Source organism: Mauremys mutica, unplaced genomic scaffold (assembly GCF_020497125.1).
Source record: "Mauremys mutica isolate MM-2020 ecotype Southern unplaced genomic scaffold, ASM2049712v1 Super-Scaffold_100316, whole genome shotgun sequence".
In the NCBI taxonomy this organism is placed as follows: Eukaryota; Metazoa; Chordata; order Testudines; family Geoemydidae; genus Mauremys; species Mauremys mutica.
Window position 1 is genome coordinate 12,762 of NW_025423312.1, and position 70,259 is coordinate 83,020.

The 70,259-nt window shown below is 53.6% G+C and overlaps 1 protein-coding gene across 4 annotated transcripts; it reads left to right on the forward strand.

The window, feature by feature from the left end:
- Window positions 1-13,450: 13,450 nt before the first annotated feature.
- LOC123360840 (class I histocompatibility antigen, F10 alpha chain-like) lies at window positions 13,451-45,971 on the forward strand. Of its 4 annotated transcripts, XR_006576075.1 has the most exons (7): window positions 13,451-13,726; window positions 21,688-21,963; window positions 26,018-26,119; window positions 26,536-26,568; window positions 26,687-26,811; window positions 44,712-44,753; window positions 45,596-45,971. XR_006576075.1 is itself a non-coding variant. In XM_045001274.1 (5 exons), the coding sequence occupies exons 1-5, from the start codon at window positions 13,471-13,473 to the stop codon at window positions 45,598-45,600; spliced, it is 672 nt and encodes a 223-aa protein (XP_044857209.1). In that variant the 5' UTR covers window positions 13,451-13,470; the 3' UTR covers window positions 45,601-45,971. The 4 variants fall into 4 exon arrangements, 2 of the variants coding, with proteins under 2 accessions (XP_044857209.1, XP_044857208.1); XR_006576074.1 differs by lacking the exon at window positions 44,712-44,753; XM_045001274.1 differs by lacking the exons at window positions 26,687-26,811; window positions 44,712-44,753.
- Window positions 45,972-70,259: the final 24,288 nt, after the last annotated feature.

Consider the following 70,259-nt stretch of genomic DNA (forward strand, 5'->3'; position numbering starts at 1 on the left):
CCTTGCACTATGCGATCGTCTTCCAGACCAGGGATGATGCTGGGTTCAGCAAGGCTGTGCTCCATCCCGAGAATTTGTGAACTCCTACCCCCCTCCAACAGATATAGCTTAAAATCACCTACTGTGGAATCCACATGAGCAATCACTTGAAGAAGAAAAGACAGTTACCTTTTCTGTAACTGGCGTTCTGTGAGATGTGTTGCTCCTGTCTATTCCACATCCCACCCTCCTTCCCCTCTGTTGGAGTTGTCTGACAAGAAGGAACTGAAGGTGGGGGGAGTGCATGACGCCCCTTATAGTGCGCCAGGTGCCACCCAGAGGTGTGTTTGTGTGGGGGGGCACTCCCCCTACAGGTACTGCTAGGGAAAAAACTTTGGCAGTGGTGCACATGGCGAGCATGCACACCTACTGTGGAATAGACATGAGCAACACATCTCGAATACCAGTTATGGAAAAGGTAACTGTCTTTTCTGGTCCTGGAACTGGGCATGCCTCGATCTCCGGGCTTCAAACCCGGTGCCTCCTGCAGCAAGCCCATGCCTTTGGGTGACCTGCACTCTAGCTGTCTAGAGTGCTTGGGATCGCTGTCAGCTCTGCCACTGGTTCAGTCCACATCTGAAAAAGGACAGGGAGGCCAGGCTGAAGTCCCTCCTGATGGAAGTGGCGCTCCGAACAAGTCAAACTTGGCACTGTGTACCTCAATGTTGGTATGAAGAGCTGCTGCAGAGAGAGTCCTATTAGGACTCTTGCCACCCGTTCCCCATGCCCGGGGCCAAGAAAGAAACATAAGAAGCAGCTATCTGAGAGGTTCCCATCTCTAAGAATGGACAATCATGGGGAGTGCGACCTGTGTCCGGCCACACCTCTGCCCCTGCTCTGCAGGCAATACCGTCGACTCCGCCCTGTTCACAGGCTCTGTTGAGTCCAGTACCTGACCAGCCGCTGGCACCAGAGGGGCAGTGAGGCGCCAGCAGGATCACGGTGCCATCCATCCCGGAGGCGTTTGTTGTGGCCAGGGACTTGCTGGTGTGAAAGTAGAATGAATTATATTACAAAAATAGATAGGATTAAAGAAATGCTGTCTGTACCTTTAAGGAAAATCGCTGGAATGCCGGAGTCCAGGTGGCAGGAATACAGACATTAACATAGAACAATTGCACCGTTTAAGGGCAATTGGTGAAGCATTAGCCTTAGATCGATAAGAGTTAGTAAGGAAGTAGGATATGCATGCTATGCCCCAGGTGAATTTTGCTGTTTTTCTCTCTTTGTCCCTTTGTTTAATTCCCGCTCTTTTATCTGTATAAATAAGACTGTTTGGGCCTTGCATGGCACTCACATTATCTGTGTGTTATTGGCAGAGCGCTGTGCTAATAAAAACAGAGTGGTCTGACAAATTGTGAGTCTTGATTCTAACTTTGACACTGGCATGTTTGCTACCACCATTGCCAGCAGTACAACAGCAGTGAGGGAAATCAGAAGGGAGCATGTTTCCCTGAGCTCCCATTTGGTACCAGGCCCCTAAGCACTGTCTAGAGGGAAACCGTCTCTGCTTACGTCGAAGCAGGCTTCCCTGTCTCGGCACCGATCTCTGGATCCTCGGCACCGTCCCTTGGAGCCGACGGGTACCACACCCCCCTCGCTCCCACAAGATGACTCATCATCCAAGTTGGAGGTTGAATCTTGCACCCAGACGAGGCACTGGTACCAATACCCCAGCAATCAGCCCTGTGTAATGGTGGATTCCAGGGTGGGGGTTCCTCCCAGCGCCTGGCCCAGAGAGCAATGGCCATGCGATGCAATGGCCTTTTTGGACCCCCTGGGGTTTTCCTCTGCTGCCTGGCCCCCCATGTATGCACTCCTACTCAGTGGTGTCAGAGAAGGATTCCTCTGTCACATCAAACAGCACCCAACCTAGACTATGATACTGAGCCAGCTACCGACTCTCAGAACCTGGAGCTATGGGATCCGGTTGGTGCAGAAAGAGAGGAGGAAGGTCCCATGCTGGTGCAGGCTGCCGCCTCCTCCTCCCCAGAAGAGGCAGCAATGGGTGTTTCGCTGCCCCATGACACTTCAAGGCTCACCAGGAGTTATGGAAGGTGACCTTGAACTTAGGGCTGGAAGTGGAGGTAGTTTAAAAAGTCCTCCAACAGCCTGGTCAATATCTGGGCTGCAGTGGTCCCGTCGAAGGTAGCTCTGCCTCTCAATGAGGCCATCATGGGTCCAGTTAAAACCCTGTGGCAGACCCCTTCCTCACTGCCCCTCATGTCAAAGAAGGCAGATAGGAAATACTATGTCTCCGCCAAAGGATAGGAATATGTATGTTCCCATCCCCCTCCCGGATCCTTGGTGGCCTCGGCAGCCAATGAGAGGGAAAGGCCAGGGTTGTAAGGGGCAACGCCCAAGTCAAAAGACTCAAAAAAAGCAAGACCATTTTTGTAGGAAAATGTATTCTACCCATGGTGTATAGCTCCACATCTGCAACCAACAGGTACTGCTGGGCAGATATGACTTTCACTCCATGTTGAAATTTAAAGATTCGCTTCCCCCAAGAGTCCAGGCAGGAAATAGTTGCTCTGGTGGAAGGGAAGGCGGTGGCCAGGGCTTTCCTAGAAGCCACGTTTGACACAACGGATGTGATGGCTGGGGCTGTGGTGTCAGCAGTCGCCATGCAAAGGGGCTCCTGGCTTCAGTCCTCTGGCCCCCAGACAAAGGTCCAGCAGTCTCTTCAAGACCTTCTGTTTGAAGGGACTTCGCTCTTCTCAGAGCTAACAGATGCCAAACTGTGCAGCCTAAAGGCCTCCAGAGCCACCCTCAAGTCCTTGAATCTCCGTGCCCTGGTGCCTTCGAGGAAACATTTCAAGCCCCAACAGCCGGCCTGCTTCCCAGGCCCGCCACCTTGTCAGGACCTGTTCAAAAAACAGAACAGAAGTTATAGGTGCAGACAGCTGCCCCCATCTGCCTCAGCCTCACTGCCTGGCCCCCCAGATACTCAGGGGGCTCCAAGCAGAACTATTGATGGGCTGCCCAAGGGTATTATACCAGTTCCCATACCAGATCCTGCTTCTCTACTGTTTTTGGACCATCTCTCCCGCTTCAGCTTGGCAGGTCCCTTATCACCGCAGACCATTGGGTGCTGAATACGGTGGAGGAGGGTTATACACTCCAGTTCATTTCCATGCCCCTCTGCTACACCCCATCCCTCTTCAGGGACCCTTCTCATGACCAACTTTTAACCCAGGAGGTGTAAGGTCTTCTCTGGGTAGGAGCTCTGGAGGAAGTGCCTCGGAATTTAAGAGGGAAAGGGTTTCACTCCCATTATTTCCTAATCCCGATGCCAAAGGGCATCTCCGATCCATTCTAGACCTGCAATGCCTCAAAAGGGTAAAGTTCCACATGGTCTCCCAGTCCCCCATCATTCCTTCCCTGCATGCAGGGGACTGGTACGCTGCCCTTGATTTGAAAGATGCCTATTTCCACATCTCTATTTTCCAAGACCACAGAAGTTTTCTCAGGATCACTGTGAACCACACTCATTCCCAGTTTATCATCCTCCCATTCAGCCTGTCAGCAGCCAAATGGGTCTTTGTGAAATGCATGGTAGTAGCGGCAGCCTTCCTGAGACGGTGAGGAGTGCAAGTGTATCCGTATCTCAGTGACTGGCTTGTGAAGGGCCGGTCCAATCCCAGGTGAAAGCCAGCAACCACCTCGTGCAACCAACCTTTCGAGCACTGGGCCTGCTGATAAACGACCAGAAGTCGACACTCATCCTGGCTCAGAGGATAGAGTTTATCAGAGCGGTGCTTGGTTCTACCCACACCAGGGCCTTCCTCCAGAAACCCACTTCCAGTAAGTGGTGTCACTGATATCACAGGTCAAGGCCCACTCCATCATGACAGCCTGTTTTGGCCTCAGGCTGTTGGGTCACATGGCCGGATACACATACGTGGTGCGGTATGCGAGGCTGCACCTCAAACCCTTTCAGGCTTCAGTGGCCTCGGTGTACTGGCTAAACTGCCATCATTTGGACTTGGGGCAGGCACTGTGAGCGCCAATCCTTGCCTCTCTCAACTAGTGGACAGACCCTAGTTTGTTGGTAGGCTTGGGCGTTCCCTTCGTCAGGCCCCAACCCTCAGTATCCATAAGCTCAGATGCATCCAAGCTCGGTTGGGGGGCCCAGCTCAAAACATAAGTTCGGTGATCCGAGCAGGAGCTCTCATTACCTATAAACGTCAGAGAGCTCAGGGCGATCCTCCTAGCACGCCATGTGTTGTTACCCCCCTCGCCCCCATCACAAGCAAGGTGGTGCGAGTTCTCCTGCTGGTCACGCTTGGAATTAGCTCCGTCCATGGAGGGTGCCACCTTCTGGTCGGTGTCTCACCCATTGTCCACTCTCCTGTCTCCACCCTCTGGCTCTGGGCCCATGATGCTCCCGTGGTCCATGGCATCCGCTTCAGGACACTGCCCTCCGGCCATGCCCACCACTCCATTCTCCCCCCTCCCGGGGGTATTGGTAGTCCTGAGTCCAGGCACCTGCCGCAGTGGCCGTCTACACCCCCAAAGTCTAGCCCCTTGCCTCAGGGGCAAGCCGCAGTCTGTATAGGGCCACACTCCTCCACGGCCAGGTGCAGGGAAACAGGGGACCCAGGCCCGCCCACCACTCTGGATCCCGACCCAGGCACCCTCTGGCGGTAGCCATGTCCTGCCCTCCTCCTCCCCTCTACTGCTCGTGCTCCCTGGGCCACTTCCCCATGATCCCTGCACCCACTCGGCCCTTATCTCAATGCCTGCAGTCTGGCAGTGGTTAGCCAGAGTTCTCCCTGCCCTGCTACCCTGCCCAGCACTGCTTTGTCCTGGGTGCAGCCCTCCTTCTCTGAGAGCCTGTCCTCCTCCCTTCCTGGCAGAGTGAGCGTGAGCTCCCCTCAGCCCTGCAGCCTCTTACAGGGCCCAGCCTAGCCCTGATGGGCTGACTTCTCCTTTCCTCTGATTGGCCAGGTTTGCACAGGTCCCTCCAGCCTGCTTTTAACCCTTTCCCTGCTGGAGTAGGGCCCCACTACCTGTTCCCTCTCTTTCTGTACCCAATCTCACAAAATCTTGGCCAAATGCGCCGTCTGCCTGACAGCGTGGAAGCTCCATGGTTAAATCCTGTGGAACTGGCCTGTTCGGAGCAGGTCTGCTAGGTCTTGCTAGGCAGTAGGAAACCATCTACCAGAGCTACTTACCTCACCAAGTGGAAGTGATTCTCCGTTTGGTCATCACAGCTAGGGGCACTGGAACCTCCCTACAAGGGGGGAGAGACGCCGGCGCTTAAACTGTGGCTCTGCTTCTTCCCCCTGAGGCACCATGTCCACTCCACCTCTTCATCTGAGGCTCCTCCCTCCCCCCCCCCAGCCTGCTGCTAAAGTGGCAGGGCCATGGACCCTTGGCCCCCCTGTTCCAGTGCCCCACTTCTCACCTGCTGAGCCATCTCTCCAGACTGTTCTGGAGTATCTGCTTCAAACAGCCAGGTCTAGCGATTCCATCTGTTAAGGTTCACCTAGCAGTGATCTCAGCACTCCACCCCCTGCTGGGCGGTCGATCACATGAAATGTCCATTCATGTCCTCAAGGGTTTTCAAGGCTATACTTGCAAATCCAGGAACCCATCCCCCTGGAGGACTTAAACCTGGTCCTGTCAGAACTCACGGGGCCTCCCTTTGAGCCACTGGCATTGTGCCCTCTGTTGTATCTTTCCTGGAAAGTCGCCTTTCTGGTAGCAATTACCTCAGTCAGGAGGGTCTCGGAGATTAGAGCTCGTATGTCAAAACCTCCATACACAGTGTTCTTTAACTACAAGGTACAACATCGCCCCCACCCCATGTTCCTGCCGAAGGTGGTGTTGGAGTTTCATAGTAATCAGGCTATTTTCCTGCCCATTTTCTTCCCGAAGCGTCACAAGAATAGAGAGGAATGATATCTCCATACTCTGGATGTTAGGTGCACCCTAGTGTTCTATCTAGAAAGGATCAAGCCAACCCGTAAATCCACACAGCTCTTTGTAGGACAAAAGGCCTAGCCTCTTTGGCTCAGAGAATTTCATCCTGGATCACACTGTGCATTCGCATGTGCTACAAGCAGGAAGGTGTCCCACCACCTGCCTTTGTGTCGGCCCATTCTGCAAGAGCACAAGCTTCCTCAGTGGTGTTCAAGGCACAGGCCCAATCCAGGACATTTGAAGAGAGGCAACCTAGGCATTGGGACACAAGGCCGCCCAGAGGGGGGGCAAGTGGGGCAATTTGCCCCGGGCTCCGCAGGGGCCCCCAAGAGAACAGCTGAGGCTCCCGCCTCCGCCCCTCTCCTGGAGCCTCAGCGCATCAAGCGGAGTGTCTCCGGTGGGGCCCCTGAGCCCCACCCGCTCAGAGCCGCATGGGGAGGGGGCGGGGCTGCGAGCTCCGGGCTGAGCTCAGCTCCCTCCGCTCGCCCTGGAGCTCACAGCCCCGCCCCCTCACCACGCGGCTCTGAGCGGGGCGGGGCTCAGGCCCCGCCGGAGACACGCTGCGGCTGTTCAGTGACGCGCTGAGGCTCTGGGTGAGGAGGGAGCCGGGGGTAAGAGGCTGGGGCCAGGGGGGTTGGCTAAGGGGCAGGGAGTCCTGGGGACAGTCATGGCACAGGGAGGGGGCAGAGGTTGAGGGGGCGGTCAGGAGACCGGGAATGGGGGGGTTGGATTGTGGGCGTTCCGGGGGGCGGGGGTGAATAAGGGTTGGGGCAGACAGGGAGCAGGGGTGGGGGTCCCAGAGTGGTGGTGAGGGGGGTCTCTGGGGGACGGTGAGGGGACAAGGAGCAGGATGGATCAGGGATTCTAAGGGGGGGCAGTCGGGGGGGCAGGATGTGGGTGGGGGTCAGATAGGGGGCAGGGCCAGGCTGGTTGGGAGGCACAGCCTTCCCTACCCTAAAGCTCATTCAGCAGTTTGAGGCTTGCAGAAGAACCAAGCTGTTAGCTTTTCCATTAGGGCTCCCATCCCTTTCACTTCTCAAATGCCAAATTATAGTCTATATTTAATTTCAGTGCCATAGGGAGATTCATGTCAGGGGAGGGTAGCTTCATTTAAAATTAGCCACTGGGGGAGGGATCACATGAGAAGAGCAATATCCTTCCCAACCCTACCAAGGGAGACCCCCCCTCCCCTGCATTCCCTGAGGCTCCAGAGGGGTTAATTCAGTGGTTCTCAGACTTTTGTCCTGGTGACCCTTTCACATAGCAAACCTCTGAGTGCGACCCCGCCCCCTTATAAATTGAAAACACTTTTTTATATATTTAACACTATTATAAATGCTGGAGGCAAAGCGGGGTTTGAGGTGGAGACTGACAGCTCACGACCCCCAGTAATAACCTCGTGACCCCCTGAGGGTCATGCTGAATATGAGTCAACAGTGTGCCCTTGTTGCCAAGAAGGCTAATGGCATTTTGGGTTGTATAAGTAGGGGCATTTCCAGCAGATCAAGGGATGTGATCATCCCTCTCTACTCAGCACTGGTGAGGCCTCATTTGGAGTACTGTGTCCAGTTTTGGGCCCCACACTACAAGAAGGATGTGGATAAATTGGAGAGAGTCCAGCGGAGGGCAACAAAAATGATTAGGGGGCTGGAGCACATGACTTATGAGGAGAGGCTGAGGGAACTGGGATTGTTTAGTCTGCAGAAGAGAAGAATGAGGGGGGATTTGATAGCTGCTTTCAACTACCTGAAAGGGGGTTCCAAAGAGGATGGATCTAGACTGTTCTCAGTGGTAGAAGATGACAGAACAAGGAGTAATGGTCTCAAGTTGCAGAGGGGGAGGTTTAGGTTGGATATTAGGAAAAACTTTTTCACTAGTAGGGTGGTGAAGCACTGGAATGGGTTACCTAGGGAGGTAGTGGAATCTCCTTCCTTAGAGGTTTTTAAGGTCAGGCTTGACAAAGCCCTGGCTGGGATGATTTAGTTGGGTTTGGTCCTGCTTTGAGCAGGGGGTTGGACTAGATGACCTCCTGAGGTCCCTTCCAACCCTGAGATTCTATGATTCTATGACCTCCAGTTTGAGAACCGCTGGATTAATTTAATTTTAGCACCCTGTGTCCATTCACAGGCATGTGCTATTTTGAGCATTTCAGTTTTGACAACATAGGCTCATCCCAGATTCTGGAACAAGCTCAAATGCTCAGTTCGTGGAGTATGTACATAGTCTATACTAAAGACAAACCCACAGTAACCGTCTCCAGTTTGTGAGGGACCACATGGAGCCAGTCTCTAGGAAACAGATAAATGCATGGAGATTAAGTCCATAAATGGCTATTAGCCAGGATGGGTAAGGAATGGTGTCCCTAGCCTCTGTTTGTCAGAGGGTGGAGATGGATGGCAGGAGCGAGATCACTTGATCATTACCTGATAGGTTCACTCCCTTTGGGGCACTTGGCATTGGCCATTGTCAGTAGACAGGATACTGGGCAGGATGGCCTTTGGTTTGACCAATATGGCTGTTCTTATGTTCTAACCTAAATGAACCCAAAGTTATGGAGACAGATATGAGTCAAGGAAGCCAGCAGAGTATCAGAAACCTGGAAAAATCTCTGCTTGGATGGGCTCAGGTGTTTGGTTACAAGCTGAGGTGATTCAAAAGGTTTGGATTTTTTTTAAGCAGAATATTTTTATTGTTTCTTTAAACAATCAAACACAGCAAGCAGCAAATATTTGGCCACACACTTCTGAAACCTCAAACCATGTTCAGGTTTTGGCAGACTAATTTCAGCTTTTCAATTAAAAAAAACACAACAAATTTTGAAGGAAAGCAGACATTGTCCGTGATTTTTTTCTGCTTTTTACAACCCCCTAGTTTTCGATCCAGAAAAATTTTTGATGGAAAATATTTGTCCAACTCTCTTAATGAGCTTTAGTGCCTTTTAGCACTAGCTGATGCTGAGAACCAGTGATACCTTGTAAAGAAGTTTTCTCAAAACTGGGTTTGTGCCGAAATGCGGAAGGTTTATTTTTCCCAGGGGCGCCCGTGGGGGGGAGCGAGTGGGGCAATTTGCCATGGGCCCCGCAAGGGCCCCCAGGAGAATATAGCATTGCAATTTTTTTATAGAAGGGGCCCCCAAAATTTCTTTGCCCCAGGCCCCCTGAATTCTCTGGGCTGCCTTGTTGGGACATACTTTTTCTTCCCACCACGCCAGCACTCAGGAAGCTTGAGATGACTCTGCGTTTGGTTGGGCAGTGTTGCAATCTCCGTGTCCATGAACTCCGAGCCCACCTCTTACGGTACTTCTTGGGAGTCACCTAACATGGAATTGATGTGTGCAAGCACTCAAAGAAGGAAAAATGGTTGCTAACCTTTTTGTAACTATTGTTCTTTGAGATGTGTTGCTCACATCCATTCTACAACCCACCCTCCTACCCCTCTGTTGGAGTTGCCGTCAAGAAGGAACATTGAGGGTGCGAGGATGGCCAGTCCCCATATACCGTGACATGAGAGCGCTGCACTAGAGGGCGCTAGAGGTGACCTGAGGGGTATCACTGAAAGAAAAGTTTCCGGCGACTGTGTGCAGGGCACACACACCTAGTGTGGAATGGACGTGTGTAACACATCTCTAAGAACAACCATTACAGAAAGGTTAGTAACCAGTTTTTGTCCAAACCTGGGGCATTGTTCAGGGACACAGCTCAGTAGGCTTGGCTCTCACCTGTGGCTGACACCAAATTGTATTTTAATCCCTTGGGCTACATTTTTTCCCGAAAGTGATTAGTAAGTTTTGAGTGTCTGACTTGAGACACTGTAAAAGCGTCTAATTTTCAGAGGCCGTGTGCTCCCACTTTCTGATCAGGACCCTGTAAAAGGTCTCAGTTCAAAAGCACTAGTCATTGCTGAAAATCTAGGCATTTACCTTGATGTATCTAGTGCAGGGTGGGGGAAGGGTGAACATATTTGGGACCCTGTGTGGGTTATTTTTGTGCCCCCACATTCTGCTCCATTTGCCAAGCTAGGGGTCTGATCCATTCCCCACACTTTGCAGTTGTCTTTGTGATACCCACAGTATTCTTTTCTGTTCACCACAGCCTCCCTTCCTCTCCCTTAAATTCTCCTTCTGTCACCATTCCCACATTCCCCTCCCACCCAGTCTCCCTCCCAGCCTCCTGGGTGGCTGAATTAACTAAGGGTTTGTCTACACTACCAAGTTTTGTCACCAAAAATTGCAACATGACTTTTGTCAAGAAAAACACCCAGTTTCAGTGACACACAACTTCCATCTAAATGAGAGACTTTTTTCTTCCCCCCTCCCTTTACTGTTGACAGACATGCAGTGTGGACACAATGAGCCTTTTTTCACCTTCATTGGGGTTTCCCACAATGCCAACCAGCCGCTTTGATCAGTGCTTTGAACTGCACTGCCCTTCAGCCAGTAAACAACAATCCACCCCTCCCCCTTGCAAGCCCCGGGAATTTTAAATTCCATTTCCTGCTGGCTGCCCCAGCATGCAGCGACTTCATGGCTTCCCAGGTGAGCATAGCTGGCTATCGTTCCAAACGCTCTCCAGCTTGGACCACTGTGGAGCTTTTTGACTTGATCAGTGTATGGGGAGAGGAATCTAAGCAGTCCCAGCTGCGAGTGACCTGTAGGAATTGGGACACGTATGGGCACATTTTACAGACCTTGTGTGAAAAGAGCTATGGGGGGGACACATTTTCACTCCCTGGGAATCCTCAGTTTCCCCTGCACTCCACCCCCTCTCACAGGTTTGACCATGATACCTGGACCTACACAGAGCTGTGATTTTTACCAGCAAACAATGGGTGCTTTAGTGTGTTTAACTGTAATTTGTGTTGATCAATAAAAGCAAACATTTTTAATGTTACAACTATTTTATTTTCTGTTCCACAAACTACAATTATCACTTCAGCCCTTGGTCCAGGCCGTTCAAGCATTTTCTCCAGAAATACTTGTTACATGGGATGTTAAATGAGAAGCATCAGGGAAGCAACTGCAAACAGTACACTTCAGTGCCCCTCACTGCCAGAGTGCTTCCTCAAAGCCTCCCTCGTGTTACCAGCAGCCCTCTGTGCTCCTCTGACAGCCCAAGTGTCTGGCTGCTGAAACTCTGCTGTGCATCAGTGCTCCACCCCTGAACATTTCACCCTTAGAGTCACAGAGATTATGCAAAGGGCAGCACCCAGCTATGACCATGGGGATATTCTTCTTTATAAGGTCTAGCCTGCCAAAGAGACACCTCCATCTCCCCTTCAATCTGCCAACAGCACATTCCACCACCATGTGGTGCTGTCTCAGCCTGTTAAAATATTCCTTACTGCTGTCCAGCTGCCCAGTGTAAGGTTTCATGAGCCAGGGCTGTAAGGGATAAGCCAGGTCTCCTAGCATCACTATGGACATTTCCACATCCCTCACTGTGATCTTGTGGTCTGGAAAAGAAGGTCCCTGCCTGCAGCTTTCTGTACAGGGCACTGTTCCTGAAGATGTGTGTGTCATGCACCTTTCTAGACCAGCCTGCATTGATGTCTGTGAAATGCCCCCAGTGATCCACAAGTGCCTGCAGCACTATCGAGAAGTATCCCTTCCTGTTGATGTACTCTGTGGCAAGGTGGTCTGGTGCAATAATAGAAATATATGCGCCATCTATTGCGCCCTCCCCCACAGTTAGGAAAGCCCATTCTTTGCAGAGCCATCCAGTATGTCATGCACATTTCCCAGAGTCACGGTCCTCCACAGCATGATGTGATTTATTGCCCTGCACCCTTGGAGTAATACAGCCCCAACAGTGGACTTTCCTACCCCAAATTGATTTGCAACTGACTGGTAGCAATCAGGAGTCACGAGCTTCCACACAGCGATTGCAATACGCTTCTCTACTGAGAGGGGAGCTCCCATTCTGGTGTCCTTGCACCACAGTTTGGGGGCCAGCTCAGCACAGAGCTCCAGGAAAGTTATTTTACACTTCCTGAAGTTCTGTAGCCACTGCTCTTCATCCCACACCTGCATGACAATGCGATCCCACCAATCAGTGCTGGTTCTCCTAGCCCAAAAGCGATGGTCTACCCTGCACAGCTGGTCTGAGACTGCCAAATGCAATGCCAGGTCGCTGCTGTCCATCTCTCCCAGAAAGTTGTCCGCCTGCGACTCTTCTTCCTCTGTCAGGAACTTGTGGAGTAACTCTGCTGCTATGTGTGATGTCCTTATGTCAGTGAATACAGCATAGGAGAAGTGCAGGATCCATGCTTTCTCACTGCTCTGCAGATGCTGAAGTGCACAGCAAAGAATGGCAGCTGGCAAATTGGTGTGAAAGGAAGCCGGAAACCCCTGGAGGGCTGGGAAACAAAGTGACAGGACATTATGCATGGTCCCAATATGCTCCATGATCCATTCCGCATTCCCACAACACATAGTGATGGATGCTGCTGCCGGGCTCTGTGGGATACATACCCACAGTGTGTTGTTCCCGGTGTCGATGAGTGAGCTAAAAATGTGGACACGATGTGTCGACAGACGGAGCAAGTGGAGACATGCTTTGGCGACTTCTTTTAGTGACTTCTGCCTGTCAACAGTACCTTCGGCGACAAAACTTCGTAGTGTAGACATACGCTAAGCCTGGTCTTATTTGTGTGGCAAATAATGGGAGATGGTGGCCATTGTTGTGAAGATTAGCCTGGCTGTGGGAAAATGGTGGCCAGCTGAACTAAGGATTGTCAGTGACCTCATCCTTACAGGGAATCACCTTGAGACAGTGCTAATGTTAAAAAGAGGCCAAGCATCTGAAGTTGGTTCTTTGCGGTTCCTAGATTTTGTTGGGGGCATGGGGAAGATATGGCAGGGAAACAGAGTGAGCCTGGGGATCCTGTGAGGTCATTAAACCAGAGCAGAGGTTAGTGTGAGGGACAGATCTGTACCCCCTCCCAGTGGGGCTAAGGGGGGTTTCTGTGATTGGAGCGGTGGGGGACAAAGTGACCCTGGGGAGCTTGCAAAATTAATACAAACAGAGCAGGAGAGACCCCCTGCGCTCCCTCTCTTCTCCAAAATGACCCTCACTACTAGAATTGGGGGGATCCTCAGAGAGCTGGAGGGAATAGATCCCTGCAATATTCCCTTTGGGATTGTTGAGGATAGAAGAACAAGCAGCAGTGAGGCACTCCTTGAAGGGTGTGAGCTCTCTGCAGTGAGGGTCTTTAGTGTACAAGACCCAACAATATGGAGGGAGGACCCCCTGCAGGTTTGGGTTCCCTCCTAAAAGGAGCTGGTCGGGTATAGAGCCCAACACCAGAAGTGGGGACCCTGTTTCTCAGGGGAGGGAGGGCTTGAGGGAGGGCCCAGTAACAAAGGGGTGGCCCACTGGGCTATCTGCAGTGGGGTCTTGGTGAGATTTTTAGAGAGGCTGCTGCTGACCCTCATGTGCTGTGATCTTGACCCAGCCCCTGGGGTCCTGCCTGTGTGTTTCAGGGTTTCACATTATCCAGACGATGTTCGGCTGTGGTTTCCGGGAAGACAACACCATTTGGGGGTTTTACCAGGATTCATATGATGGACGAGACTTTCTTACCTTCGATAAGGAGACCATGACATGGGTAGCAGCAGATATTGGGGCTCAGATCACCAAGAGGCGATGGGATGCTGAAATAAATGACAACCAGGGATGGAAACACTACCTGGAGGAGATATGTATTTCCTGGCTAAGGAATTCTCTAGAGTATGGGAAGGAGACTCTGCAGAGGAAAGGTAAGATGGGGGACATGCCCCCCTCCCCCCAGGGGACACTACAAGTTACATCTCCATTCCCCAGCCCCAGTTCCAAAATGGAGCAGGCGGATAGGGGGCCGTTCAGCTAACCTTGCGCCCTGGATGGGTGGGGAAACAACCCCTTCTCCCCCCGCCCCCCCAGCTCTGCTGGAAAAAAAGGAACAGAAATTGAAAATATTAAAAGCAGCTCACTGTAGAGAAGCTGCATCTCCAGAGCCACTTGACCAAATGAGCCCAAATTTGCAGCACAAATTCTACCTCTTCCCTTGGTGTGACGCAGCGTTATCAAGACAATCTGCTTGTGCGTGTGCATGTTGGAGCACTCTGAGAAATAGATTCTGTAGAGAAAGTGCCACTCAAGCTTAATTATGGAAGTGCCACCAGGTCTATGGACACCAGCTTCATTCACCATGTAATTCTTCCGCATTCACTGTCTGCACCATCATATTTGTTGTTATCCCCAGCCCCTGTGTCCCACCAATGACGGTAGCTTTGTCCTTGTTGCCTCTTTGTCCAAACACAGTCATCTATGTGCTTTCTTCTATGCCATCCCTTATATGTGGAATTGCCTTCCCCATACTAATCTGAAAGAAGGCTCCTCTTGTCCTTAAAGTTTCCCCTCCAAGACCTACCTTTGCTGCAACACCTGCTTACTTATTCCTTGATTTTTTAATCAATAAGATATCAGATAATCACATTCTTCTTCGAGTGCTTGCTCATATCCATTCCAGTTAGGTGTGTGCGCGCTGCGTGCACGCTCGTCGGAAGATTTTTACCCTAGCAACACTCGGTGGTTCGGCTGGGCGCCCCCTGGAGTGGCACTGCTATAGCGCCGGATATATACCCCTGCCGACCCATCTGCCCCTCAGTTCCTTCTTACCGCCCGTGTCGGTCGTTGGAACAGTGGAGCGCGGCTTAGCTGACCTCCACATCCCTAGCTTCTCGTAGTTATTTACTCTTTATCGTGTATATAGTTCAAGTTCTTGTAGTTATAGTTAATTTTAGTACGTATTTTCATAGTTAGTGTATATAGTTAAGCGGGGGATTGGGGGAGTAGCCCCCTTTCCTCCGACCCGGTGCGAGCTCATGCCCAAGGCACCGGGATTTAAACCCTGCTCGGCGTGCCAGAAGCCGATGCCGGTAGGGGATCCTCATGACTCCTGCCTAAAGTGCTTAGGAGAATCCCGCCTAAAGTGCTTAGGAGAATCCCACCTGACAGACAAGTGCCGAATTTGCAAGTCGTTCAAGCCAAGAACGAAGGAGCGGAACTTCCGACTAAAGCAGTTCCTTATGAAATTGGCCCTTAGTCCTGCGGTGCCAACACTGACCACCCAACAGACTGCATTGGTGAGGAGCGCTCTGGTACCGAAAAGGACTCCCGGCACCGACATCTGCCGGCACCGACTCCCCGGCACCGGTCCGTTTCCCCGACTGGAAAACGATGTAGTGCTCCGACCCCATCCTTGCAGAAGGAGCACGCATCAAAGTCCATCCGTCGGACCCCGGTAACTGCTGCGGCACCGCCAACACCGGCACCACAGTTGGCAGCTCCTCCTAGTGCGGCACCGTCGATTCCGGTCCCGCAAGGGCCGTTGAGTCTGGTGCCACATAGCTCCCCGGCTCACGCTGTGGTTGAGGCGCTCTCCCTTCTACGCCGGAGACCTTCTCAATGGCAAGAGAGCTCATCGCGATGATGGAGTCGATGCAGCCTCAACCCCCGGCACTGCCGGTGCAGGTTATCCAACCCGTCGGCAAGCTGGCCCTGATAAGGCCTCCTTCCGTCGGTCCACCGGAGAGACGTCTTTCCAGGTCGCGGTCTCAGAGACGTTCCCACTCCTGCTGTTCCCGATCCCGGCACCGCTCGCAGTCCTGGCACCGCTCTCCATTGCGGTACCGGTCGTACTCGCGGAGACGTTCAAGATCTCGGTCACCGGACAGATACTCTTGGTACCGATCTCTGTACCGTGCGTCCCGCAATCACTCCCGGCACAGGGACTCGAGATCCCGGTCAGCCTCCCGGCACCGGCACGGTAGAAGGTCCCGGTCTCATTCGCGGCACTGACAAGACCGGTACCGCTCACCGGTACCGCCCTGGGACCGAACATCAGGAACAGCGGCACCCTACCAGGGTCTCTCGGCACCGCCGTGGCCTCGGAGACACACGTCGATGTCGTCCCAGGCTGATAGTGCTTCTTACCACCAGGACCAGGCATCTGATATTCCGGGCCACCATCCAGAGGCACAAAGCCAGGAGCAAGATCCTCATCAATGGGCCTTTTGGACTCCGTGGGCATATCACGAGGCCCAAGGTGCCCCATTTGTGGCTCAACGCTCTGGTCCCTCAGAGCACAGGGTTCCCGAAGCGACAGTAAGCCGTCCTCCTCCCGCGGGCATGGACAAGGATCCACTTCAATCTGCAGACCCTGAGATTCCACCTGATGCAGATGGTGCTCCACCAGTCCATGACCCACCTCAGGACCCATTGGTACTGGGCCTCTCCTCCTCCTCCTCCTCTCCTGATGAGGCCGTGGCAGGAACATCCTCCTCTGATCCTCCGCCTATTGACCTCCGGGCCCATCAAGACCTCTTGCGGAGAGTAGCCCAGAACATGAATTTGCCAGTGGAGGAGGTTGCTGAAATAGAGGACCCTGTCGTAGACATATTATCGGCGGATGCACCCCTTCGAGTGGCTCTCCCGTTCATCCGCACTATTCAAGCCAATGCGGACACAATTTGGCAATCCCCAGCTTCTATTACACCTACAGCTAGGGGAGTAGAGAGAAAATATATGGTCCCCTCCAAGGGGTACGAATATCTCTACACCCACCCACCTCCCTGCTCGTCCAATCCGTGAACAAACGGGAGCGTCATGGCCAGCAAGCACCAGCTCCTAAGGCGAAGGAGGCTAGGCACATGGACCTCCTAGGCCGTAAGATCTACTCGGCTGGAGGCCTCCAACTGAGGGTGGCAAATCAGCAGGCCCTCCTAAGTCGCTATAATTTTAATACGTGGGTGTCTGTGGGGAAGTTTGCAGAACTCATTCCCCAGGAGTCCCGCGCAGAGTTTACGGCCCTACTAGAGGAGGGTAAAAAAGTGGTGAGAACTTCCCTCCAGGCCTCTCTGGATGCAGCGGACTCGGCAGCCAGAACGCTTGCATCTGGGGTAACGATGAGACGCATCTCCTGGCTACAAGCTTCAGGCCTTCCCCCAGAATTGCAGCAGACAATTCAGGATTTGCCTTTTGAGGGCCAGGGCCTTTTCTCGGACAAAACCGACCCCAGGTTGCAGAGCCTGAAGGACAATCGAGTCATAATGCGCTCGCTGGGTATGCACACGCCGGTGACCCAACGTAGGTCCTTCAGGCCCCAGCCATACCGCCCTTATAACCAGCCTAGGCCGCGTTAGGATACGACCAGACGGCGCGGCAGGGGGAATCGGCGGAGACAGTCTGGCCCTCAGGGAAACCAAAGTCAAGCGCCCCCTAAACCACCTACGGGGCCAAAACAAAACTTTTGATGGGACGTCCGAGGACGGCCCACCAGTTTCCCTGCCGGATCCTTCTCCCTCCTTCTTCAACCACCTCTCCCATTTCCTCCCTGCTTGGTTCCAGCTGACCTCCGACCGTTGGGTCCTCCGCACGGTGGAAATGGGATACCACCTCCAATTTGTTTCTCTACCCCCATCCCTCCCTCCCTACCCGTCCCTCTTCAGGGACCCCTCTCACGAGCAATTCCTCTTACAACAGGTCCGTACGCTCCTAAATCTGGGAGCCATAGAGGAGGTGCCAGAGGACATGAGGGGCAAGGGATTCTATTCCCGCTACTTTTTAATCCCCAAGGCAAAGGGCGGTCTACGACCGATCCTGGACCTGCAAGAACTCAACAAATTCATGATAAAGCTCAAGTTCTGCATGGTATCCCTGGGGACCATCATCCCATCCCTGGATCCGGGAGACTGGTATGCTGCCCTCGATATGAAGGACGCGTATTTCCACATCGCCATTTACCCGCCACACAGACGGTAGCTCCGGTTTGTGGTCAACCAACACTACTTCCAGTTCACGGTGCTTCCCTTCGGTCTTTCTACGGCCCCGAGAGTCTTCACCAAATGTATGGCCGTAGTAGCTGCCTCCCTCCGCCGTCGTCAAATACACGTCTACCCGTACCTCGATGATTGGCTCATTCGAGGGACTTCCCAGTTGCAAGTATCACAGCACCTGTGTGTCGTCAAAGACCTCGTCGGGAGGCTAGGCCTCATGATCAATGTAGAAAAGTCTACTCTGACTCCAACGCAGAGAATAGACTTAATTGGAGCAGTTCTGGACTCCAATCTAGCCAGGGCCTGCCTTCCTCTGCCACATTTTCAGACAATGTCTTCGAACATTCGAAGTTTTCAATCCTTCCCGACAACGTCAGTGCACACCTGCCTCGGCCACTTAGGTCACATGGCGTCCTGCACCTTTGTGACCAAGTACGCGAGGCTGCGACTTCGGGGCTTCCAAACCTGGCTTGCTTCACTATACCGTCCACACAGAGACAATATAGATTTGGTGATCACTATCTCCAGGATGGTTCTCGATTCCCTCACTTGGTGGTTAGACCCCACTGTAGTTTGCGCAGGGATGCCGTTCCACCCGCCTCAAACCTCGGTGGTACTAACCACGGACGCATCATCTCTGGGTTGGGGTGCCCATCTCGGGAACCTTCACACTCAAGGCCTCTGGTTGCCCCAGGAGCTGGCCTTGCATATCAACGTGAGGGAGCTGAGGGCAGTCCGTCTAGCATGCCAGGTGTTTCGGGTCCATCTCCAAGGCTGCTGTGTATCCGTGTTCACGGACAACACAATGAACATGTTTTACATAAACAAGCAGGGCGGGGCGCGCTCCTCCCTACTTTGCCAAGAAGCCACTCACCTGTGGGACTTTTGCATAGCCCACTCTATCGATTTGGTAGCGTCTTTTCTCCCGGGAGTCCAGAACACTCTGGCAGATCACCTCAGTGGTCGATCCGTCCCGACGTCATCCATTCCATTTTCTGGAGGTGGGGCTTTCCCCGCATAGACCTCTTTGCCTCCCGAGAGAACAGGAAATGCCAGGTGTTCTGCTCCTACCAAGGACGCTCCCCGGGCTCCCTCTCAGATGCATTCCTCCTCCCGTGGACAAGGCACCTATTTTATGCCTTCCCGCCATTTCCCCTCGTTCACAGAGTCCTACTCAAGCTCCGCAGGGACAGAGCCAACCTGATCCTCATTGCTCCAGCATGGCCGAGGCAGCATTGGTACACCCTGTTGTTTGACCTCTCAGTGGCGGATCCGATTCCTCTGCCACTGTGGCCGGACCTCATAACGCAGGACTTTGGCAGGCTTCACCACCCAGACCTGCAGTCCCTTCATCTCACTGCATGGTTCCTTCGTGGTTGAACCAATCTGAGTTGTGCTGCTCTGCTTCGGTACAACAGGTCCTCTTGGGAAGTAGGAAGCCTTCCACTAGGATGACTTATCTCGCCAAGTGGAAGCGTTTCTCGCACTGGTGCGATCAGAGTAACTTAGTCCCCGGACAGGTTTCTATCCCTACTATCCTGGATTACCTCTGGTCCCTCAAAGAGCAGGGCCTGGCGGTCTCTTCTATAAAGGTTCATCTTGCAGCTATTTCCGCCTTCCACCCAGGCGAAAGTGGCCGTTCAATTTTTTCTCACCCCATGGTTTCCAGGTTCCTTAAGGGACTGGAACGGTTGTACCCCCAAGTCCGTCGCCCAGCCCCCACCTGGGATCTAAACCTGGTGTTGACCAAGCTTATGGGGGCCCCCTTTGAGCCTTTGGCCACCTGTTCCCTGCTGTACCTTTCCTGGAAGACGGCCTTCCTCGTTGCTTTCACCTCGGCGAGGCGAGTCTCGGAGCTTCGTGCCTTGACAGCTGATCCCCCTTATACAGTCTTCCATAAGGACAAGGTACACCTGTGGCCACACCCCTCTTTCCTCCCTAAGATGGTGTCTGCTTTTCACGTCAATCAAGACATCTTCCTCCTAGTTTTTTTCCCGAAGCCGCACTCATCGCGCCGGGAACAACAACTACATACTTTGGATGTCCATAGGGCTCTTGCTTTTTATATAGAGAGAACAAAACCCTTCCAGCGTACACCTCAGCTCTTTGTAGCGGTGGCAGACCGCATGAAGGGCATGCCGGTCTCTTCCCAGGCGATCTCTTCTTGGGTAACATCCTGCATCCGAACGTGCTACGAACTGGCTCACATTCCCGCTAGCCATCTCACCGTCCATTCTACGCGGGCGCAGGCCTCTTCTGCCGCCTTCCTGGCTCATGTCCCCATCCAGGAAATATGTAGGGCGGCTACCTGGTCATCGATTCGCACCTTTGCCTCACACTACGCATTGGTCCAACAATCCAGAGACGATGCAGCCTTTGGCTCAGCAGTTTTGCATTCTGTGATGTCTCACTCCGACCCCACCGCCTAGGTAAGGCTTGGGAATCACCTAACTGGAATGGATATGAGCAAGCACTCAAAGAAGAAAAGACGGTTAATCACCATTGTAACTGTTGTTCTTCGAGTTGTGTTGCTCCTATCCATTCCAGACCCGTCCTCCTTCCCCACTGTCGGAGTAGCCGGCAAGAAGGAACTGAGGGGCGGATGGGTCAGCACTGGTATATATCCGGCGCTATAGCGGCGCCACTCCAGGGGGCACCCAGACAACCCACCGAGTGTTGCTAGGGTAAAAATATTCCGACAAACGTGCTCGCGGCGCGTGCACACCTAACTGGAATGAATATGAGCAACACATCTCGAAGAACAACAGTTACAATGGTGAGTAACCGTCTTTTCAGTCACATTTATTAATCAAAGCTTATTAAAGATTAATCAGCAGAAATATGGAAGGGAAGAGGTTAAATACTTTACCTCTCTGACTCAAAAGGACAGTTGCAGCATAGTCTGCTTCAAAATGTTAAATCACTATTATTCACAAATGTACCTTATATATTACCATGGACACAAATTCCCCAAATTAGTTAGCACCATTACAAACCATAATTTTTCCCTTCCCAAACAGTTCACTCTCGCTGTTCAAGGTTACTTTAAATTTGTACATTTTTTTTTGCAACAATTATACTAGTTGCTTATTTCTCTCACAAACCTCAGCAGAACATTGTCGTGTCCTTGGCCTTCTTTACAAATGCCAAGAAGAAAAAGCCATACACAGCAATGTAATGTGTAGTTCAGTACCAAGGGGCTGGGAAACGGATTTTTCAACATGTGTAAATCCTTTTGAAATCCATAATATTGGGGTAAATAGATTTGGTAACAACCAACGAGAAATTAGCCAATTAATATTAGCTAGTTTGAGAAGCAGTTTAGCACTGTGTGTCACTTTTTGTTAAATGGTCCTTTCCATCTCTAATTGGTCAGTTTGTGTAGTTCATTTTTTGCTCCCTGGCCAGGGCGAGATTTTCCCCTCTTCCCAATCCAAGAACTGATAGGAGATGGGAACAAACATAGTGTGTGATTAAGGATTGACACCTGTATCTGGAGCTTAGAGAAGCCTTTCAAAGTACTTGTGTTACTGTGGCAGGCAGCAGAGGCTTCTGGTTACTGCACTGATAAAATCTGGTCAGGGACCTGGATTCAGGGTTCACCGTTGCTGATGCTGTGAATTCGGCACAGAAATCCTCTAACATGGTGGTTATAGACTCATAGACTTTAAGGTCAGACGGGACCATTATGATCATCTAGTCTGACCTCCTGCACAATGCAGGCCACAGAATCTCATCCATCCACTCCATCCATGGTTCTCTCTCATCAGAGGGATTCTGTCTCATGGACTCTCATCCTCTCCCACTGCTGGGGTCTCAGAATTTCATGCTGCAAAGCTCCAGCAAAGACTGCCTGGATTAGAGCTTGAAAACAACTGACTTCAATTTCGTCTTTTTCCCAGTGCGCCCAACAGCTAGAGTGAGTGACAGGTCATCTCATGACGGCCTCACCACCCTCTCCTGTAAGGTCAGTGGGTTCTACCCACGGGACATCACCGTGGCGTGGCTGAAAAATGGGGAGAGCAGACAGCAGGAGACCTACTCGGAAGGCATCTTACCCAGTGGGGACGGGACCTACCAGACCTGGGTGACAATGGAGATTGATCCCAAGATCAAGGCCCATTATTCATGTCACGTGGAGCATGAAAGCCTGTTAGAGCCACTCTCTGTCCCCTGGGGTAAGGAGTTTGTGTGTGTGTCTGTTTTCCTAGTGGGAGAGGGGGAATCCAATAAACTCAACCCCTGAAAAATTCTCATTCGGATTTATAGGCTGAAGCTGGAATTTCCTCAGGGCCTGTGAGGCCCTGTCCCCTTTGGCCCTGTCCCTCTGCAGTCAAGTTCTTGTGCTAGACTTGGGACCCACAGTGCCTGGGGCTCATGCCTTGCTCTCCAGTTTGCTGCCTCTGGGGCTGTTGGATACATCTCAGCAATACAGTGTCTCTGAAGGGAGAAGATTAACAATGAGACATTAAGGCCTGAAGGGACCTTTCTTATCATCGGATCTGAGCTCCTGAATAGCCCAGGGCAGGGGGGAATCTCACCAGGGACCCCAGCATCTATTCTGGTCATCTGTGGGCAAACTAGATCTGATCCTTCAGAAAGAGATGCCCATTCCAGATGTAAAGTCTCCAAGGGATGGAGAATTTACCACATCCCAGGGGAAGCTCAAATCTGTCCCTTATTTCCAGACAGAATTGTTCTTGCTTCAGCTTGCAGACCAGTCTCAACTTCATGCACTCGTGGTCCTGCCATGAGTGCAGGGGACCAGTAGCGTAGCTAGCAGGGTTCCGGGGAAGCAGCCGCTTCCCCTCAGCATGTTTTCAAAAAGCGGCACCTGCTGGGCCGGCGCTGGCAGCAGCACGGCCGGAAGAGCCATGGGGGTGAGGCAGATGTGGCCGGAGGAGCAGGAGGGTCGGCTCCTCGGCCATCGCGCCCCACGCTCAGCGCGGCCCCAACTTCGCCGCAGCCACTTTCTGTGGAGGCGGCTCAGGGCTCGGCAGCCAAGCATTCCCAGCCATTTGCTAATGCGACAGGCGGGGGGAAGCGAAAGGGCCCCTGTGCCTTTAAGGCCGCCTGGCTGGCGAGCCCCGTGTGGAGCGCGCTGGGAGCAGGCTGGGGACAGGCGGTGGCGCAGGACGGTAGGTGAGCGGCGGGGGTCCAGGCAAGGGGCTCCCCGGGGCCGGGCCCGCAGGGCAGAGGCGCAGGCTGTGCTGTCTGGATGGGGGGCCCTGGCGTGGTGCAGGAGCCTGGGACTGAGGGGACGGGACCCCGTGGGTGGGGCTGGGCGGCACAGCCTGGGGGGGGGGACACCTGCAGAGCGCGCTGGGCAGGAGAGACTCTCCCGGGGACGGGGGGTATCCTCTCCCCCAGGAAGCCCACAGGAGTTGTGAGCTGGCCCTGGGGTTAATCTGGGGGGGAAACGGGAGGGGTCAGGGGTGTGGCCAGAGGAGGAGCCAAGGGGGCATGGCCAGAGGAGGAGCTAATGGAGGGCGCTTTTTTATGTTTGCTCCCCCTACACTTAAAACCTGGCTACGCCACTGCAGGGGGCTGGACGATATGACCTCTCAAGGTCCCTTCCAGTCCTATGATTTTATGATTCAGCAGGTGCTCAGAAACATGGCTCTGCAGGCCGTGCCCATTCTTGCCTATGTGGCCAGAGAGAGATGTTTAATTTTGGGAGCAGCTTGTTTCTGTGCGCAGTGATGCTGGAAGAGAGGGTGTGGCCTTGGAATGGAGCGAGGAGGCAGGTTAGAGTCCTGCATCAGCAACGAGAGTCTCCTATGCCCCAGCAGAAGAAAGTTGAGGAAGAATGTATTACACATGGAGCTGTCTTCCAGCCATCTTTTTGCGTGGTTAATCGGGATGTGGAAAAATGCAGCAGTTGGAAGTGCAAACAATTTCTAAAAGGGGAGCCTGCACTGGAAATCTAGTCAGCAGATGGTTTCACATCATAATCCTGCTACCACGTCCCCTGCCAATTTTTGTGTCATAAACCACATTTCCTTATTCTCTTAGAAATATTTTTCTTTTTGCTGCATTATTATGTAGATCTTTCAGACAACAGGAGAAGCTGATGAGGGAAACTGAAAGTGTATACAGAACTCTGGGTTTAACAGGTTCATATAAACCAAGAACAGTATTCAAATATCTCTGTCGTTCCCTCTTCACTTCCTGCCCCCTCAAAAAACACGCATTGTGTCTAACTCCAGTCATGCCAGGGAAATCCAGAGCTTTGAGGGCAGTTTCCAGTTTGTCACCAGATTCCCTCAATGGGACTGTGTTCCATTAGTCATTGTTATTGCCCAAAAGGGTCCGAGGTACTCTGCAAGAACGAGACCGACTCCACACTGAGAGTAATTGGCTTTAATGAAGGTAAAGTGACACATCTGCAACGGGGACCCCAAGTGTTGCTGTCACTGAGACGGGGACCCAGCGCCCTGTAGCTCGGCCTGGGGTGAAGTCCCCGTCTCAGTGACAGCAACGCTTGGGGTCCCCGTTGCAGATGTGTCACTTTACCTTCATTAAAGCCAATTACTCTCAGTGTGGAGTCGGTCTCGTTCTTGCAGAGTACCTCGGACCCTTTTGGGCAATAACAAGTGGCGCAGCGAGCAGGGTACTCTGGAAGACGATGCCGCTGTGGCAGAAGGTAGGGGAGGTAGTGAAGCCGTTGCTGTCCCTACAGCGCATACCGGGGTGACCCCAGACGGAACGCTGGGGGTCGGTAGCGCGGACCGTGGCAGGCTGGGCGGCTCCAGCTAACTGGCCGGGATTCCAGCAGGCAGCTGGGGTTACGTCCGAGCAGCTGCTTGAGAGCTTACAGCGGTTGCGGGCGAACCGGCAGTCTGGGACGGAGCGGCGGGCGATGGGGGAGCTAGGGTGGCTCCTCCTAACCACCCTTTGGGCCCAGGACGAGGAGGTGCTCCGCTGGCAGCGGGCCCTGGACGGGAAGGCGTTGGAGTGCACGGCGTAGGCAGAGGCCCGTGCCGGTGCCCCGGAGGTCGTTCGGACCTACAAGCGAGTGAGTTGTTTCGGCAGGGGCCAAGAGAAGGCATCCTACGCTGACTGGTCCGAGTCTGGGACAGTGCCGGGAACACCGGTATGCTTCTCCGGTATGAGCTGCATCAGCTGGGTGTCCTGACACAGGATGCGCAGGTTAAGGCAGCCGAGGGGAGGAAAAGGAACACAATGAGTTAAAGCTAAAAAGCTAAAGATAAGAGACTAGCCCCAGTCAAGGACATCGCTTGCAGCTGAGACTTGGCGGACAACCAAAGAAAGGAGGGGGGCTTAACTGTGCCCAAGCCGCTGGGATGGCTGTAAAACCCGGCCAGACACTACCGGAATGTGTTAGATTCCTTTTCTCATGGGTAGAGAAACCCACGCCCCCGAAGAGACTGGAGCCTCAATCCAGGACTTCCTGACCAGGAAGGATATTGAGAACTGACCCTGGTGAAGAAACGAAGAATTGTACACAGGCAGGAAGAAATTTGGGACTCCTGCTGAAAAATGTGGTATTGATTGGATTTTGGGACTTCACCCCAGGCCGAGCTACAGGGCGCTGGGTCCCCGTCTCAGTGACAGCAACGCTTGGGGTCCCCGTTGCAGATGTGTCACTTTACCTTCATTAAAGCCAATTACTCTCAGTGTGGAGTCGGTCTCGTTCTTGCAGAGTACCTCGGACCCTTTTGGGCAGTAACAGTCATGAATGTCAGCATGGTCAAGGGGGGTTTAGGGGCTCATAGCCAGGACTCCTGAGTTCTGTCCTTGGCTCTGGGAGGGGGGGCTAGTGGGTTAGAGCAGGGGGGCTGGGAAGCAGGACTCCTGGATTCTGTTTCTGGAATGGGAGTGGGGGCTAGTGGGCAGAGTGGGGGAGGGCTGGGTGTCAGGACTCCTGGGTTCTGGCTCTAGCAATGGAAGGGGAGTGGGGGCTAGTGGGTTAGAGCAGGAGCGGCTGGAAGTCAGGATTCCTGGGGTCGATTCCCGGCTCTTGCACTGACTTACTCTGTGACCTTCAGGAAGTCTTTTCCCCCTCCAATTTAGGGATGATACTGACATCCATCCTCCCCTAGTGTCCAGGACTTCCTACGGGGTGGTGTGGTGCTCCACTGGAAGGGGTGGAGGGTTGCAGGACTCAGCCCTTATCTGGGGAACTGACTGACTGATCCCTGCAGTGAGATGAAAGAGGGTTTTAGTGGGGATTTTTCCCCATTGATCAGTCTCTCCATTCCATTTCAGAACCAAATAACAGTCTGATTCCCGTTGTGGCTGGAGTTATCACTGCAGTTGTCCTGATTGGTGGTATAATCGGAGTAGTCATCTGGAAAAAGAAACGCTCAGGTAAAGAGCCTGGGATGGGGGGATTCCCTGGATTTCCTGGGCCCTGCACACCCGCCTAAGGACAACAGCAGTACAGGAGCCAGTGTCAGTATGGTGTAACTGCCCCACCGCGGGACTGAGCTAATGATCCCCATGGGAGCTGCTGGAGGGCCAGACCCAGAAAACGGGTGTGGGTTACAGTTAATATGGGGCTAGATTTTCCAAAGAGTTCAGCACCCAGTGCACCAAGGTCTTTGGAAACTGTCTCATTGTGTCTTTCTCTCCTGCTGATCAAGAGCACCTGGGACCTTGAGTCCATTACTGAGCGCCAGGGGTCTGTGCTGGGCCAGGGGCCCTGTTTCTGAGCTGTGGACACAGATCGGAGTTGGTTCCTGCCTTGGGAGCTGCATTCACTGACATTTGCCTTCTCTCTGCAGGGAGGAAGGGAGACGGCTACGCTGTAGCTCAGGGTAAGTGACAAGAGACCCATCGCCTCTTTTCAAGTGGCCACCTCCGAACAGCCATCAGTATTTCCTTGTGGATATTAACCTAGAGGCACTGACAGGAGATCCTTGCTCCCATCCACAGGCCTTGTCTACACTGAGGATTTTAGAGAAATCTCCAACTATTGCTCCAGTACCATAGAATCGTAGGACTGGAAGGGACCTCGAGAGGACACCAAGTCCAGTTCCCTGCACTCATGGCAGGACTAGGTATTATCTAGACCATCCCTGACTAACCTGCTCTTAAAAACCTCCAATGAGGGAGATTCCACAACCTCTCTAGGCAATTTATTACAGTGCTTAACCACCCTGACATTTTTTTTCCTAATATCCAACCTAAGCCTGCCTTGCTGCAATTTAAGCCCATTGCTTCTTGTCCTATCATCAGAGGTTGATTAAATATTTTTTTACCCCTCTCCTTGTAACAACCTTTTATGTACTTGAAAACTGTTATCGCATCTCCCCCTTGCTTTGAAACGTTTTGGTGAAAACTGAAACAAAAAATGTTATTTAGCCCTTTTCCCATGTTCTATTACTGTCTTTCCTTCCTCCTTGACTAATGGGCCTGCCCTGTCCTTGGTCTTCCTCTTGCTTCTAATGTATTTGGAGAATGTTTTCTTGTTTCCCTTTATGTCTCTAGCTAGTTTGATCTCATTTTGCACCTTGGCCTTTCTTATTTTGCCCCTACATACTTGTGTTATTTGTTTACAGTTATCCTTTGTAATTTAACCTAGTTTCCACTTTGTGTAGGACTCTTAAAAAAAAAATCATTGAAGAGATCCTGGTGAAGCCAATGTGGTCTCTTGCCATCCTTCATTTCTTTCCTGTGCAGTGGGATAGTTTGCACTTGTGCTCTTGATAATATCCCTTTGAGAACTTTCCAACTCTCCTGAACTGTTTTTCCCCTTAGACTTGCTTCCCATGGGATCTTACCTACTGTCGCAACCCTATACATAGTTATGGCTTCTGTATGGCCAATTGTCGGTCCACGGCCATCTTGTTCTGCTAAAAGGACAAGGCAGCCTCCATCTTGGACCAGGTTCTTGTTCCACAGGAGAGGGCAGAGACCTAATTCTGCCCAGCAACACCGTGGTGTCGTGTGCAACCCTGAGGTGCGGTGTGCAACATTCTAGTGCTGTGTGCATTTTCCCGCTCTTTCTGCCTGGTCATCTAGGGGTCAGGCTAGTGCCTTGTGCAGAGCCGCCAGTGTGCCGTGTGCAGATCCTGTTGGCGTGGGGGGCAACAGTTCAGAGCCTGGAGGGTGTAGGAGCCAGGGACCAATCAGATGCTGACACGAGTGAGTGAGACCCTTCGAATAAAACTAGGTTTCCCCCCAAAATCTTTGTGGAGTGTCCGTGTGTCAGCTGAAGGGCCTGATCAACCTTTTGGCCAGGGTCTCCTCCCGGTATCGCTAGCTCGTGTCGTGTCGTCTTGGATCCATTCTATCAGTTCGTCATGCTTCTGGTGTCTGTTCTGCTGGTCAGCTGCGCCTGGAGTGCGGTATTTGCTTTCTAATTTCTGACAGTTTGCTTGCCTAGCTCCCTCTATTCTCTCCTTGTAAACTGCATTGCCTAGCTTACCGCCGCTAGGGGCAATGGTGAGCTACTCTTTCCCTGGCCGGCTTGAGCCCCACCCCGGTCTCGGGAGAATCAGTGGCAGGGGGAACACCGGCGAACGTCTGCGGCGTGCCCCTCAGGCAGGGGAGCGCCGGCAAGAGTCTGCAGCGCGCCCCTCAGGCAGGGGAGCGCCGGCAAGAGCCTGTAGCGCGCCCCTCAGGCAGGGGAGCGCCGGCAAGAGTCTGCAGCACGCCCCTCAGGCAGGGGAGCGCCGGCAAACGTCTGCAGCACGCCCCTCAGGCAGGGGAGCGCCGGCAAACGTCTGTAGCGCGCCCCTCAGGCAGGGGAGCGCCGGCACGAGTCTGCAGCGCGCCCCTCAGGCAGGGGAGCGCCGGCACGAGTCTGCAGCGCGCCCCTCAGGCAGGGGAGCGCCGGCACGAGTCTGCAGCGCGCCCCTCAGGCAGGGGAGCGCCGGCACGAGTCTGCAGCGCGCCCCTCAGGCAGGGGAGCGCCGGCACGAGTCTGCAGCGCGCCCCTCAGGCAGGGGAGCGCCGGCAAGAGTCTGCAGCGCGCCCCTCAGGCAGGGGAGCGCCGGCACGAGTCTGCAGCGCGCCCCTCAGGCAGGGGAGCGCCGGCAAACGTCTGCAGCGCGCCCCTCAGGCAGGGGAGCGCCGGCAGGAGTCTACAGCGCGCCCCTCAGGCAGGGGAGCGTCGGCAAGAGTCTGTAGCGCGCCCCTCAGGCAGGGGAGCACCGGCAAGAGTCTGTAGCGCGCCCCTCAGGCAGGGGAGCACCGGCAAGAGTCTGCAGCGCGCCCCTCAGGCAGGGGAGCGCCGGCACGAGTCTGCAGCACGCCCCTCAGGCAGGGGAGCGCCGGCAAGAGTCTGTAGCGCTGTCGGGACCCGGTTCCTGCGGCTGACTGGCCGGGTAGGGAAACGCAGGCCCACCCTACACCACTGCGTTCCAGCCCAGGGCCCTGGCGGGGGTGAGACGAGGGTCCCGCCACTGGGTTAGCGGGGTTCTTTCCGCAACATAGACTCACCGCCGTGTTGTTCAGTCCCTGGGCTACTTCCTACCCAATTACGCGTCCCCCTGGTCCCTCCAGTTCGTCCGGGTAGACCGCGTCTGGCAGCTCAAGCTCTCCCCCCGGCGCAGGCTCTTCCAGTTCCTCGGGGTACTCGGCGGCAGGCAGTCCTGGTAGGCCCAGTCCTTCCTCCAGCTCAGGTTTCCCCTGGTCCAGGGCCTCCCCTGGGGTGACAGCAGGGTCCGAAGGGAGCAGCGTGCAGTCTGCATCTGCCTCCCTCCCTGGTGCTGCTCTGACTGAGCTAAGGGCCCCGCCCTTTGTACTTCCTGTTCCACCCCTCCCCTTCCGGGGGGTGGAGCAAGCTTGGCCTGGCCCCGCCCACTCAGGTTGAGAGAGTGGCTTTTTACCCTCAGGCTCGGAGGGAAGCCACCCTGGCTCCCTACACTCCCCCTCCCTAACTCGGTACCAAGTGTGTATACAGTGTATAAGGATTGAATTATTGAGCTCATAATTGCACAGTTGTCTAGTTTGTATAGTTGTTCTGGGTTTTAATAGATAGTTAATTGTAGACTGTTTTAGGTTGTGTGAGTTACTGCTCTGTCTTTGTCTGGAGTGCTTGGTGCTAGGTGCTGTCTCCACCTGAGGATTAGCTGACCAAGGGGTTTCTGTCCCCGCGGTCTGTGTGAGTGGAACCTGCGCAATCGCAGCCGCACCACACTCTGGGTAAATCCCTTAGTGTAAAAGCAAGGGCGGTTGAGGCAGTGGCCTGTGGGTCTCTTTTCAGTGTTGCACCGGGCACCGCTCTGACGAATCCGATTTCCATCTTGTGTAATTGGTGTGTCTGCCTACTCAGTGTGAAGCAGTGAGCAGTATAGAGTTGTACTGTTAATGATTTTTGGGTGTGTTTATATTGTTTAATAACATCCCAGCTAAGAATTGCCTCCTCCCCTCAGCCCAAGTTGTAACTATCCCCCAAATAAACGCAGCCACTTGGCTTTAAACCTTATTCTGGTCCAGCCTGTTTTTCCTCTCCCAATACAAAGCTTATCGAACCGCAATCGGTTTCGGACACCTACCAGCTCCCTGAGTTTGCTAATGTCTGCCTTCTTGAAATCCATTCTTTTATTGTGTTTTCCCTGCTACCATTCCTTAGAATAACGAACTCTATCATTTCATGGTCACTTTCACCCAAGCTGCCTTCAAATTTCAAATGCTCAACCAGTTCCTCCCTTTATGTCCAAGTCAAATCTAGAACAGCCTCTCCCCTAGTAGCTTTCTCCAGCTTCTGAAAGAAAAATTGTCTCCAATACATTCCAGGAACTTGTTGGATAATCTGTGCCCAGGTCTGTTATTTTCCCAGCAGAGATCTTCTTCAGTAGTGTAGAGTGGCTGTAGACATGTTCTATAACTTTTCTCAGAGGAAGTCTAGATGATAATGGTTAAAAACACCTGAACCCCATCTCCTCAATTGCTCCACCTTTGCTATCACTGGTGGAATTACATTGCTTGTGGATATGGGTCCCAATTTTGCTCATGTAGACAAGTCGATAGTCGGGAATGTATAGAGTGGTGTTGAGCTGAATTATTGTCCCCCTAGAACTGTGCTGTGTGTGGCTGAGTGTGACCCTGAAGGTATTTGACCTGCTTTTAACGTTACACTTCTTTTGACTTACCTGAAAGTTGGTTTCGGTGTGTAAGGAGCCAGGGGGGCCCCCTACCGAGCCGGACCAGGACGCGCCGCGTTCCCCGCCGGCGGAGGCGGGGCCACGGTGAGTTCGCTCCGCTCCCAGCGGCAGGAGGGGCGGAGCGGGCCGGAACGCGCCGCGGGTTCCGCTGGACGGGGCGGGGCCACGGCAAGTTCTCTCCGTCCCCAGCTGTGGGAGGGGCGGAGCAGGCCGGGACGCGCCGCGCTTTCCGCCGGAGGGGGCGGGGCCAGGGAAAGCTCGCTCCGTCCCCAGCTGTGGGAGGGGCGGAGCGGGGAGTACAAAGGGCAGAGCCCTTTGCTCCGTGGGCGCGGCGCCACGGACGGAGGCAAAGGCTGACGCTGGACTGCTTCCGCCCAACCCAGCTGCTGACCCCGGGGAAACGGAGGACCCCGAACCCCTTGCGGAGCCGGAGCTACCCGCTGCGGTCTATCCGACCGAGCAGGACGTCCGTGTATCCGGACATTTGCCAGCGGTCCCCTGCTAGAGGGGCCCGCTAGAGACTTTTGCCGGCGCTCCCCTGCCTGAGGGGCGCGCTGTGGACCTGTGCCAGCGGTCCCCTGCTAAAGGGGCCCGCTAGAGACTTTTGCCGGCGCTCCCCTGCCTGAGGGGCGCGCCGTGGACCAGTGCCAGCGGTCCCCTGCCTGAGGGGCGCGCTGCAGACTCGTGCCGGCGCTCCCCTGCCTGAGGGACGCGCTGCAGACTCGTGCCGGCGCTCCCCTGCCTGAGGGGCGCGCTGCAGACTCGTGCCGGCGCTCCCCTGCCTGAGGGGCGCGCCGTGGACCAGTGCCAGTGGTCCCCTGCTAAAGGGGCCCGCTAGAGACTTTTGCCGGCACCCCCCTGCCTAAGGGGCGCGCTGTGGACCTGTGCCAGCGGCCCCCTGCTAAAGGGGCCCGCTAGAGACTTTTGCCGGCGTCCCCCTGCCTGAGGGGCGCACTGTGGACCAGGGCCAGCGCCCCCCCCCCTTGCTAGAGGGGCGCGCTAGGGACTCATACCAGCGCCCCTGCCGGAGGGGCGCTCTGTGGACAATTGCCAGCCTGCTCGTGCCAGAAGGGCGTGCCCCGGCTCCCTCCCCCACCGCCGACGGAGGTAGCGATGGCAGCCCCGGCTTACAGTGGCACCTGACCAGGGACCCTGACCCATCCCTGCCGGAAGGGATCCGAACCAGGACGCGGTGGCCGCCCTGGGCCGGACATGGAGGTAGAGGCCCTTATTAAGCTCCTGGCCGAGAGCCAGCAGCAGCAGCAGCAGCAGCTCGTGCAGCAGCTGGGAGCCCACCAGCAGCAGCTACTCCAGACCTTGGGGGTCCAGCATCGGGAGCAGCAGGCCCAATGCCTCCAGCAGCTCGCCACCCTGTGGTCGAGCCCCGGTGGCGCCGCACCCGGGGGGGCTGCGTCCCCCGCCCCCCCCGCCCCACTGATACGTCTGGCCAAGATGGGGCCCGACGATGACCCCGAGGCGTATCTCGTCACCTTCGAACGGGTGGCGACAGTGGCTGGGTGGGCCCCGGATCAGTGGGCGACTCTCCTGGCCCCCTATTTGACGGGGCCTGCGCAGAAGGCATACCGGGGACTCCCCGACGATGAGGCTCGGGTTTATGCGCGAGTGAAGGCCGCCATCTTGGACGCTTTCGACATTACCCCCGAGACCTTTCGACGGCGGTTTCGGGGAAAGCGATATCCTCCCGGCGCCCGGCCCCGAGCAATCGCCCAGGAACTACAGGACGCGGCCAGCAGGTGGCTCCAGCCGGAGCGTAGAACCGCCGCGGAAGTGATAGAACAGGTCGTTATTGAACAGTTCACCCACATCCTCCTGACACCCGGGCGGGCATGGGTGCTGCGGCACCGACCTCAAACCCTGCGGGCGGCCGTAACCCTCATGGAGGACTTTCTAGAAGCTGAGGCCCCTCTAGAGCCGGCAGCCCGCGGCCACCCGGCAGGACCAGGCGCCCAGAGGCCAGAGCGGGGCCCCAGCTCCAAGCCGGGAACCCCGCCCCGGGCCCGGCGCCCAGAAGGCGGAGGGACCTCTTTCTCCCGACCCCCTGAGCCGCCACCGCGTACCGGCTCCGGACGCTGGATCCAATCCCCAGGGCCTGGCCAACCCCACGGGGCCCCCAGCGCCCCCACCCGGTCCGCGCGCTCAAAGCTAGGCCCCTGCTTCCGGTGTGGCGAGAGCGGTCACCTGCAATGCGACTGTACCGCGATGGAGTGTGACTTTGGTCACGTGTATGCAGGGGAACGACGAGCTCGCCCGCCCTCAGCGGCCAAGTTAACGGCTCCCATGGAGGTCGCCGGGACCCACGTGGTGGGTCTGATCGATTCCGGTTGCGGACAGACTCTTGTTCGACAGGCACTCCTTCCGGAGGGCCAGAAGACCACGGGGGAGGTTCGGATCCAATGCATCCATGGGGACGTGAGACCGTACCCTACGGCTCAGCTCCCGCTCACGCTAAACGGAGCAACCCAGCTGCTGAGCGTGGCCGTGGCCCCGTCCCTGGCCTATCCGGTCATTCTAGGTCGGGACTGGCCCGGGTTTGTCGACGTGCTCCGATCCGTGGGCCCGGCCGAGGCGTTCGAGGGCGCGTCCTCTGAGCCCAATACCAGCCCCCGTATACACGCCGACCTGGACGATGCCCCCCTCCCCCCCCCCCGGCCTGGACGGACGGAGGACCGGGGACCCCGCGGAGGGCACCACGGACTTTAGTCGGGATCAGCGGGAGGACCCTACCCTCAGGTTCGCATACAAACAACTAGCCCGAGTCGAGGGGGATGTCGTGGACGCCCGCCAAACTACCTACTGGCCTAGGTTCGAGCTCCGCCACGACCGCCTCTACCGCGTGGAGCGAGACCCCCGAACCGAGGAGGTTCAGACCCAACTCGTGGTTCCCCGCATGCACCGGCGGGCCGTCTTGAAGCTGGCCCACGACATCCCCGCCGCAGGCCATCTGGGGCCGGAGAAGACCGCAGCCAGGGTCCTCGCCAGGTTCTTCTGGCCCGGTATTCACCGCGAGGTGAAGGACTATTGTGTTTCCTGCCCGGACTGCCAACACGCTGCCCCCGCGGGTATCCGGAAGGCCCCGCTGGTCCCCTTGCCAGTCGTAGGGGTGCCGTTTGAGCGGGTGGCAATGGACCTCGTTGGGCCTTTCCCCAAAAGCCAGGCGGGGTATCAATACATTCTGGTTGTAATGGACTATGCCACCCGCTTCCCCGAGGCCGTTCCCTTACGCAGTATCACCGCGCGCACTATTGCCGCCGAGCTTCTGAAAATCTTTGCCTGGGTAGGCCTCCCGCGCGAGATTCTCACCGACCAGGGGACCAGCTTCACATCTAAGCTGTTCCGGCAAGTATGTGCCCTGCTGGGGATCCAGAAATTGCAAACCTCCGTATACCACCCCCAGACAGACGGACTCGTCGAGCGGTTCAACCGCACCCTGAAGGGGATGCTATGACGCTTCCCCACACAGGACCTCCACCAGTGGGACCAACTACTTCCTCCTTTGTTACTGGCGATCCGGGAAGTCCCGCAGGCGTCTACGAAATTCTCGCCCTTCGAGCTCCTCTATGGACGACGACCCCGCGGCGTGTTGGACCTCCTGAGGGAAACGTGGGAACACACCCCGTCCGCGGCGCAAGGTCTCCTGCAGTATGTCCTACGGCTACAGGGGCGTCTCGCACAGGTGGGTGAGCTGGCCAGAGAAAACCTGAGCACCGCCCAGAGAGCTCAGGAGGGGCAATATAATCGGGGCGCTCAAGCCCGGACGTTTGCACCAGGGGACCGGGTCCTCCTCTTACTCCCCTCGGAGGAGTCGAAGCTCTTCGCCCGCTGGCAGGGCCCCTATGAGGTGCTTCGACGAGTGGGCCCGGTTACCTATGAAATCCGACAGCCCGGCCGCCGGAAAGAAAAACAGGTCTACCATATAAACCTGTTAAAACCTTGGAGGGAACCAGAAGGGCTACTGATTGCCCCGTACCCCCCCGAGCCAGACCTGGGCCCGGAGCCCCCTGAGGTCGCTGAAACCAGCCGGCCCCAGCTCGCTGAGACGCTCACCCCCAAGCAGCAGAACCAAGCCACCCGCTTGATAGACGCCTTCCCCACGACCTTCACCTCAAGGCCCGGAAGGACTACCCTGGCCCAACATGTGATCCAGACCAACCCCGGGGTGGTAGTCCGGGGGTCGACGCGGCCATTGCCTCGGCGAATGCAGGGGGCCGTGGAAGACGAAGTCCAAGCAATGTTGGAGCTCGGGGTTATTGAGCGCTCCCAGAGTGAGTGGCGGAGCCCTGTCGTCCTTGTCCCCAAGCCCGATGGGAGCCGCCGATTCTGCATCGACTTTTGGAAGGTCAACGCCATTTCGAAGTTTGATGCTTATCCCATGCCTCGCGTCGACGAGCTCCTGGAGCGGCTCGGGGACGCCCGATACATTACCACCCTAGACCTTACGAAAGGGTATTGGCAGATCCCCTTGGAGCCGCAATCTAAGGAGAAGACTGCCTTTGCCACTCTCTCTGGGCTATATCATTTCACTCGAATGCCGTTCGGCCTCCATGGGGCCCCCGCAACCTTCCAAAGGTTGATGGATCGGGTTTTGCGACCCCATACTACATACGCTGCGGCTTACCTCGATGATGTAGTCATCTACGGCAGCGATTGGGAGGGCCATCTCAACCAGGTAGCCGCTGTCCTCCGCGACCTTCGCGCCGCCGGACTTACAGCCAACCCCAAAAAGTGCCAAATCGGTCGAGAAGAAACTACGTACCTGGGCTACACCTTGGGCCGGGGGCTGGTGCGGCCCCTCATCGGGAAGGTTCAAGCACTCCAAGCGTGTCAGCCGCCGACTACCAAAAGACAGGTACGGCAGTTCCTGGGCCTAGCCGGCTATTACCGACAGTTCATACCCCACTTCGCAACCCTTACGGCCCCTTTGACCGACCTCTTGACGAAGGATAGCCCCCGCCGAGTGCGCTGGTCGGCCGACTGTGAGGAAGCCTTTCTAGCGGTCAAGGCCCGGCTGTGTAGCGAGCTGGTACTTTTCAGCCCGGACTTCCATCGCGACTTCGTCGTGCAGACCGACGCCTCCGACGTCGGGCTTGGGGCGGTCCTCTCGCAGGAGGTCGACGGAGCGGAGCACCCGGTTGTTTACCTAAGCCGGAAGCTGTTCCCCCGGGAACGGAACTACTCCGTTCTGGAGAAAGAGGCCCTGGCGGTTAAGTGGGCAGTGGACGCCCTCCGCTATTACCTCCTTGGTGCCCCCTTTACGCTTGTTACAGACCACGCCCCCCTGAAGTGGCTCAACGACATGAAGGACACAAACCCCCGGCTGCAACGGTGGTACCTCACGTTGCAGCCCTACGCCTTTTCGATCCAGCACCGGGCGGGGCGCGAGCACACTAATGCGGATTTCCTGTCCCGCCTCGGCGAGGCTGAGGATGCCAGCTCCGACGATCGGGAGCTGGATTAGAGGGGTGGGGTATGTAAGGAGCCAGGGGGGCCCCCTACCGAGCCGGACCAGGATGCGCCGCGTTCCCCGCCGGCGGAGGCGGGGCCACGGCAAGTTCGCTCCGTCCCCAGCTGCGGGAGGGGCGGAGCAGGCCGGGACGCGCCGCGCTTTCCACCGGAGGGGGCGGGGCCAGGGAAAGCTCGCTCCGTCCCCAGCTGTGGGAGGGGCGGAGCGGGGAGTACAAAGGGCAGGGCCCTTTGCTCCGTGGGCGCGGCGCCACGGACGGAGGCAAAGGCTGACGCCGGACTGCTTCTGCCCGACCCAGCTGCTGACCCCCGGGAAACGGAGGACCCCGAACCCCTTGCGGAGCCGGAGCTACCCGCTGCGGTCTATCCGACCGAGCAGGACGTCCGTGTATCCGGACATTTGCCAGCGGTCCCCTGCTAGGGGGGCCCGCTAGAGAATTTTGCCGGCGCTCCCCTGCCTGAGGGGCGCGCCGTGGACCAGTGCCAGCGGTCCCCTGCTAAAGGGGCCCGTTAGAGACTTTTGCCGGCACCCCCCTGCCTAAGGGGCGCGCTGTGGACCTGTGCCAGCGGCCCCCTGCTAAAGGGGCCCGCTAGAGACTTTTGCCGGCGTCCCCCTGCCTGAGGGGCGCGCTGTGGACCAGGGCCAGCGCCCCCCCCCCTTGCTAGAGGGGCGCGCTAGGGACTCATACCAGCGCCCCTGCCGGAGGGGCGCTCTGTGGACAATTGCCAGCCTGCTCGTGCCAGAAGGGCGTGCCGCGGCTCCCTCCCCCACCGCCGACGGAGGTAGCGACGGCAGCCCCGGCTTACACGGTGCTTGTGAAATCTGGGCCTGATCCAAAGCCTGTTGAAGCCAATGGGTGTCTTTCCATTGATTACAGATCAGCACCACTCTGTCCCCTCGATGACCACGAGTTCAAATCCCCTCCTCAGTTGTCTCTCGCAATTAGCTTTAGGAACAGACTAAAACTATGGGAAATATTTACATAAATTAAGGACGGTCTTGGAGGCCGTCTAATGCCTGGCAGCAAGAGCCGGTATAAAGTGCACAGATCTGCGAGGCCGTGCTAGGGTGTAGGAGTCCAGCTCCCTCTTTACCCTCTCAGGGGTGCCTCCAGCGGGTAACGGAGGGGGTTTGAGAAATGCCAACAAACCCTCCTCAGAGCACCACCCTTCCTCCTACAGTTGGCCCTCAGTCATGCCTCCCTCCCTCCTCCTCGTTACTCCAGAACAACGGGAATTCACGTGCAAGAACTTTGTTAACATGGAGTTAAGGTCGCAGGTGCTCAGCCCTGCCCTGGGCTCCCTGTGCCCTTTCAGAATGGGAGTGTTGAATTCCCAGAAGTCAAAGGTTGGCAAACCAGGATATGCAGAGGCATTATGATTAGGGCCCTACCAAACTCACAGCCTTGAAAAACGCGTCACGTACCGCAAGATCTGGTCTCTCGGGTGATTTTACCCTATACTATACAGATTTCACAGGGGAGACCAGCGTTTCTCAGACTGAGGGTCCCAACCCAAAAGGTGGTTTTCGGGGGGGTTGCAAGGTTATTATAGGGGATTACAGTATTGCCACCCTTACTTCTGCACTGAATTTGGAGCTGGGTAGTCAGAGAGCAGCCACTGCTGGCAAGGTGCCCAGCTCTGAAGGCAGCATCTTGCCAGACGCAGCGCAGAAGTAAGGGTAGCAATACTGCAACCCCTCTACAATAACCTTGCCACCCCCCTAGCCCCTTTTTGGGTCAGGACCCTGTCGACGGGTCGGACTCACCCCTGTGGCGCCTCCTGCTGGTGACTCAGGGAATTAGCTCTCTGCAGCGCTGGAGCGCCCTCTGCAGGCCGGTGATCTGCCTGTCTTCAGGCACCCTGTGTCCCTCCCTGGATCCGGTGCCCTCTTACATGGGGTGCTGCCCCCTAGCAGTAACCCCGTTCTCTCTGGGTTTCCCCTCCCCAGGGAACCCCCACTTTCTATCCCTACCTTGCCTCAGTATTGGCTACTGCCAGTCATTGTCTAGCTCCACACTCTGGGGCAGACTGCAGTATCAGCCTACTCATCACAGGCAAAGGGGGTTTGGACCTGCTGCCTTGGCCTACCCCTGGGCTGCCCTCTGCAACCCTCAGTACCAGTTGCCCTATGCTAGGCCGCAGCCTGGAGCTTTCTAGGCTGGAGCTTCCCCAGCTCCTCAGCCTTTCCCCAGCCCTGCTTCACCCTAGGTACCTTATCTCAGTTCCCTGCAGCCAGGCCCTTCTCCCTCTGAATGCAGAGAGAGACTGTCTGGGCCTCTGGCTTCCCTGGCCTTTTATAGGAGCCAGCTGTAGCCCAGTTGCTCGGTTTGGGCCGTGGCCCCAGCTGCAGCCACTTCCCCAATCAGCCCAGCCTTGAGAGCAGCCGCTCTCAAGCCCTGCCAGGCCACTTTTAAACCCCTCAGGGCAGGAGCAGGGGCCACCCTGCTACACACCCCCCACCTCAAGAACTCCTCCACCGGGGGGCGGGCGGGGTGCTCTACCGGCCCAGCTTTCTCCTCAGTTGGGCCCGCAGGGAATCCCTCTCTTGCCGCAGGCTCTCCAGTGTTTGGAGCAGTCTGCTGGCTTCTTCAATTGTCTGGGTCCCCACCATAGACCTCCCTGGTCCTATGTGGGTTCCCACATCAGTTTGGGTTCCCACCTCGGCCCTCTTGGCCCTTGTGTGGGTTCCCTGTTTAAGGTGGGGCCTCTCTGCCCCAGCCCCCTTCTCTCTGGAGGCCTCAGTCTGGACTACCCCTTCCTGGCAGCTAGTCCCAGACCGAACCTTAGTTTCCAACACTCCCCCTCTCTGCTTCAGGGGGCAGTGCCTCTTTATGTGGCCCTTGGTGTGGCAGTGGAAGCACCCTCGGCGCCTTCCCCCTGCCACAGCCCCAGTCCTGGTTGTTTGGGCCCTAGACCTTTCTTCTGGGCTGGCCCGGGCCTTGGGAGCTCTGAGGGCACACTCTCTTCAGGTGTCCCTGCTCCCCACAAGCCCAACAAGTTTGGAGCCCCCCTGTTAACTTCACAGGGGGCACTCGAGTCTTGACTGGGAGAGGCCTCTCTGCCCCAACCCAGTAGGGGCACACCCTTCTCAGGTGTCCCCGTCGCCCACAGGCGAAACAGTCTTTAGGCCCTGGCACTGGCCTCTAGCCCAAAGTGCCTGGCCCCCATTGAGGTCCGTGTGCCCGCCCCCGCAGCAGCTGAAGCAGCCGCGCTTGCTGCTCGGCGAGCCAGGCCACACAGGCTCTCCAGTAATAGTCTCTGTTCTTCATTTTCTCCACCATCTTAAAGTCCAGGCAGTAGTCCCATAGTCCTTGCCCTGGCCCCTTGTATCAGGGGCGGACCGCTATGCCTACATTCTCCACCACGTGTAGACGGGTCGGACTCACCCCTGCGGCGCCTCCTGCTGGTGACTCCGGGAATTAGCTATCTGCAGCGCTGGAGCGCCCTCTGCAGGCCGGTGATCCGCCTGTCTTCAGGCCCCCTGTGTCCCTCCCTGGACCCGGTGCCCTCTTACATGGGGTGCTGCCCCCTAGCAGTAACCCCGTTCTCTCTGGGTTTCCCCTCCCCAGGGAACCCTCACCTTCTATCCCTACCTTGCCTCAGTATTGGCTACTGCCAGTCATTGTCTAGCCCCATACTCTGGGGCAGGCTGCAGTATCAGCCTACTCATCACAGGCAAAGGGGGTTTGGACCTGCTGCCTTGGCCTACCCCTGGGCTGCCCTCTGCAACCCTCAGTACCAGTTGCCCTATGCTAGGCCGCAGCCTGGAGCTTTCTAGGCTGGAGCTTCCCCAGCTCCTCAGCCTTTCCCCAGCCCTGCTTCACCCTAGGTACCTTATCTCAGTTCCCTGCAGCCAGGCCCTTCTCCCTCTGAATGCAGAGAGAGACTGTCTGGGCCTTTGGCTTCCCTGGCCTTTTATAGGAGCCAGCTGTGGCACAGTTGCTCAGTTTGGGGCGTGGCCCCAGCTGCAGCCACTTCCCCAATCAGCCCAGCCTTGAGAGCAGCCGCTCTCAAGCCCTGCCAGGCCACTTTTAAACCCCTCAGGGCAGGAGCAGGGGCCACCCTGCTACAGACCCCTACAGTTACAACAGCGTTCCCTCTATTTTTTCCCACTCATGTGCGGAATTAATCTTGTTATGTGACACCAACATGGAGGTGACATGTGACAGATCACCTCCATACTGGGGCACATAACAAAATTAATGGAGTGAGGCTGAAGGGTTTGTTCGGTGTGTGGGTGAGGGCTCTGACTGGGGGTGAGGGCTCTGGGGTGGGGTTGGGGATGAGGGATTCAGGGTGCAGGAGGGGGCTCCAAGCTGGGGCAGAGGGTTGAGGTGTGGGTGGGTGTGGGGGGGGATGAGGGTGCTGATTAATGTTAAAAATAGATAAATACACCAGCCAGATTAGATTTACCAGAAACTATAAACTGTTCAGCCCCAGTTTCAGAATGTGTTTTAAATTGTCTTGCTTTCAGACCCTATCTCTATAGAAATTGCATTATAGCCCAAATGTACATGAATTGAAAATTTATACGTTTTATATAGGATCAAAGAGACTGTTATATAGGGACCAGTTGGCCTTTACCTTTCACTTTCCCGTCTCTTCTCTATCCCTTGCAGTCTGTCTTTCACCTACTCTCTCTGCTCAGGTTGCTTTCAACAAAAGGCAAGAGTAATTTTCTCCTCTTAATTCGGTTGCCTTGAGTGTTGTCGCTGTCGCCTTTGCCTTGTGTTTTCAAACAACAGGTCTTGGCTTTGTTTTGGTGTTTCTCCTACCTGCCCACATTTTCATCAGCGCCCTTTGGGAGCTCCTCTTCTTAGAGGGGATAAAAATCACAACTTTAAAATTTTTATTTAAATTATGACATTTAAATTTAGGGGTTTTTTGAACATTTCAATCAAATTTCTTATTTACATATTGCTAGTTCTCTTTCATTTTATGGTCTTATATTGTCAGAGTGATGTTTTGTACTTGTTGGGGTTTTTTTTTTAGATTCTCAATTGTTAATAAAATTTCAGATTTTATGTAATTTTTTTTCTACTAAGAACTTTTCAGCACAGATGAGCATTTTAAGTGTGAAAAGACAAGCCCAAGGCCTCATTAATATTCCCTATTATAAGACTATACAGACACAGAATTGAAAAGCAAGTAGCCTGTGCTCTGTGCCTCCTTTGTGAAGACCTTTGAGATCTACTAGTGAAATGCGATGTGTAAGAGCTAGATGATTTGCGGCCAGCATCACCATCCAGTATACTGCACTTCCACAAGTAAAGAGCTGAAATGCTTCTTCAGCCACCAGGTTTTGCAGTTTGAAGTCAATAGGACTTGTGCCCTAAACCCCTCCCTTAGATGGCTAAAGGCAGGCCGAAGAGCCTAATTTTGGGTTCCACTTTTTGAAAACTTTGGCCTGTATAAAATTGCTACTGTAAATTACTGAGAGTTTAAATAACTTTTTATTGTTAAAACAAAATTGTTTCACTGTTGAAGTGACACAGATTTTATGCCACTACATGACAAGTTCTTAATAAAAATACACCAAGTCCCTGATGCTGCAAATGCTTACTTAACTTTAAAACTCAGGATTGTTTCTGTGAGTACAGTTATGTATCTGTTTAATTGTTTGCAGGATCAGGGAATTAATTTTCAATATTTGGATTTTTGCGTACAGCAATTTTATAAAATTATGATACCCAGTGACTAGGGGTGCGGGGCCTGTGGGCTGTAGGGTGGGGCTGGGGATGAGAGGTTTGGGGTGCAGGCCAGCTGCCCTGGGGCTGGGGCCAGAGGACTTCCCGCAGCCCTCTCCCCGCCAGCAGCATGGGAGCTCTGGGGCTGGGAGAGAGGCCCGCGGCAGCCCTGCCCCAACTTGCTCCCCTCCCCAGTTCCCACCCACCCCTTACCTCTCTCCTCTCCCGCCCCCTGCTGCGCGGCCCTTTATAGGTTCTGCGCGGCCCTTTATAGTCTGCTGTGCAGCTTAGAGGGAACTTAGGTTACAACACTATGAAATATCAGATTTAAATATCTGAATAATGAAATTTACAATTTTTTAAATCCTGTGAGTGTGAAATTGACCAAAATGGATCGTGAATTTGGTAGGGTCCCAATTGTGATGCTTCCCACGTGACTTGAACTCTGCCCCAGTAGGTCTGGGAATAGGAACAGGAAGTAGAACAGCACCAGGCCAAACCAAACTTGCCCTTGTCTGTGTGCCCAGCACCACCCCAGATCAGCATTCCTCTTCATACCGTCCACACTGCTCTGTGCAGGGGCGGCTCTAGGCACCAGCAAACCAAGCTGTTGCCTAGGGCGGCCAAATCTAGGGGGCGGCAGGCTGGGCCGGTGGACCTGCCGCAGTCATGCCTGCGGGAGGTCCACCGGAGCCGCGGACGAGCGGACCTGCCGCAGGCATGACTGCGGAGGGGGCGCTCGTCCCGCGGCTCGGCTGGACCTCCCGCAGGCATGACTGCGGCAGCTCAAGCGGAGCCGCCGGACCCGCGAACCGTCCGCAGCCGTGCCCGCGGGAGGTCCGCTCGTCCCGGGGCTCCGGTGGACCTGCCGCGGGAGCTCAACCGGAGCCGCGGGAAGAGGGGACCCGCCGCGGGACCGAGGAAGGGCGGCGCAGCACACCGCGCTGCTTGGGGCAGCCTATTTTCTAGAGCCGCCCCTGGCTCTGTGCAGCACCGTTGATTAAGGGGCGAAATTAATTGATGTTGATTGGCAGGGGGACAGTTCCCTCTAACTTTTTCCATCCCTGTGCACAAATAATTTTGTTATGTGCACTAATATGGAGGTAATGTGTGGATACATGCCACCAGTACAAACAAAAAACCTAGATTTGATACATATATTTTAAAAGTTACCATAGGGATAATTACTCCAGCCAGGGTTGGTTAGGCATCTTAGAACTCACTACTCAAAGAATTAAATTTAAGTATAAGAGAAATAAATGTTTCACTGCACAAACCAGTCAGAAACCTAAAATAACAGCACTTGGAAAGAATAAAATGACAGAGAATATCTGTGCATTGCAGGAAGTACTAAGAAATAACAAGAACACAAGAATGTGTTGGAGGTGAGTGTGAAAGAGAAAGTGTGTGTGTGTGTGAGAGACAGACAGACAGACAGGGTGCATGTGTGCTGGCTGCTGGGGAAGTCTATGAGAGGCCGTACGCTGTCTCTTTAAGGCACTCACACCAGAAGGCTCAGGTCACAGCAGCTGAGCTCTCCAGCTCTTGAGCCCTGTTCCCCCCGCCATCCCCTGCACTGCAGAGATGGGGTACATGGGTGGGGGGAGGGGAAAACCCTGACATCAGCACCACCCCCCTCCTCCCCGTTCTGCTCAGCCAGGAGGAGGGTCCTGGGAGCAGCTGGCCAGGGGCTCCAAAGCAAAGAGCAGAAGCAACGTGGCTGCAGAGAAGCGGGGGAGGGGCACCTGGACACACAGAATTATAGAATCTCAGGGTTGGAAGGGACCTCAGGAGGTCACTTAGTCCCATCCCCTGCTCAAAGCAGGACCAACCCCAACTAAATCATCCCAGCCAGGGCTTTGTCAAGCCTGACCTTAAAAACCTCTAAGGAAGGAGATTCCACCACCATGCGCGGCTCTGCTAATTACGTGCGTGGCATTTGATTCACTCCTGGGTGGCCACGCGACCGTGCAGCTTAGAGGGAACATGGGGAAATCTATGGTGTGCTTCAAGGATCCCTCTGGGCACAGACCGAAGGGGGCTGAGTTAAGGTTGTTTGGCAGGGGTATCAGTGGAACTCCTTGCCAGAGGATGTTGTGAAGGCCAAGACTATAACAGGGTTTAAAAAAGAACTAGATAAATTCATGGAGGATAGGTCCATCAATGGCAATTAGCCAGGATAGGCAGGGATGGTGTCCCCAACCTCTGATTGCCAGAAGCTGGGAATGAGTGACAGGGGATGGATCACTTGATGATTACCTGTTCTGTTCATTCCCTCTGGGGCATCTGGCACTGGCTACTGTGAGAAGACGGGATTCTGGGCTAGATGGACCTTTGGTCTGACCCAGTATGGCCGTTCTTATGTATCCTTAACCCAGCATTTCCTAGTTTGCTAGCCGTTGAATGTTGAGTATTCAGTGCTCCTGTTCTAAAGAGGAATGAAGAGCACAAAGCAGTGCTGACCCCCTACAATGGTAAAGTTTTTTGCATGTGAATAATGGAAATCCTGGGAAGCTGCACTGTAGAGTGATCTGTGCACCAACCACCTCACTGCTAGGGAAGAGTAAGGTGATGACTGTTCTCTTTGGATAAGAGTCCCCGTATCTACTAACTACGCTGAAACCTGCCTTGTGAGAGATGCTAATGTACTCTCTCTCCTCGTCCTCCTCTGCACAGCAAATGACCAAGGATCTAGTGTCTCTGACGTGGCTGCCAAGGGTAAGTGAGGGGGACTCTAGCCTAGGGGTTCACTGCTCTCACTGAGGCCTCTGGAGAGAGACACCTCGTCCAAGTCATTGGACCCTGAGTCTCACTGGCCCATCCCCTCTAGCAAACCAGCTCCAAAGAGCAGAACAGAGAAGTTTTGAATCTCTTATTTCCCTTTTATTCACACTGGAGGTGCAGGAACAGGTTTGCAGCCAAATCCTCCTTGTTTTCTCTGAGATTAATTTAGGTGTGAAAGACTCTAGTGAGAGGGATTTCTCTGTGGCTGCTGGTACAGGATGGGGTTGAGATCAGCCTTTGTAATGATAAATCCAACTGCTTCAGAGAACAGTCTCCAGTGAAACTGAAGGGAGGAAGCAGCAGGGATATAGCCCAGCACCTCATCTTCAGGAACACAGGATCTCTGAGGGCTAGTCTACACTTACCTGCCGGGTCGACGCGGTGAGTTCGACTTCTCGGAGTTCGAACTATCGCGTCTAATCTGGACACGATAGTTCGAACTCCGGAAGCGCCGCGGTCGACTCCGGTACTCCACCACTGCAAACGGCGGTGGCGGAGTTGACCTTGGAGCCGCGGAGTTCGATTCCGCGGTGTCTGGACGGGTGAGTAGTTCGAACTAGGGTACTTCGAATTCAGCTACGCTATTCACGTATTGACCCCCCTTCTTAGTGTGGACCAGCCCTGACACTGGAGCTAAAAGCTTTGTCAGCAGATTTAGGAATTTTGTCCACTGAACACTGCAGCAGCTAGAGGGCGACCGTCCCACAGCATATGCACTTAAGCATTGCAAAACATGGCAGTTCTTAATAGACGTTGCCTGTGTTTAATTTCTGCAGCTTAACAGAGCCTGTTGGAGTCTGTGCCACAACCTGAGGGGATCCCAGAGAGGAAGACCCAGGACACCGGACGAGAGCTTTCCAGCAAGTTGAAAGAAGATATAAAAGGAGAAAGGAACACACATAAGTGACCTCACTTTCCCCACAATGCCACACCTACAAGGACTGGGGGAAAAAGATTGAACTGGGGGGGAGTTGCTGGTCTGAGGCAGGAAAGAAGGAAGCCTGTCTGTGTATGCAAAAGCTAACCTGTGTGTACTGGGTAAGACACTGCTTGATACAAATCCTGTCTAGTGTATAAAACTTAGCTTGCAATTTTCTTTATTTGCTAGGTCATGTACTTTGGTCTGTTTGCTATCTCTTATAATCACTTAAAATCGATCTTTCTGTAGTTAATAAATCTGTTTTATATTTTACCTAAAACACTGCGTGGTGTTTGAAATGCAAAGAGAAAACTCTCAGCCCAGGAGCAAGAATTGGTGCATGTCCACTTTCCCTTGTAGAAGTGGTGAACTGGTTAATAAATTCATACTGGGTGGGTTTTGCCCAGGGCAGGACGGTACAGCTCCGGGGTCCTAGCCTGAGGAGTTTGGGGGTATTTTGGCTGTAGCCTGTCTATTGTGGGTTCATGATTGGCTGGCCAGACCATTCATGAACATAGCTGGGCATGGTCCCTGCCTGTGGATGTTGATGTGAGAGCAAGCTTGGAGGGCTTTGCAGCTTGTCACAACATCACAGTGTAAGAGGATCCCAGATTGGTGAGACAGAGGGCTCAGCTGTGCCTCAGAACCCCGGAGTCCTGGCTCCCAGACCCCCCTGTTCTAACCCACAAATCCCACTCTGTAGCTGCTGACACAAATCTCCCCCTGACCTCCCATGGGGCTGTTCCCATCTCAGGGCTAGTCTACACTTACCGCGCGGGTCGACGCGGTGAGTTCGACTTTCCGGAGTTCGAACTATCGCGTCTGATCTAGACGCGATAGTTCGAACTCCGGAAGCGCTAGTTCGAACTCCGGTACTCCACCTCGGCAGCTGGAGTTAGCAGAGTCGACCTTGGAGCCGCGGAGTTCGGTTCCGCGGCGTCTGGACGGGTACGTAGTTCGAACTAGGGTAGTTCGAATTCAGCTACGCTATTCACGTAGCTGAATTTGCGTACCCTAGTTCGACCCCCATTCTTAGTGTAGACCTGCCCTCAGTCGCTGCTTTCCAGCCATGGTGCAGCCTGCTTTGTATCTCCCGAACTGTCTCTGGCCTGCCCGCCTTACCCAAGGAGGGACTGATGGCCAGACTGTCAGGCAAGAGGGGTAGGGAGCCTTGTGTCTCTGATCCCTGCCCAGCCATCGCACGGGGCCTGGTTCACCCACCGTCACCCTGCTGCTGGCCAGCGTAGAACGGTGGGAAATGCTGGCACCAGGGTGGGGCTGACTGGGGGGTGTCGATGCCTGGTCTGCAGAGGTGCCACTGGCAGTACAAGGTGCCTGGCAGGGGGAACCAGGCCTATGGGGATAGAGAGCCATTGGCCTGGCTGCCCCTGGTATCTGTCACTGGCAGGGCCTGCCCCAGGGTGGGACAACATGGGGGGGGGCTGCCCCAGCAGCATGTCAGTGCTAAGCAGGAACATTCCCCCTTGGATCACTAGACTCAGCCAGACGGGAACTGATGTCTGGGCTCAGACCCCGGGCTCCCCTCAGCCCAGCCCTGCGTGACGCCCTTTCAATTATAGGTCTCCCCAAATCCTGGAGTATTGCTCCCCCTTAATAATGCCTCCCCTTCTCCACAGCCCCCTCAAGGCTGACGGGGTTGCCATCTGTCTGGAAATGTAACGCAGGGGCAGTAACAGGATGGTCTGTGGTGAAGCTACTGGTCTGGGGATCAGGACACCTTGGTTCAGTTCCTGGCCCGTCGGCTCTGTGTGTAACTTTAGACAGGTCACTGAGCCACTTTGTGCCTCAGTTTTCCCATTTGTACAATGGGGATAAGAATCCTTCCTCTGTCTATTTCGAATGTAAACTCGCTGGGGAAGAAAGTGTCTCTATGTGCATACAGCACACAGCTCATGGGGCCCTGATCTCAATGGGAGCCTGTGCTGCAGCCGGCACAATGGGAGCTTGATCTCGGTCAGGGTCTGTGCAGCTCCCAGCACAACAGGTCCCCAGTCAGAGGCTCCAGGTGCTATTGTAATACAAATAACAACACTACAGGCAGTGAGCAGCAATGTGGAGATTTAAAAGGCCCCTGGGAGCTCTGTGAAGCTCTGGGTTTGAGAGACAATGTCCCAGCGCTCCCCTCCCTCGGGGATGCCCCATTACAGGCGCTACTTGGATCTCCTGGGCTCAGGCACTCCCAGGCTGCAGCCTGTCAGTGGTGGCTGGAGCTGCCAGTGCCTGGGGCAGGCAGCCAGTGGGTGGCAGTTGCCGGCTTGCGTGTTTTCCACACAGAAGCAGGAACAGCTGAGCACTGTCCATGGCGCACGGGTACCTTGATGTAAGGAAGGACGTGAATGGACAGGGCCGCAGGGGCTCATGGGAATAAAGGCCTGGCCTGTCAGGAACCAGATGACTCTTAAATATGGAACCAGTCGTGTCAGTCACCAGCCCGCCAGTTGTTATTGCTGTAAAGGGGGAAACTTTTCCCTCAGCGATGAGGGCTAGAAATGTACGTGTTTTTTGTTTTTTCCCCCCTAAATTGAAAGTCTCACATCATCCCATGACTCCAGGAGCTGGGGCTCTTAGGAGAAGGCCAAGTATTGTGAGATTTGCTATACGATACCCGGAGTTGGCTACACTGGATCCATATTTGAGAATTAGAGCTGGCCTCAGAACCCCTCTCCGGGGGCGGCTCTAGGGCTTTTGCCACCCCAAGGCATGCTCAGGCGTGGAGCCGCCCCTGCCCCTCTCACAGAGACACCTGCAGCCAGGGCCCAGCCTCGCGCAGCGCCGCACGGGGCTGGGCCTGAACCGCCGCTCTGGTCATCACAGCCCCGGGGACAAGTTCCCCGCCCCGATTCCGCTTCCCCTTCGCCAACCCGCCCGGCCGGTTCTGCCCAGCGACCGGTGACGCAGGCGGGTCCGTGCGTCGCTATTGGTGGGCTGTTCCCCGCTCAGCCAATCCCCGCGGCGCAGAGGTCCCGCGGCCGGTAGCGGGGACTCGGGCGCCGGCAGCGCGCAGCGAAGTTCCCGGGGCCGGGCCCGGCCCGGCCGAGAGCGGGTCCATGGGCCGAGTCCTGCCGCGCTGCGGGGCGGCGCTGGGCCTGGCGCTGCGCCTGCTGCTGCTGCTGCTGCTGCTGCTGGGGGCTGTAGCCCCGCGGGGGGGCCACTCCCGTGAGTGCCGGGGGGAGACCCCGGGCCGGGGGGGGGCGCTGGGTGCCGGGCCGGGGGGTGCGGGGGGGGGCGCTGGGTGCCGGGGGGGGCAGGACGTGGGGGGGCCGGGCCGGGGGGGCGCGGGGGGGGGAGCTGGGTGTCGGGGGGGGCAGCCGGGCCGGGGGGGTGCGGGGAGGGGGGAGCTGGGTGCCCGGGGGGCAGCCGGGCCGGGGGGTGCGGGGGGGGAGCTGGTGTCGGGGGGGGCAGCCGGGCCGGGGGGTGCGGGGGGGGGAGCTGGGTGCCGGGGGGCGGCCGGGCCGGGGGGGGGGGGGAGGGGGGCGGGGGGGCAGCCGGGCCGGGGGGTGCGGGGAGGGGGGAGCTGGGTGTCGGGGGGGCAGCCGGGCCGGGGGGTGGGTGCGGGGAGGGGGGAGCTGGGTGTCGGGGGGCAGCCGGGCCGGGGGGTGGGTGCGGGGAGGGGGGAGCTGGGTGTCGGGGGGCAGCCGGGCCGGGGGGTGGGTGCGGGGAGGGGGGCGCTGGGTGCGGGGGCAGGGCCGGGGGGTGCTCTGGGCTCTCGGTTTCCCGGCACCTCTGCACACACCGTGCTCCCCCCCCCCCCCAGCACTGGGCGGTCACTGACAGGGAGCAGTGACGTTGCTATAGTGACTGGGGGGGTCCCGGCCCCCCTGTGCCAGACGCTGCTGGGACAATGTGTGTAATGGGGGGGGCGGGGCTGAGAGCCGCTGACCCGAACTGTGACCCCTTCATCTAATGCCACGGCCCCCAGCCAGGGGGTGCGGCACCGTTGGGACCAGCACCTGTGGGTGCTGCACACGCTGACAAGCCCCTCGCAGCCCCGTGAGGCTCCCAGGCTGCGGGGAAATCCCCGGTTCCGGGCGCTGCCCAGGCTGCTCCATTCCCAGCGCCTCAGGGCGGGGTGGGGTTAGTGAGATCACCCCCCTTCCCCCCATAGACCAGGGTTAAATGAAGGGAAAAGGGTTCTTGGATCTCTGACCTTTAATGGCTCCCAGAAGGTTCTTTATGCCTGGAACCTGGGCTCTGTCAGCACCAGTCCAGTGACCTCATGGTCAGTGATGGGACGTGTCTGTAACAAGTCTAATTAGAGGTGTCGGTTTAGGGAGGGGTTGTGTCCGGTCTCTGATCATGCATCCAGGGCAAGGGGAGTCCAAGGATCTTTGCATTGATCAGGTCTCAGTTTGGGTGCGAGCTCCCGTTGCAGAGCCTGGAACAACTGCTGTGTTTGTGCTGTTGGGATCTCCTGTGACTGCCGGATAAAGAGCTTCAGGTGCCAGTAAGGTGGGGAGGGGCAGGCACATCCTGCATTTCCTAGCATGGACTTGAATCTTCCATGGCCCCAATCTTGGCCCAGAGCAGCAGCTCAGGCCCCAGGGAGCTCAGCAGCCCTTATCCAGCTGTGTGAGGCTGTGGGTTGGCCTGGGGGGTTGTGTGAAGTAGTCTCAGGCACATTGTTGCCCTTGCATCACCTCAGTAACAGGCTTGGTTTGAGGCAAACAGGGTTAGGACCAGTGCAGCCTGGGCCTGCGGAGTTTAGTCAGGGGCCAGGAACGAAAGCAGATAAGTGTGTGTGTGGGGGGGGGGGGTGTCGGGTTATCCCTGCAGCAGCGAGACAGAAGGCCCCCATCTCAGGGGGTCACTCCCAGTCCCAGTGTAACTCTAGTGGTGCAGAGCTTTGGCCTGGGACCTGCAGGACTATGTGTGTGCGTGGGCAGAGAAGGATGTTGACGATGATTACAGAGGGTCTGGGCCAAGTTCACATTTTCACTGTCTGGTTTAGCTTTTTTAATGCGTTACATCCAGCACCAGCTCCCGTCGGTGCCTGGCTGGGCCTTTGTTGAAAGAAAAATCCTCTGTGCTCAGTACGTTCCGAAGAAGTGAGCTATAGCTCACGAAAGCTCATGCTAAAATAAATTTGTTAGTCTTTAAGGTGCCACAAGTACTCCTGTTCTTTTTGCGGATACAGACTAACACGGCTGCTACTCTGAAACAGTACATTACAGGTGACCTGACAAGGGGGAAATAGGGTGTCCATTTCTGTTGCTTCCTAAAGGATAGCAAAGGCCCGAAAGGGTTTTTTCCCCTCCTTGTTTGCCCTATTTTGCTGGAGGTCTCCTTGGAATATCAGACACTTGCAGTGGGAATTCTCAGTCCTCAAATGAAGGGCCTGGGGTGTTGAGTCTTTACCAAGGACAGCTTTTCTTTCTTCTGCTCGGCAGGTGCTTGATTTAAATAGGCCTTTGCTACACACAAATTTGCTCTGGTTTAATTAAACCTGTTTAGTTAAATGAGTGCAAACCCCCTTGTGGACCCTCTTATTTTGGCATAACCATGGCCTTTTTTCAGTTTAGCTTAAACTGGTTCCCAGCAACTTAACCTGAACTGAAAAAAGCTTCTCTTACATCGGAATACAAATGTCCACGTGGGGCTTTGTACAGTTTAGCTGAATCACTTGTGTTTAGTTATACTGGTGCAACTCTCCATGTGGACAAGGCCTAACCGACTTAAGGTAAACAGAAAAAAGTCATTCTTAAACTGGAAAAGAAGTGTCCATAGAGCCTCTTGCACTGGTTTAACTAAACCAGTTTAACTCACATCTTAATTTAAACTGCTGTTAATTTGTGAGTAGAGACGGCCAAGGTGTTAACAATGAAGTTTAAACAGGTGGAATAAACTTTTTAGGGCTGGTCTACATGAAGTGTTTCTACCACTTTTGTACAGTTTGAAACCATCCTAGCTAAGGGCTTGTCTACACTGGCAATTTACAGCGCAGTAACTTGCTGGCTCAGGGGGGTGAAAAATCACCCCCCAGAGCACAGCAAATTTCAGCGCTGTAAAGCGCCAGTGTAACCAGGCTCCCAGCACTTGGAGCTACTCCCCTTGTCTCCCTGGTTTACCAGGAGCGCAGGGAGAGCTCTCTCCCCCGTGCTCGCGGGTACCCACACTGTCAGGTCAAAGCACGGCCGTGGGAGCGCTCCTGTGACAGCATTTTGAACTGTCTAGTGTAGACTTAGCCTAAATCACCACTTGGGCTATGTCTCCACTGCTCACCTGACAGCTACAAGGCACTCAGTGTAGCCGCTCTTTGTCGGCAGGAGAGAGACCCCCGCTGACAAAATAAAACCACCCCCAACGAGGGGTGATAGTTGTGTCGACAAAGTGCTGTCCGCACCAGCACTTTTCATTGGTAACACTTTTGTTGGTCAGGGTGTTTTTTTCACACCCCCGCGTAGCAAACATTTTACTGATGAAAGTGCAGTGCAGACATAGCCTTAGTGTGGACACAGTTATACTCAAGGCTTAAATTGCCATCGAGTATTTCCTGGAATGCCCCAAAGTTCCCTCTCTGTCCCCCCATTCAACAGCATCAGGCTGGAGTCAAGGTCTGAAAATATTTACCTGTGCTCCACTTTGGACAGCTCCTGCTGAATTTAAGCCCTGGTTATACTCGTACAGATTGTTCCCCTACAATTAAAGCAATAAGCTACACTTGTGTAAAGCACGGCTGTACCGAGAGAACTGCACTCGCACTAGGGGGGTTATTTAACTATTTTGGTAAAAAGAAACAAACAAGAAAACTTAAATAGTTAAAAGCGGAACAAAAACTGGGTAGAGGTGGCATCAGCGTAGGGTTGCCAACCTTCCAGGATTGTCCTGGAGTCTCCAGGAATTAAAGATTGTCATGTGACGAAACAGCCAGGAATACCTCCAACCAAAATTGGCAATTACAATGAGTGTAATTGGTTCAGGGCAGGGACTGTCACTTGCTCTGTTTGTACAACACCCAGTACAATGGAGCCCCAGCGTGATTAAAGCTAGAATGTGCTACTATGACATTCCTTCCCCTCTCATTTTCTCGGGTTACACGTCTGCCCCTCAAGTTCTCCAGCTGGCCATAGAGTCTTTCATGAAAAACAGGGCCAACAAGACAGGGATGTCTCGTGGGAAGAGCAAGCCAATTTAAAAAAGTAAACCTACCTGCCCTGCTATCGTCATCGTTATTTATTAGTGTTTTATGGCAGCACCCAGGCGCCTCAGTCCTGGTCCTGGACCCCCGTGTGCCAGGTGCTGTACAGGTACAAAAGAAAATATGGTCCCATTGGAGTATAAGACAGGAGATGATGGATGGATATAGACAGATGGGGCATTATAAGGAGCCAGCACTGGCCAGTGTGACAGGCTGTGGTCTCAGAGCACCAGTGCCCTAATATCAGAGGGGTAGCCGTGTTAGTCTGGATTTGTAAAAAGCAACAAAGAGTCCTGTGGCACCTTAAGGACCTTTAAAGACTGTTAGTCTTTAAAATGCCCTAATAGTTATCTGAGTTTTTAGGCACCCTGGCAAAGAAGGGCATTGAGGAGGGTTTTGGAGTATGAGGTTGTTTTGCAGCCATTTACCAGGAGCTCCTCCCAGGCGTGAGGGGCAGCATGGGACAAAAAGGGACTTTTTTGCAAATGTAAAAAGTGGGTGATGGAGGCTGGGATCATGTGCAGATCGGAGGTGGGAGTCGACGTTTTGGTAGCAAATGAGAGATGATGGGTCAGGTGGGGTTAGGCTGTGAAGGGCCTCACAGCTGAAATCAGGCAGTTTATATTTGATGCAGTGGAGATGGAGGAGCTAGTGGAGGGAGGCAAAGGGAGGTGACATGGTCTGATCAACGGGCTAGGAAATGATCTTTTCAGCATCTTCTGAATGGATCTAAGCGGGATGAGCCTGCGTTTGTCAAGGCCAGAGAAAAGGATGTTGCAGCAGTCAAGACACGAGATGCCGAGAGCCTGGAGCAGCGTTTTAGCTGTGGGAGTGGACAGGAAAGGCCGCATCTTAGAGAGGTTCTGCAGAAAGAGTCAGCAAGATTTAGACATAACCTGGATGTGAGGACCTAGAGAGAGATCCGAGTCAAAGATGACACCCAGGTTACGATCCTGAGTGACAGGCAGGATGGTGGCGTTATCCACAGTGACTGACAAAGGAGGTAGCAGGGAGGTCTTGGGGGGAAGATTGGGAACTCTGTTTTAACCACACGCAGCTTGAGCTGATGACGAGACAGCCACAAGGAGCCATCAGAGAGACAGGCCAAGATTGTAGTTTGGGCAGGAAGAGACAAGTCTGGAGTAGATAGGTAGATCTGTGAGTCATCAGCATGGAGATGGTAGTTGAATTTGTGTTTGCAGATGACTTTGCCCAGAGATAAGGTGTAGAGGGAGAAGAGAAGGGGACCAAGGACAGAGCCCTGGTGGGGACAGAACCCCACAGAGGGCTGGAGGGGGGATGAGGAAGATCCTCTGATGGACATGGTGAAGGAGTGATTAGAGAGGGCAGAGGGGCAGAGTTAAGCCAAGGAGGACAAGAGTTTAAGAAGAGTGGTGAATGGTGCCAGAGGCGGCTGGCAAACCAAGGAGGGTGAGGATGGAGCGCTGAGTCTAAGTGCTAGCTAGGAAAAGGCATTACAGACTTTGTCAGGAGCAATTTCTGTGGAGCGCAAGGCATGGCAGTCGGTGGGGTAGGGTCTAGGATGGAACCGGAGGACAGGAACTCCAGGCAGCAATTGCAGAGGCACTTTCAATGAACTGAGAAATGAAGGGGAGAAGGGGCGGTAGCTGGGGAGGCAAATGGAGTCAAAGGTCTTTCTGATGGAAGATGCTGAAGTGTGTTTGTGTTGTGAGGGGAAAGAGCCGGAGCAGAGTGAGAGGTTAAAGAGGGAGGGAGGGAGGGAGGAGAGTGGGTGTGAAGGAGATCAGGAGATGGGGTGGGGTGAGTGGAAGGTTTAGGAGAAGAGCAGATGAGAAATGTTGGCATCTGTGAAGGAGAGGGAGGTGGGAATTGAAGGAAGGGAAGCGAAGGCGGGGGGGAGAGGAGGGGGAAGGTCACATTTCATTGTGCAACAGGTGCAATCACACATCTCTAACCCGCTTAGGGTCACACTCTCTCACTGGAGTAAGGTGCTTGGCTTCACCTCCTCCTGGGACAAAATTTCAGAGCCTTCAGCACCCCCACTTCCTGCCATGAGCTCCCGTCAGTGGCTCCACCGAAATCAGACACCTGGGGAGACCTGCACCCCCAAAGGGGACAATGTGCTCCCGACTTCCAGACTCGGGGGTGACTCTCAGCCAGTGCTGTACAAACAGGAGGGTTTGCTGGGTGTCTGGAACACAGCATAGAAAATCTTTAGTTAACGTAGAGAATGGAAAGTTACAGCAAAGACCTGGGTCATTCCAGAACCCAGAGCTCTCTCTCTAGTCCCAGTCCAGATGCTTCTCCTCCTTCCAGAAGCCCACACTTAACCCCAAGGGCCCCCGCCTGCCCCGTCCTTTGTTCTAGGCAAACACTGTCACCTGGCCTCCTCCTCAGCCCTTTGTTTCCCAGCTGGTCACAACCGGCTTCCTGCAAAGGATGGGTCTCACTAGTTGCTAGGTTTCAAATGTCCGGGCAGTCCCCATTGGCATGGGGCTAGTTTACTCTGCAGAGATCCAGGTGTGACTGATGCCTGGTATCAGTCACACCTGCATCAGTCACACCTGGATCTCTGCAGAGTAAACAACCTTTTCCCCCACCTGTTTAACCATGCAGCTCATAGGGGAAACTGAGGCACACACATTACAAATCATGGGGAGAGGTGATTGGTGGGTGATGCTGAGAAAAAATGGGTGATGGTTGGAGAGGGGGAATCCGCACCAGAGAGCTCAGAGAACAGGGCTTGGTGAACTCAAGTCCAGTGCATGGCCCTTTTGGAGACTGGGGGAGCTGACCCAGGGCAGCTGGGTGAATGCAGAGGGGAGGGTGAGGAGATGGGAGCAGAGGGTCGGATGGGCCATCCCTTTGGAAGCCGAAGTTACCGAGGACGAGTGTGGGAAGCTGAGGAAAGGAAGGGAGAGCTGGGGTGGGGTTCAGAGAGGGTGACTGAGAGGCAGGAGCGGGATCAGACTCTGATCCATAGTGTCCCTGTTGCTCCCATCACTGCAGTGTCCAAGGGCTGGAGCTGTAAAGGGACAAAGGTGCCTAAATCACAGAATCAGGCCCCCTGGGGTTCACAGAGTCATCCCCACCCCTGGGCTGCTGCCAAGCCCTGTAGATGCCTGAACTCACTTGGCATCTCGGGATCTGTGTTCCTGCCTCTGGGCTTGTGCCCCGCAGCTTCCCCGCCAGGTGCCCAGATGCCTGAGCCCCAGAGCGATGCATGGACGGAGGGACGACAGGTGTCCTCCACTTAACTCGTCTGAGGGCCCGATGCGGTGGGTGTGCTCAGGCCGCTTGCTGGATCGGACCCGCACATGAGCTCACACAACGTGTGGGAGGAGCCGAGTGGTTTGGGCATCACCTGGGGTGAGGAAGACTCCTGGTTCCAGACCTCCTCTGACCAATCCCCAACTAAATCATCCCAGCCAGGGCTTTGTCAAGCCTGACCTTAAAAACCTCTAAGGAAGGAGATTCCACCAGCTCCCTAGATAACCCATTCCAGTGCTTCACCAGCCTCCTAGTGAAAAAGACTTTCCTAATATTCAACCTAAACCTCCCCCACTGCAACTTGAGACCATTACTCCTTGTTCTGTCATCTGGTACCACTGAGAACAGTCTAGATCCATCCTCTTTGGAACCCCCTTTCAGGTAGTTGAAAGCAGCTATCAAATCCCCCCTCATTCTTCTCTTCTGCAGACTAAACAATCCCAGTTCCCTCAGCCTCTCCTCATAAGTCATGTGCTCCAGCCCCCTAATCATTTTTGTTGCCCTCCGCTGGACTCTCTCCAATTTATCCACATCCTTCTTGTAGTGTGGGGCCCAAAACTGGACACAGGACTCCAAATGAGGCCTCACCAGTGCTGAGTAGAGGGGGATGATCACATCCCTTGATCTGCTGGAAATGCCCCTACTTATACAACCCAAAATGCCATTAGCCTTCTTGGCAACAAGGGCACACTGTTGACTCATATTCAGCTTTTCGTCCACCGTAACCCCTAGGTCCTTTTCTGCAGAACTGCTTCCTAGCCATTCGGTCCCTAGTCTGTAGCAGTGCATGGGATTCTTCCGTCCTAAGTGCAGGACTCTGCACTTGTCCTTGTTGAACCTCATCATATTTCTTTTGGCCCAATCCTCTAATTTGTCTAGGTCCCTGTGTATCCTATCCCTACCCTCCAGCGTATCAACCACTCCTCCCAGTTTAGTGTCATCTGCAAACTTGCTAAGGGTGCAGTCCTGTTTAACTTTACCAAGTGACTGGTAAATTGCCCAGTTATCAAAGACTGGTGTAGCTCCACTTTCCAGTGAGGAAGTGGTGAACCAATTACTAATCCACACGGCATATTCCTGAGGCGCAGTGCTGGGAGCTGGAGGGATCTGGCTGGCGCCTCACTGTGGGATTCACGAGTGGCTCCGGGAGCATCCATGCAATCAAGCCGCTCCACATGCGACGCCTCTTGATGACGCCGCTTGCCGCCAACAAGCGATGTCATCGAGAGGCGTTGCTGCTGAAAGGCTGCAGAAATTCGGCAGCAACGCCGAAATGCCACGGAAATTCAGCGGCATTTTGGCGGATGCTCTACCGCCGGCCAGGACGTGGGTGCATTCATGGCGCCTGTGGACACCGCATTGGGGACCCTTGGACAAGATGATCTCCTGAGGTCTCTTCCAACCCTAATCTTCTGTGATTCTATGATCTTACAAAACTGGGTGACTGGGCAACAAAATAGTAGGTGAAATTCAGTGTGGATATGTTCAAAGTAATGCACAATGGAAAACATAATCCCAACTATACATATAAAGTGATGGGGTCTAAATTAGCTGTTACCTCTCGAGAGATCTTGGAGTCATTATAGATAGTTCTCTGAAAACATGCACTCAGTGTGCAGTTTCAGAGGGGTATCCGTGTTAGTTTGTTTCAGCAAAAACAACGTTTAAAGACTAACAAATTTATATGGGCATAAGCTTTCATGGGCTGGAACCCACTTCGTCAGATGCATACACGAAAGCTTATGCTCAAATAAATGCATTAGTCTTTAAGGTACCACAGGGCTCCTCGTTTTTCAATGCGCAGTGGCCATCAAACAAGCTAACTGAATGTTGGGAATCATTATGAAAGGGATTGATAATAAGACAGAAAATATCATATTGCCACATCTTGAATACTGCGTGCAGATGTAGTCATCCCATCTGAAAAAAGATATATCGGAATTGGAAAAGGTACAGAAAAGGTCAACAAAAATGATTGGGGTGTGGAATGGCTGCTACATGAGGAGAGCGTAATAAGATTGGAAGTTTTCAGCTTGGAAAAGAGACGACTAAGGGAGATATGAACGTCTATAAAATCAAGACTAAGGCTATGTTTTTTTCACAGAGGTCGCAGAATTCACGGGATCTGTGACTTCCAGGAAACTCCATGACTTCAGCCTGTGGCGGCCGAAGCTGTGGGGTCCCCCTGCCACCTGTAGCAGCTGGGAGTGGTGGGGGGGCTCCGTGGGCTGTGGGGGGACCAACCGCTCCCAGTTGCTGTGGGCGGCAGGGGGACCCTGGAGCTCTGAGTGGCCTGCAGTTGCCTAGCCCCTGCAGGTGGTATGTGGGTCACGCAGCTGAGCTCCCCATTTTGCCATGGATATTTTTAGTAAAAGTCACAGATAGGTCACAGCTTCCGTGAGCTTTTCTTTGTTGCCCGTGACCTGTACAGGATTTCTACTAAAAATATCCATAACAAAATCATAGTCTTCATCATGACTGGTCTGGAGAAAGTGAATACCCAAGTGTTATTTACCCCTTCATGTAACACAAGAACCTGGGAGCAGCAGATGAAATTAATAGGCAGCAGGTCTAAAACAAACAAAAGGAAGTATTTCTTCACACAATACACAGTGGAACTCTTTGCCAGAGGATGCTGTTTTGCCAAAGAGATCAGGATAGTGGCACCAGACAGAGAAAGGACATGAGTCTCTAGAACCAGAGTTGTCAGGCCAAACCTTCATAGTGCATAAGAGCAGATTCACTACTTCAGCAATGACTACCTGAATCCCACCAAAGAGGATGAAAAGGAGATGGGGTGAAAGATTATTGATGCAAGGTCTAAAAAAGTGCCAGATCTAGAGGTCTCCTCAACACAGCTGAATTGAGATCTAGTGGGATGTCACCCAGTGTCCCGCTATCCCAATAAAAGACTCACTAGGGATTGATATGGGGTTCATCTACCTACCTCTGTTCCATTAAAAAAAAAAAAGCCCCGGGGGCTGAGGGAGCTGTGTATGGCAATGCGTACAGTCATGTAGGGGTGTGTGATCAAAATGAAAAATGTCTCTGAGGTTCAGTACTGGGTATGCTATGGCACCAATGGCACTGCCCCACCAGGCCCACACTCGGAGCCCACAGTCACTATATAGGGGCCCACAAATATGTTTGGTACCGGGACCCACAAAAGGTTAATCCGGCCCTGACTGCCCGAGCACTATTTCAGCCCCACATTTTTGGGTGGACCTCCCACAGTGGGAGCTGCAGAGCTCTCCCCCGCAACAAACACACACACACACACCCTTCCCTCCTGGTGTTGGGAGGGGAACAGGAGAAAGAACAAAATAAGCAAGAGAAGAAGAGAAAGGAGGGAGGAAGGGATGGAGGAAAAGGTGAAACAAAAAGGACAAACCCTAATGTCCCCAGTGATTCTAAGGGACAAAATCCCAGGTGCGCAATAAAATTCTGCCTCTTTAAGCTCGTGTTTTTCATGCCTAGAATTCAACTCTCACCAGATGGATCAGACTGAACAGGTTTCACACCTCGAGGAGGCTCTTACCTTCTAAAAACAGGGATGGCTGTTTTCTAGTAAAATCACTACAAGGGAAGGAGAAAACTCGAAAGAGGTTCCTCCTGGTGCTCACGTCCGTGAACCCGAATACTCCCTCAGTTCTCAAAGAGAGACCTGGAGAAGGAGACTTGCCGAAGCAAAGCCACAGGGGTCTCTGAGGTTTCCCTGGCCCCTCGCCCCTGTCCTGCCTGGTTGATGTCAGCATCTCTCTGTGAGGTCACCACCTCCCCACCACCTTTGACCAATAGTCTGAGGTCCTGCAAAAGGCCTTTGTGATGTAACTGCCACACCCCTCCCTTGCTGGGCTAATGTCCTGCCCCTGGCCAGGCACTTTGCAGGTTTGAGCTACTCCCTGTGGATCACCCCACTCAAGGAGCGTTCGTTCTAGGCAGCAAGCCGGCTAGACAGGGAAACATCAGACGCTGCTCCCAATGCTACCCTCAGATTTTCAGAAATTAGTCGACTTTATGGCAAGAGACCATTAGAGCATCTAATCTGACCCCCCGCGTATCACAGGCCTCCTGTAGGACACAAGAGCTACTTTTGGGGCAAAAACATTCCAGAAAGGCATCTAGTCTTCATGAAATGACATCAGGAGATGGAGAATCCACCACTTTCCTTGGTAACTTGTTCCTGTGGTGAATCATCCTCGCTGTTGAATATTTGTGCCTTAGTTGTAATATGAATTTGTCTCTTTTCACCTTCCAGCCATTGGGTCTTGTTAGGCCTTTCTCTGCTCGATTCAAGAGCCCTTTAATACCCAATCCTTTCTCTCCATTAAGGCACTTCAGCACTTCAGTGAAGTCACCTTTCAATCTTCTTTTGATAAGCTAAACAGGTTGAGCTCTTTCAATAGCTCACTAGAAGGCATTTTTCTCCAGCCCTCAGAACCGTGTCACCTCCTGTGACATTACTGACATAATCTGTAACTGTATAGATCACTGTTGCGACCACTGTTCTATATTCGCAGCCAATATTGTAGAAAGGTTGTTGTGTAAGAGGTCTATGGAGAGGTTCTGATTGGCTGATTATAATGATGCTATCTCTCACTGTGTATCATTTTTGTAGTTGATGTTATGAATATTGGCTCTATGCTGCCCGTATTTCAAACTTGTGCTCTGCTTCCAGGGAACACCCCAGCCAGACAAGTTGGTGTCAGTTCTGCCTAGCCTGCTTGATGGCCCATTACGGACCATCAGCTCTACAATCGACCCACTGAGAGAAGGCAGATACACCTTGTGACTCAGCAAGCTATGGAAGGACCTGCCTATGGACAGAACTCTAAGGTTTTTCTATGCCATGTGCTTAGGGAAGATGTATTTTCCATGCCCTGGTTCCTCGCTGACCCAGAGAGAACAAAGGAACATGAAAACAAAAACCTTCCCCCACAGATTTGAAAGTATTTTCTTCCCTTATTGGTCCTTTTGGTCATGTGCCAACCAGATTATCTGAGCTTTTTAACCCTTCACAGGGTATTTAATGCTACCTGTAGCTATACGTTTATGACACCCTGTAAGTAGCAATCTGCAGAATGATTCTGAGAAAGGGCAGGGTGAAGGGAAGTGGCTTCAGCAGATTTACTGAGCATGCTCAATGCACCATAAGTAGCAAATTCCTACACACAGCAGTTTCTCACACTACACCTGAGGCAGCATGAGGCAGGGGCTGCATCGCTGTCCAGATCCCCCCCAAGAGCAGATCCCCAGGGGCTGCGAGACCCTCAGCTTCTGGGACCTGTGTGTGGAGTCTCTCTTCTGCCCCCCCAGGGCTGCCCCTGGGATCCCTCTGGCCCCTGGTGCCTGCAGCCCCTGGCCAGGGGCAGCAGAGCCTGGGACTGGGTCCAGCTGGAGAAAGTCCCCACCTCGGATGGGCACAGAAAGTGCTTCAGTGAACGTCTGTCCCTGGAGCAGCCCCTCTGGCTCCGCAGCAGCAGCCCAGAGCTCAGCCCCGGCTCCCAGCGCACACTGGAGGCAGCAGCACCAGCAGTGTCTGGTACCTTACAAAGCCCGGCCACCAGGAGCTGCCCCACGGCTCTTTTCCTTGTTTTTCCTGCTTCCTTCCTACCAGCCCCCCACTGCTCCAGCCCCTTCCTGGCTCCTTCAAGCCCAACCCCGGCTGCAGCTGCCGCACTCACCGGGCCAGGGACTGTCTGAGGTGGGAACTAGCCCCATCTCTGCTCCTCCTCCTGCCCCTGTGTGTCCCAGAGCCGCTGCAGGGACTGACCCGCACCCAGGCTCTCGCTCCTATTAGCGCTCACAGGGGCCAATCCAGCTACGGGAGAGTGAGCGCCCCTGGGAGCAGGGAAGTGACCACGTCTCCCTGCCAGAGGGTGGAGGAGGAGGAAGAAAGGGAAAGAGGAGAGGCTGAAAGGGGATAAGGAGAAATAAGTGGGGAAAGCAGCACCCAGCTCTTTTCTACTGGATCACCCCTGAGTAGATTGCTCCTGAGCTCTGGGTAGATAGCCCCCAGTGTCTCCCAGATCCCCCTGCTCCCCAGGCAATGCACATCGGGATCTCCTTCCTGCCAGGCGTGATTACAAGGAGCTGTAGGTGTCACCCTTACGCCAGGATTGGAGAAAGACAGCAAAGCTTGGGAACACGCCTCTGTATTTCCAGTCCAGTGTGACAATCCCGGCTCCAGGAGGGGTTTGTTCTCTGCTCCTGCTGGAGGGGCACAGAATGGGGCAGCAACAGGTCTGTGTCAGTTTTTGTTGCTCCACGTTCCTTAACTTAGAACAGTGTGAAATGAAGAAAATGGAGATGGAATTAAAGGGAAATACACAAAGAAAAGTTCCAGCCCCCGTTGCTTATTGAAAGAAATGACTCAATTTCCCAGTTACTTGTTTTATTAACAGGAACAAATAATCCCAAGAGCGCACGTCACTAAGGCTAAATGACTATAGACACCACTCAGCTAAGGGTTAAACAACACAGTGACAAAGTTCAGGTCAAATCAGGAAATCAATGAGTTAACAAGGATATTGCGCTGGAATCAAGTCGTCAATTTAGTCCAACCATCAGATTAATACAGTAGAAAAACCAACCCCTATAAATCCTAAAAGAGCAACCCAAGAAGGCAGGTGCACATTTAGTGATGCCAAAACCCCAATCAGAGATTTTGACCCAGGCAGTGCAACCCAGATTTACCCAGCTGAATATTTCAATGCTGAACCCAAATCATTGCTGACATTTAGCCCACAACCTCAAAGCTAATTACAGTTTTCTCCTTAGATTTCACTATTCTGCCTCGCCCTCTCGGCCCAGAACACATACAGACCTTAGAGAGACATTAGTAAAAGAAGTTCAAACAGATCTCGCTGAACAATACGTATCTGACCGCTCAAGTCCTTCCACTGCTTGCGCAGGTGAGGAGCATTCGTTCAGTGATTCTGTAGGGCAGGGTTTTAAGGCTATTAAGATTTGGGGAACTATTCTTCCTAACATCTTCCCGTTGTAGATTTCAGAGGTGTTCACACACTGACACCCACTGAGCGACATTGTTACGCTCCAATCTAATAGAAAGGCTGGGAGGTCTCCAAGTTCATAAAAAGAAAGACAAAAAATAGAAAAGGGAACAAAGCGTTTCTAAGATAATAAGGGGTTGGATCTCTGCACCTCTCGGGCTTTGGATTCACCCAGAGTAGGAACTGTAGCTGCAGTTTAGGAACCAGGTAATGGCATAGATTTCCTTTCTCTCCGGAGCAGGGAGTGACCTATGTCTCATTCTCTCTGTCTCCCATCGGGTGATGGGACCGTGAGTGAGAATGAGGAGGGGAAACCCCAGCAGGAAGATGCTGAGGAATTAGAACCACCTGTGCTCTATTTTCACACTTTCTAACCTTTCAAAGAAGCAGGAGGCAGAGAGGTGATACAAATGCATTAGACTCAAGAGAAAAACTAAGGACAGGTCTACACTAGGAGGCGGGGGATCGATCTAAGATACACAACTTCAGCTACGGGAATAGCAGAGCTGAAGTCGACGTATGTAGGTCGACTTACCTCGGCATCTTCACGGCGCTGAGTCGACTGCTGCTGCTCCCCTGTCGACTCCGCTTGCGCCTCTTGCAGTGCTGGAGTACCAGAGTCGACGGGAGAGAGCTCGGGGATTGATTTATCATGTCTAGACTAGACATGATAAATCAAACCCCGATAGATCAATCGCTACCCGCTGATCCGACGGATAGTGTAGACCTGCCTTAAGAGACGAAACCACAGACTCTGGACTCGGCATTCATGTATCCTGCAGTCTGAACTTGGAATTTGATACATTCCCCCATTGGCTACCACCATTTGCCCAGCATGGAAGTGCTTCTTGTCCAACAAGGCAGCCAGATTGGGACCCGTAGGCACGGAATGGCTCTGAAGGAATCAGCTGTTTTTCTCTCTGTGCTTCATCTAACTTTGGATCCAAATGGTAAAAGACAGTTGTTCCCAATTTAATCATGGCGTCCTTCAGGAGTGTGACCAATGTCACTTAACTAGGGAGCCGGGTTCTAAAAATAGTTTACCTGGGCCACAGGTCACCATAGCTTCCATCTCAGGGGTGAAAATCAACCACTAGTACCTGCAATTTCTACCTGAACTCTTGTCAAATCTTTGATCTTCCTTGGAGTAATTTGACACTTCTCTGGTGTAGAATTCTTCACCAACCACACAACAGATCAGTAGCGACAGTGAGGCACAACTCCCTCAACTATGCCCTTTTATTTCTTTAATCTGGTGGCACAGATTTAAATTAGGGACTAAATTCAGGTGCGGCTTAGAGTCCCTGTAAGACACCAAATGTCAGGTCTCTATTAAAAATAGGTCTCTTTCTGCAGCTATATCACATTCAACACGGATTTCATTTTCTACACATTTGCAGCATCTCCCAGGGGTGAGCTGAACAGAAGTGTCACTTCCATTTTTCCCATCTCTACCTAGCTAGGGATTGCATTTCCCAAACAATAGGCAACATGCAGCTGATTAGGAAGGAGATATCTTCAGGAGCGACCTCCTGCAGCGCCTGGGCCACAACGGCTTTAGGAGCCCAATCCATGGGTACTTTTCTTATGTACAATTCATTTACTAGGGTATAAATCTTCCCAGCCCCTTAGAAAAAATACTGACCTAACCAATTGAACAACAGGGGGGATTGGGATGGTGATGGGGAATAAGGGAATCCCTCTGACTTACACTATCTCCTGTTGTTACAGAGGGTGAAATGACGTTTTCCCCTATCCCTGCCCTGTTCCTGCTCTTTGTTATAGTTCAATATATTTTAAGTGAGGAAAATGGTAGTAAAAATATCTGCTCTTCAGCACAACCTGAAGCAACATCAGAGCAACTGAGAATGAAACAATTTGTTCCCCAAGGGAGAACTCGATGACTAACAATTGCTGTGAAATGGGGGAACAGTATAACCGTGATGCTCAGGGTTTGTTTAGACTAGGGAAAGTGATGGAGTTTAGGTCAGGTCAAGGGGGAAGCTAATGCCAACCCCTGCACCTGGGCTGCATCTGCTCTACAACTATAATTGTCTTTTTACCCCAAGATCACTAATTCGAGCAGCCAATGCCATGTGCAGCCCTAGTGGATGTCAGGCACAGGTAGTTTTTGCCTCAGTGTAGCTTGTTGGGAATCAAACCTCTCTCCCACCTGGAGCTGATGGAGTTTGGCTGTTCTCAGTGGTAGCAGATGACAGAACAAGGAGCAATGGTCTCAAGTTGCAGTGGGAGCCATCTAGGTTGGATATTAGGAAACTAATTTTGCTAAGGTGGTGGTGAAGCACTGGAATGGGTTACTTAGGGAGGTAGTGGAATCTCCATCCTGAGAGATTTTTAAGGCCCGGCTTGACAAAGCCCTGGCTGGGATGATTTAGTTGGGGTTGGTGCTGCTTTGAGCAGGGGAATGGACTAGATACCTCCTGAGGTCCCTTCCAACCCTGATATTCTATGGTTCTATGACATACACTCCTACGGCTCAATAGAAAAGATCACAGGACTGACCCCAAAGAAGGGTGAGCTGGAAAAGGCAGAAGCAGGCAACTCATCTGGGGGAGCTGAGCTACTACGGTGAAGATGGTGCAAAGATCACTATGTGGGAATTAGCAAATGTGATTTAAAAAACAAAAACAAAATCTTTGCTCTGCAAGGCATTTATTACAGTTCTCTCTTACGTGGATTTTCTGATGCCTGATAAGGCGTGAGCTCCAACTGACGCTTTTCCCGCACTCAGAGCACGTGTAGGGTTTCTCTCCTGTGTGGATTCTCCTATGTGTGATAAGGTGTGAGCTCCAATTGAAACGTTTCCCCCACTCAGAGCACATGTAGGGCATCTTCTGTGTGTGGATTCTCTGATGTGAGATGAGGGCTGAACTATCAGTGAAGTGTTTCCCGCACTCAAAGCATGTGTAGGGCGTCTCTCCTGTGGGGATTCTAAGATGTGTGATAAGGGGTGACTGCCGACTAAAGCTTTTCCCGCACTCGGAGCACATGTAGGGTCTCTCTCCTCTGTGCATTCTCTGATGAGTGACAAGGTTTGAGCTCCCATTGAAGCTTTTCCCACACTCATGGCATGTGTAGCGTGTCTGTTCCAAGTTGAGTCTCTCGTGTGGAATAAGGTCTGAGAGGCTACTTAAGTTTTCTTCTGACCTCTGCTGAGTCTCACAGGCTGTTTCTTTTTCTGGGAGTGCACAACTCCCGGAAACGTTCCCTTTGGGTCTTCCTGATAACGTTCCATGTGTTTCTACTTGCTCAGCATCTTCCTGCTGGGGTTTCTGGTCCTTATTTTCACTCACCATCCCATCACCTGATGGGAGACTGAGCGAATCCAGACATAGGTCACTCTCTGCACCGGAGAGAAAGGAAATCTCAGAGAGAGGAATGGAAAAAGGGATGAACAAACCAAAATACGTGTGGGAGAGATCAAACCGATCAGGTGCTGATTTTCACCAGAACACTCTGGGGAAAGCTACATTGGGCAGGGACCTGCTGCCACTTGTCAGAGCATAGGTGGGAAGCCATGAGTCACATCTGCCTAATGATTCCACACCTGCAGGGAACAATCCTGAACTTGGAGAGCTCACAGGGTCTTTGTAGGGCATCCCAAATGTTTCCTGAAATCACAGACAGTTTTTGAGCTGATTTAACCAATTCCTTACCCGTGCAGGCAGCTCTCGGGAGGACTTCTTTCTCAGAGCCCTGGAGATCTGCGATCCACGGCTCTTCCTCTCGTTCCAGCTGCGAGATCACATCAGGTGTGGAATCTGGAAGCCCTACTCCAGGCAAAGGAAACAAGGGAGGTCGGTGGAATTTGTGGGATACTTATCACAAGGAATAGTCCATGGTTTTACCCCCAGCTCATTTTTAAGCAGTAACATCCCAAGGCCAGCTTCCTTGGCTCAAAGTGGCAGGAGAGTTGTTAATCATATTCATTACCTTAGTGCCTAAGAACGAACTAACAGTGGGTCCCCATTGTGCTCGGCAAAGTACAAACACAGAATAGTAGATGGCCCATGCCCTGAAGAATTTACAATCTGAATAGACAAGACAGACAGAATGGGGGAAAGGGTAGAACTCACTGTTAGAATAGAGATATTCAGGTCTGTCTGTAAAGCCTAGACTTTAAGAACTTAGGTGTATTTTTATCACTTAGCTAGTTACAGGGGTATAAAAACAAAGAATCAAAATCACAGTCCGCCTGTGTCTGGGCCTTCTCTCATTAGGATAGTCTGAGGCCTTGTTCTTAGGCTAAGGCCTTTGGCTAAGCAGCACGGGCAGCCATAAGCTGGGAAGCGAAGGGTCACATCCTCACATCCCAAACCAGTCACACTGAAATAAGGTGCTATTGGGCTGTTAGGAAGATGATCCTGTCCTGATAGTGCCCATCACCACCAGATAAAGAAACAGATCTTAAGATGGTTAAAGAAAACTTAGTTTGACAGCATCCTGTCTGGCAAGAAATCACTTCTCAATGGTTGCGGTTGTGAAACTCTTTTCTGTATTGCTTTTTCTTTATGTCCCACAATTTTCTATTGTTAATCTGGCTGGTTCTCTAATTGCTTCTCTCTGCTGTATAATGAGTTTTGCTAGGCGTAAGTTAATTAGGGTAGTGGGATATAATTGGTTAGAGAATTATGTTACAATCTGTTAGAATTGGTTCATTAAATTTCAGTACAATGATTGGTTAAGGTATAGCTGAGAATATTACTCTATAAACAGGAGGGGGAAGGGAAATTGGAATCATGTTTGTTAACGGGGGGAACGTGGAACAGGAACACAGGCAAGGCTCTGCGGCATCAGAGCTGGGAAGGAAACACTGGGGAACAGACTCTATGGGCGTATAGAGATAAGCCCGACTGGTGTGAAGGACTTCGGAATATGCTTGCTTAGAAACTAAGCCCAATAAACGTGGCATTGTCTGCGCTTCAGACTTCTGGTCTTTTGCTGCTTGCTGTCTGCGTGACAAGAACCAGGGAAGCGGGAGGCCTCTAACATAACTGACATGACCTGATAACTAAGAGGTAAGCTTTTAAGGAAGATTTTAATACACTTTGGAAATGATCAGGGATTCCCATGAGCACTGATGAGGGGACCATGCAAAATATGCATTTAGATCCTTGTCTTGTTTTATATCCTTTCCCCGTTAGGCACACTGGCACTGTCATGAATCCATGGGATCTGTGCAATGCCTGGGCTTTTAAACAGTGCTTGGGAAGCCTCTGGCTTCAACACTCTTACTTCAACCTGTGAGCTCTGCCAGCAGGTCCAGCTGAACGACACTCCTCTTCAGAGACTGTTTCTCAGTCAATGCACAGGGCAAGTTTTTGCTGTGGCACTGGGCAGACTGTTAAAACATAGCAGGATTCATTAATGAACCGAAACACAGCACTGGAAAGTCCTTAGATTAGCACAGGGAAGCGAAGAAGACAATACAGTCCATATTGGCCAATGCCCTTGAGCCAGGCTGCTGTAGAAAACGCTTTGGTTTCCTTTAACTGCACCTGTCCATTTGTCTTTGCTCCAGTAGAGCTCCCAGTGTGACTTCTATGAGCCCAGTTATTCCTGCTCCCAAAAATGTAACGAGTCCATGTATGCTTCACTCAGCCAAGCGGAGATCCTCCCATGGACAGGTGACAATCATTCCCTTGTCTCTGTTGGGTATTCCATTGATGTAGGTTGGTCCCAGCCTGTCCTTAATGACCCATTCATATCACTCCATAACAGCTACGTGACAAAACACCTCATGTCTCCTGCTTTTTATAATCATAGCAATACCAACCACAGAGGGAAACTATGATGTGTATTGGCATCATACAAGTATCACCAAAATTCCCACCTCTCTCTCACACACACTGCTCACAGCCCTTGGAGAGAAAGCAACGCACAGGAGCTGGACGTTAGTCCAGTGAACACAGTGGAGGACAAGCTGCAATCCTCAAACCCTGGTGAAAAAGGAGAGGCAAGCGCGTGCCCGGGATGGCAAGCCGTGGGGGCCGCCCGGATGGTCTCTGTGAGGGCGGCAGTCAGGCAGCCTTCGGCGACTTGCCTGCGGGAGGTCCGCCGGTCCAGCGGATTCAGCAGCAGCTACGTTATGTGGATTGATCCTTGCCTATGATTTCAGTTATAACTGCCTCTATTAAATCAAGTTTCTGTGTGTTTCACCAAATTTCATCTTCTCCATTAACTTTGCGTAGCCATGTACAAGGGGGAGCTGTACCCCCAACACGTCATCTTATCGGTGTAAAAACTGTACAGGCTACATCACCACCCTGTGACATCATCAACAAAGTGCCCATTTGTGCCTGGGTAGGGGCCCTGCTCTGGGAGGGAGGGTGCAGCTAGGACTCAGGGTCGGTGGCCGGGGTCTCTGTGCTCAGAGATGGGGAGGTTATGTGGGGAGGGGGGTAATGAATGGGAGAGGGAGGTCAAGAGTTAAAATAATAATATTTGGGGAAAACATGTATATAAGTGAAACAGAACAGAAAGAAAACTGGAGTGTGGGTTCTAAAGCAACAAGGCTTGGGTAGGGATTCGAGGTTAAAGCTCTGGGATCCCCCAGCGCTCTAGATCCCCAAACCTCTCCTCCCTCCCACTGACCCACCCAGCCCACTTCCCGGGTGCCCTTCCTCCACACTCCCCTCCCCTTCTTCCCATTACTCTCAGCCGGCACCACCTCCAGGCACCTTGGGAGCTTCTTGTGTTCCCTCCTCGTCTCTCACAACCTCCTCCCTCCCTGCTGCTTCTTAGCTCTAACCCTGCACATGCCCTCCCCATGTCCTGGCACCCCAGAATTAGCTACTCCTCCCCTCCCATGGCTCTCTTATCCCTTCACCCATGGGGTCATGAATGGCAACATTATACACTCTTCTGTCAAACCAGGAGCTCATCTGACTGTCACACAAGCCCTGCATCGGTCACACACCTCTTTACTCAATTTAGAATTCTACAGGAGGCATATTTTCCTCTTAAAATGAGGAAAAGGCATGAAAGCGACAGTGATTAATGTAGCCAATAAGGACACATTAAATGCAATTTCAAAATGACTGATGACAAATGTCTAAAAATTATTCTAGTGGGTGGGA

Excerpts from the sequence above, each read along its gene's own strand:
- LOC123360840 (XM_045001273.1), top strand. The coding sequence starts at position 13,471 with ATGTTCGGCTGTGGTTTCCGGGAAGACAACACCATTTGGGGGTTTTAC. Across the intron at positions 26,120-26,535 it reads CTGGAAAAAGAAACGCTCAG|GGAGGAAGGGAGACGGCTAC; the intron begins GTAAAGAGCCTG and ends TTCTCTCTGCAG. Across the intron at positions 26,569-26,686 it reads CGGCTACGCTGTAGCTCAGG|GCCTTGTCTACACTGAGGAT; the intron begins GTAAGTGACAAG and ends TCCCATCCACAG.